The sequence below is a fragment of the Bos indicus genome, chromosome 16 (assembly GCF_029378745.1).
Source record: "Bos indicus isolate NIAB-ARS_2022 breed Sahiwal x Tharparkar chromosome 16, NIAB-ARS_B.indTharparkar_mat_pri_1.0, whole genome shotgun sequence".
Lineage (NCBI taxonomy): Eukaryota > Metazoa > Chordata > Mammalia > Artiodactyla > Bovidae > Bos > Bos indicus.
Window position 1 is genome coordinate 54,808,217 of NC_091775.1, and position 72,089 is coordinate 54,880,305.

Sequence of the window (72,089 nt, forward strand, 5' to 3'; positions counted from 1 at the left end):
AAGCATCACTACTAACAAAGCTAGTGGAGGTGATGGAATTCCAGTTGAGTATTTCACATCCTGAAAGATGATGCTGTGAAAGTGCTGCACTCAATATGCCAGCAAATTTGGAAAACTCAGCAGTGGCCACAGGACTGGAAAAGGTCAGTTTTCATTCCAATCCCAAAGAAAGGCAATGCCAAAGAATGCTCAAACTAACACACAATTGCACTCATCTCACACGCTAGTAAAGTAATGCTCAAAATTCTCCAAGCCAGGCTTCAGCAATACGTGAACCGTGAACTTCCTGATGTTCAAGCTGGTTTTAGAAAAGGCAGAGGAACCAGAGATCAAATTGCCAACATCCGCTGGATCATGGAAAAAGCAAGAGAGTTCCAGAAAAATATCTATTTCTGCTTTCTTGACTATGCCAAAGCCTTTGACTGTGTGGATCACAATAAACTGTGGAAAATTCTTCAAGAGATGGGAATACCAGACCACCCGACCTGCCTCTTGAGAAACCTATATGCAGGTCAGGAAGCAACAGTTAGAACTGGACATGGAACAACAGACTGGTTCCAAATAGGAAAAGGATTCGTCAAGGCTGTATATTTATTTAACTGTAAGTTTATTTAACTGTAAGTTTATTTAACTTCTATGCAGAGTACATCATGAGAAGCGCTGGGCTGGAAGAAACACAAGCTGGAATCAACATTGCCGGGAGAAATATCAGTAACCTCAGATATGCAGATAACACCACCCTTATGGCAGAAAGTGGAGAGGAACTCAAAAGCCTCTTGATGAAAGTGAAAGTGGAGAGTGAAAAAGTTGGCTTAAAGCTCAACATTCAGAAAACGAAGATCATGGCATCTGGTCCCATCACTTCATGGCAGGTAGATGGGAAAACAGTGGAAACAGTGTCAGACTTTATTTTTTGGGGCTCCAAGATCACTGCAGATGGTGACTGCAGCCATGAAATTAAAAGACGCTTACTCCTTGGAAGAAAAGTTATGACCAACTTAGATAGCATATTCAAAAGCAGAGACATTACCTTGCCAACAAAAGTTCGTCTAGTCAAGGCTATGGTTTTCCCTGTGGTCATGTATGGATGTGAGAGTTGGACTGCGAAGAAGGCTGAGCGCCGAAGAATTGATGATTTTGAACTGTGGTGTTGGAGAAGACTCTTGAGAGTCCCTTGGACTGCAAGGAGATCCAACCAGTCCATTCAGAAGGAGATCAGCCCTGGGATTTCTTTGGAAGGAATGATGCTAAAGCTGAAATTCCAGTACTTTGGCCACCTCATGCGAAGAGTTGACTCATTGGAAAAGAGTCTGATGCTGGGAGGGATTAGGGGCAGGAGGAGAAGGGGATGACAGAGAATGAGATGGCTGGATGGCATCACTGACTTGATGGACGTGAGTCTGGGTGAACTCCAGGAGTTGATGATGGACAGGGAGGCCTGGTGTGCTGCGATTCATGGGGTCGCAAAGAGTTGGACATGACTGAGCGAATGAACTGAACTGAACTGAGGCTCCTCTGTCCATGGAATTCTACAGGTAAGAATACTGGGGTGGGTTGGCGTTCCCTTCTGCTGGGTATCTTCCTGACACAGGGATTGAGCCCAGGTCTCCAGCATTGCAGGTGGATTCTTCACCACCTGAACTACTTGGAGGATGGGGTCATGTCAAAGGCATCCAGAGCTCCACTTGCCTCACACCTGAGTTCTGGGTGGCCCTCTGGGTGGGGTGTGAGTGCAGAATGTGCTCCTGCCATGGCTTCATGGCTGCAGAACTCACAGTAGCAATGATTTGACCTCCCTCAGCAGGAAAGGTGTCCCATGAGTTGGGTTACACCAAAGAGTAAGATTTTATGAAGCCAGATCCCAGGTCTGTGACATAAACATGGAGGAGTGTGCAGGAAGCAGGTGGTGGCTTCCATGGCATGACTTCAGGTAGCCTAGCAGGGTCTCCATTCAGAAGATCTTTCATGTCGTGGTCCCTGTGTGGGTTAGAAAAAATTTTCCAGACATGAAGTGGAATGAGAAGAGAATAGAGTTTATTAGCGCGTAAGACTCTATTAGAAGAGTGGGCTGGCTCAAGGGAGAGTAGACCCCTTTCACAGGCTAGTAGCCAATTTATAGCCTCACAAGAGAGAAAATTCCTACCAGAAGAGTGGCATTAGGTGATTGGTTAGGATGCTATAGGGTAGTGAATAGTGTCGGTATTTTACCTAACATGGGGTCAGGGAACTGGCCAGTTTAGATCAGGAGGCTCATGGCAACAGTTGCTATGGGGCTGCGTTAATTTCAGAAATTTTGTCCTGTGACCTTGGTACAAGGCTCCACACTATGACCTTGGTATGGGGCTCCACATCTTACTCCCTGTCCCAGTGCCTAAGTTTCCACCATCAGTGTTACTCCTTCGATATTCCTAGATTTTGAAAACAATTTATTTGTCTAGATGAGACATAAATATTCATCTGAGTGAGCTTCTATAGATATAATACCTTATACTGGAGCCCTATAGTGAAAAAGCCATGGATGTGGGGCTGCAGCTTCTTCACCGCTATGGCATGGCCTTGGGTAATTTCAATCATTCCAACTTTTGGCTTCCCCACCTAAAATAAAGTGTTAGTTGCTCAATCATGTCCAACTCTGCTACATCATGGACTGCAGCCCTGAGGCTCCTCTGTCTATGGAATTCTCCAGGCAAGAATACGGGAGTAGGTAGCCATTCCCTTCTCCAGGGGATCTTCCTGACCCAGGGATTGAAGCCAGGTCTTCCGCATTGCAGGCCGATTCTTTACTGTCTGAGCCACCAGAGAAGCCCTAAGAAAGGGCAACAGTGATACATGTCTCTATCATGTGCTTGGTTGCGAGGGTTGCCTAATAAATAACAACACGTTTGGCTGTTTTATATTGCTTTATAATTTATAAAACACTTCCACACATACTATTTTCCTCAGATGCAGTGTTATAAGCTGGGGTGGACTGTGTTATTTTAATTTTTACAGAGTAAACTGCAAATCTGATTTTTCCATCCTTTCTTTTTTTTAAGATTTTTTTTTTTATGTGGACCACCTTTAAAGTCTTTATGAATTTGTTACAATATTGTTTCTGTTTTATGTTTGTTGTTTTTTTGGCCACAAGGGATGTGGGATCTCAGCTCCCTGACCAGGGATCAAACCTGAATCCCATGCATTGGAAGGCGAAGTCTTAACCTTTGGACAGCCGGGGAAGTCCCAGATTTTCCCATCCTTGACCTTGAAGATGGTTCTTTCTACTCTATTTTTTTCCTTTTAGGTGGATCTGTTAGTAGTCGACTGAGGACTGCTGCTGCTACTGCTGCTAAGTCGCTTCAGTCGTGTCCGACTCTGTGCGACCCCAAAGACGACAGCCCATCAGGCTCTACCTTCCCTGGGATTCTCCAGGCAAGAATACTGGAGTGGGTTGCCATTTCCTTCTCCAATGTATGAAAGTGAAAATTGAAAGTAAAGTCACTCAGCCTTCGACTTAGCGACCCCATGGACTGCGTGCAGCCTACCAGGCTCCTCTGTCCATGGGATTTTCCAGGCAAGAGTACTGGAGTGGGGTGCCTGCAGACCTATGGAAATGGAGGCAAGACTAGGAGCCTGGGGTGGGGGGAGGAGTAGGTAAAGAGGAGGGAGGTAAGTGGCACAGAGAAGTTCTTAATTTTGTCACAACCATCTCTGGTGTTGTGTAGCCATGTGACCACTGTTTGACAACAACCTGCGAAAACCATTGCCATTTTAAGTTGGAGGTCTATGACTGCAGAGAGCCTCTCAGACCCCAAACAGTTTCTCCTTTAGCCACCAGACCCAAAGGATTATTATTATTGGCACATTTGATGAGTCATTAGAATAATTCCATCTCCTTGTTAGCACCGATGGCAGTGCCTGACTCATAAAAGGTGCTGGGTGAATATCTGTTGAATGCTCACTCAGTGGACTTTGGGGTTTTATTGTCATTGAAGCCTTTCTGGGTTAGTCACCACAAAGGGTGGTGAGGTGAGTATGGCTGGACTCGCCTTTGTGTTCCACTCATCCTGCAGGGGTTGACTTTGCCTATTGTTTTAGGTCACATTTCTTTCACCATGGATTCTTCCAATCTGAGTGCAAAGTTGGAATGACAGTATGGGGAGGTTTAGTAACATCTGTCTGTCCCAGAGGAAGTGTAGTGGCTGCCAAACCATTGTTTGTTAGAATCAAGGGAATGGCTCAAGGTCAGAGTGGAAGAGATGTGTGTCACTTTCCATCTGGGATGGGCTGGATGGGCAGAGGGGAGCTGCCCTTGCAGATGGGTTACTCGGCGGGGATGGTAGGGGGATGTTTTATATTTCCTAGGGCAGCTGTAACAAATGACCACAAACTGGGTGGCTTAAAACAACAGATATTTTTTTCCTCACAGTTTCAGAGGCCACAAGTCTCAAATGAAGGAGTCTGCAGGTGAATCTCACTCTGGAGGCTCGAGGGGAGATTTCCAGCCTCCTCCTACTTCTACAGGTCCCTGGTGTTGCCAGGCTGGTGGCTGCATCACTCTGACCTCTGCCTCCATCTTCCTATGGCCTCCCTTATGCTTTACCGCTTCTGTCTGGGTTTTCCTCTTCTTCTAAGAACACTTGTTACTGGATTTAAGGCCCATGCAGTTAATCAGGAAGATCTCATCTTGAGATAGAGCTTTAAGTTAATTATGTCTGCAAAGACCCTTTTTCGAAGTGAGGTCCCCTGCACAGGGACTGAAGCCCAGGGCTTGGGCATATCTTTTGGGGCCACAGTTGAATCACTACAGGTGAGGCTGGAGCCTTACCTTCTTTTTTTAAGATTTTTTTTTTGTAATGTGGACCATTTTAAAAGTTTTTATTGAATTTGTTACAATATTGCTTCTGTTCATGTTTTGATTTTCTGGCCCTGAGGTATGTGGGGGCCAAAGCTGCATCCCCTGCACTGGAAGGCAAAGTCGTAACCGTTGGACAGCCAAGAAAGCCTCAACTTTCTGAAAATGGTACTCATAAAATGATATGTGGAGAAATTCTCAATCAACATCAACAACTCCTTACTTTTTCTTTAAAAGAGGGAAATGTTGGATTTAATTTTTGTGTGCATAGCAGTTCTTTTTCATTTCAGAGAAAATGTCTATTATGGAATCTTTTCATTTTTAACATTTGCTTCATAAATATTTCGGACTGTGGATCACCAGAAGGATTTTTCTCAGGAGCCAACTTCATGTTTTTAAATTATTTTTCTTCTGCAAGTTAGAAAATATCTTCCAACATCTGATATATCACTTTGTACTTAGAAAAAATGCTGACTCTGAATCTCACTGTTGTATTTTTATTAGAAGTAATTAACTAGCTCTAAAAATGTTTTCATGAAATGTAGCTGAAATATTTCTATCATTTTGAAAATAATAAATGTATTTCCTTCCAATATTTTCATATAGGAAAAAAATCAGACAGTCATTTGAAGGAAAATGGATGGGTAGAGACAAAGAATTATTGTAAAGTTATTGGCCACTAAATCCAATTAATTTAGACCTTCTTTCTATGAGTATCACATTCATAAGAAAGATGCCAAGTAATTCTTAGTCAAGTCTGTATATTTAAATATCCCCCAAATTAATTCATTGAGAAAATGCTAAGGTTTGCTAAAAATACAGAGAGTAATAACAAAGTCCCATATACCTACCACTCAGCTTCAGCAAACCCTAGCATTTTCTCATATTTATTACATAATTTTTTTTTTAGAAATAAAAATTTGTCAAGTATCCTCATGACATCAGTTTCTTCCTTCTTCTCTTCCCAGAAGGACCATTCTCCTGAATTGGGTGCATTTCAATGGGAAATGTGTATATCTCTGTATTTTTCTGTATGTTTAAAATATTTCCAAATTAAAACAAAATAAGTTCTGTATTTTCCACTGGCTGAAGAAACTGTGTTTTCAAAATATACTACTGTTGAGCTGATAGAGAGGCATTGATTTTAAAATGTGGTCCTTGATAGCTCAGAATCTGCCTGCAATACAAGAGACCCTGGTTTGATTCCTGGATTGGGAAGATCCCCTGGAGAAGAGAAAGGCTACCCACTCCAGTATCTCGGCCTGAAGAATTCCACGAACTGTATAGTCCATGGGGTTGCAAAGAATTAGACATGATGGAGTGACTTTCACTTTTACTTTAAACAGTGGAGGGCCAGAGACACCTGCTCACTGCTGATGATTCAGGCATTTTGTAACTCTATAATTTTAGGCAACTGTTTGAGCCTCAGTTTTGTCATCTGTAAAATGGGGATAATCTCTGTCTTGCCTACTTCACAGGGATGTTGTGAGAGTAAATGAGGCTATGGTAATAGAAGTAAGAAGTGATCTTTGGAATAACTGCTGCTCATGATTGAGCAGTAGCTGTGTTTTCAGACAGGCACTAAACATTTATTATTTCCTTTAAGGCTGATAACAACTCTAGGATATAAGTATTATTTTTACATAAAAAACAGTAAAGCTCTGAAACATACGGTTTTCTCATGCTCTTTCTTCCAGAACCAACTTCTGCCAACAAGGAAGAGGCAATGACTAGGAGATGGAGGACCTACAGTGGTCTGTAACCCACCTGTGACCTGGCACGGGAAGTTCTGACCAACCAAGATAATGGTGAATAGCCAGGCTGTGCAGATTTCCTTGGACATTATAGGTCTTGGAAATAGAGAGTGAATCAGACCATTAGTGGCAGGAATCAAAGCTGAGAGAACACACGGAGACAGGATGCCAAAGTAGGGGGAGGCAGGTGTGTTTAAGGGGACACCACTGGACCATGTGTTACGTGAGTTGTGAGTCAGTGCAAGTTGTAAACAAGCAGAAGCCAGGAAGCATAGAATAGATGCCCAGAAGACAGAATTGGTTTGTTGGTTGGTAGTGACAGGGAAAATGAGGGGTTAAATCGCCCTCGTATTTGTACACTGACCAACTCTCATGTGGTTGGACAAGTCAAGGTCCCAGCTGGAAACATACGGTGCCCTCAAAAGAAGGATGGAGAAGAGCTGGACAAAGGGACAATTTACCAACGGTGACACAGAGTTAAGGAAACCAACAAGGAACGAGGAGGCTCCTAGGATTAACAACCATGGGGGTCCCACAGTCCTAATTAGGCAAGAGGAGGAATTTGTTACTGGAACCTGGCCAGACCTATAGCTTTATTCAATAGGAGCTGTGGCTTTAAATTTTATTCATTTATTTAATTTTTGGCCATGCCATGTGGCATATGGGATCTTGATTCTCCAACCAGGGATTGAACCTCTGTCCCCTGCATTGAAGAGCATGGAGTCTTAACCAGCGGACCACCAGGCAAGTCCCAGGAGCTGTGGCTTTTGGTAAAGAAACACAACTACCAGTAACATGTTGACCTGACAAGGAAGGGGCTGGAGGAATAAATACACCAACCTGGGTCTTTTTGGGGGGTGATTTTCTTCCCAAATCACCTGTCAGTGCCTCCTACTAGCCAAAGCCAACCAGAACCTGGAAAGCAAGAGAACTGGTCCATTCAGGTCTGCCTGCCTGGTCACAGAGCCAGGTGAGGAAAGAAGGAGAATAGACTCAGAGCGACAAATGAAAACTGTCCAGTGCAGTGATGGAAGTGTCCAGATAATTCAGAACCCAGCACTGTTGAGAACACTCTTACTTCCTTGTGGTTGAGCTTTGCTACTGCTTGGGGGTTCCCATTGGGTTTTTCACCCTTGTTTCCACAAGTAGCCATAGAATATGAAGCCATGCATGAAGACACCTGGGTGAGTCTCTGGTCCTTGTAATCAAAAGAGCCTAGACACATACAAGTGTTAATGCATTTCCTCCACGGTGGAAATGGGAGAGCCTGAAACCAAAGCCACCAGAATCTGTCTAAATTCAAGCTCTTTCTACTCCACAAAAGTGGCTGTACAAATGTGATAGTGGCCCCCTGAAAAAGTGTAGAAGCTCTGAATCTCAGGTTATTTTGTGGGAAGCCACTGGGACAGATCTTAGAATGTGGTGGTTAAATGTGCAAAAAGATGCCTTGGGAAGGTCCCACTCATGGAATACAGATCAGGTAAGAGCAGGGAGAGATGGAAAGCAGATGTTTAACTTTGTGATAATGATAAGGTTCTACTCAAGGATCTTGAGAAGGGTGGTGGTGTGTACGTAAAGGGGGACAGAATTGTTCACTTGCTACATGTGAGGCACTGCTCCAGGGGCCAAAAGACGTAGCAGAGAACCTAACAGACTCCTGCCCTCCTGGAGCTTCTGGTCACTGAAGCTGTGAGAGTAGATAAGCTTTCCAAGGGAGAAGCGAATAGTGAGGCTTAGATATGCCTGTGAGGAAGAGGATGAAAGAAAGACAAGAAAAGAACCAGTGGAGCAGCAAGCAGGGGGCCAGAGGGGCAACTGGCTTGGTAACATGGTGGGCCAACCAAAAGCAAGAAGGAGGTCCACAGGGCTGACTGCTGGGGCTTGTTGCCTAGGACAAGACCAAGTAGAGGCTGCTGGCATTGACAAATGGGGGAAGCTGGGTCAGAGCAAGTCAGTGGGGTGGGTGGAAGCTAGATTGTGGGAGGTCATGGAGGCATCATTACAGTTAAGACTTACAACAGTAGTGCTGTGCAAGGAGGAGAGTTGGATGCCTGGGTGGAACGAATTGGGAGATTGGGATTGGATGTATACAAGAATCTGCCTGCCAATGCAGGAGACACGAGTTTGATCCCTGGGTTGGGAATATCCCCTGGAGTAGGAAATGGCAACCCACTCCAGGATTCTTGCCTGGGAAATCCCATGGAGAGAGGAGCCTGGTGGGCTACAGTCCATGGAGTTGCAGAGTCGGACACGACTAAGCACACATGCATGTTTAAAACAGATAACAGTGAGAACTTACTGTACTAGCTCAGGGAACTCTATTCAGTGCTCTGTGTGACCTAAAGGAAAGGAGATCCAAAATAGAGGAGATAGATGTATAGGTATAGCTGATTCACTTCTCTGTATAGCAGACACTGTCATAGCAGTGTAAAGCAACTCTATGCCAATAAAAATTAATTTTTTAAAAAAAGAGAATTAGATGCCTTCATAGCACTGGTAACTTGATGTGGATATCATTCTCAAACGATCTGGTCCTCAGATTTATGATCCTGAAATCTTAATTGCATAAGAATGGAGCTGATCCTAGGGCTTAAGTCATGCCAATCAGATTCATTAAAACTGATTTATAACCCCACATGCCAGGTTGGTAATTTTCAATGAGTGAGATTCTTTTTCAGTGTTGGGTGTATTTATGTCCATTATCGAGAGCACCCCATCCCAGCATTAAGCTGCTTGGAAAACTGAATATACTCATCAGAGGTTGTTCAATGGTATAAATGAGAACAAAGGGAAATAGCTAATCCTGAGGTGTATGTCGGGGCTTCCCAGGTGGCACTAGTGGTAAAGAACCCGCTTGCCAATGCAAGGAGATGTAAGAGATATGGGTTCAGTCCCTGGGTCGGGAAGATCCCCCTGGAGGAGGGCATGACAACCCACTCCAGTATTATTGCCTGGAGAATCCTATGGACAGAGGAGCCTAGCAGGCTACAGTCCACAGGGTCATAGAGTCAGACACAACTCAAGTGACTCAGCACACACATAGGCACGCGTGAGGTGTATGTCATTCAGGCAATGATGGAAGACTCCTCTGGTAACCCGTCTGCCTACCCCTGACCTCTAAATCTTGGAGTCCATGAATGCTCTGATCTTCAACTTGTCTTTTTCCACTGATGCTATTGGTGGTCTCATCAGTATCACTGACATCATGTATTAACGACTCCCAAATTATGTCCCCAGCCAGATCTCTGGCTTAAGCTCCAAACTCATACAGCCAGGTGGCTGCTTGAGATACCCTTACTTGGATCTCTAACAGATATCTCAAATTCTGCATGTTCAACACAGAACTGCTCGCCTCTCCCAAACCTTTTGCATCCACAGCCTTCCCTGGTGAGTGATGGCAGCTCCATTTTCCAATTGCTCAGGTCAAAATCATTGGAGTTGTCTTGAGTTCTCTGTTTTTCTCATATCCCATGTCTGGTGCATCAGATAATCCTGCGGACTTTCTTCAAAATACAACCAGATCAGACCATCTCAAGATGCCTCCACTGCTATCATCTGGGTCTGAGCCACCATCATTAAAAAAAAAAAATTTTATTTGGTTTCAAGTCTCAGTTGTGACATGAGGGAACTTCACTGGGTCATGTGCTATCTTTCCTTGTGGTGCAGGGCTCTCTAGTTAAGGCACGTGGGCTTAGTTTCTCTGCAGCATGTAGGATCTTAGTTCCCTGACCAAGGATAGAACCTACATCCCCCACACTGCAAGGCAGATTCTTAACCAGTGAACCACCAGGGAAGCTGGTAAGACAGTATCAGGTCTTGCTTAGATGATCACACTGGCTTTTTATCTGGCCAGTTCCCAACCAGAAATAAGAATGTCTTGAAATATAATTCAGATTATGCCACTCCTTTGCTCGGGACCTTCCAATGGCTTCTGTTTAGATGGGCCCCACCACCTCTCTGGGCTCATCACCTACCATTCTCCTCTCTGTCATTCTGCTCTATCATTCTGAGCTTCTCTGCTTCCCCACCACCCCCCTAACATGCTCCTACCTTGGGCCATTGATGTTTCCTTTTTGCCTGGAATGCTTTCCTTTGGATGCCCACTTGGCATCCCTCTCTTGCCTCTTCTACGGCTTTGCTCAAACCCCAGTGGGGTCTTCCTTGTGTAACCAAAGCAACGCTGTGGTCCCTCTGCCCTGCTCTTCCTCTTCCCTTCCCCTGCTGCTTTTCTCCATCGCCTCTTCCTCCCCCTAATTTTCTATACACACTATGGTTTATCTGTTTATTTTGAGAACTGTCAGTCTCCCATGCTAGAGTGAAAGGTCCAGCAGGTTGGGAATTTTGTTGATTTTACTCGCTATGTATCCCCAGGACCCAGAGCAGGGTCTGACAATATATGTTTATTGAATGAAGGAATGAGCAGATTATTTCTGTCCCAAGAGGGTGTATCTCTCCAGCAGTCCCAAACACCCTGTTAACCCCTCAGTGTCCTTTGTCCCTGGGTCTTGCTGGGCAAACATCCACACCCCACAACCCCTGCCAACCAGCCCTGTACAATCCACAGCCTCAGTCTCATGCCCAGATGCTCTGTGGAAGGCTGGGAAGGGAAAGAAAAGGAAGGCTCAAGCTTTCCCTTCACTTGGAACATCTTTTGCCTTCCTGAGTTTACCCACAGGGCGCTGTTGTGGTTTAGGTTGTATTCAAGCACTTATTTGAGACAACCTCTCAGGTAGCATCCGGAGGGTCACCATCCCTTCAGGAACATTCCCCTTTTGACTGGCAGGAGATTGTTTTTGTTTTTTTTTTAAATTTTATTTTATTTTTAAACTTTACAATATTGTATTAGTTTTGCCAAATATCGAAATGAATCCACCACAGGTATACCCGCGTTCCCCATCCTGAACCCTCCTCCCTCCTCCCTCCCCTACCCTCCCTCTGGGTCGTCCCAGTGCACCAGCCCCGTGCATCGAACCTGGACTGTTTTCTCAATCCCCTGCCATCTGTGGAAAATTAAAAGCGGTAGGAGGGAAAGGGGTAGGAAAGAACATGGGAGGAACAAGGTTTCAGGAAGATGCATGGGACTCTGTGTGGTGGCCTGCAGCACTTAGGTGCAGAAAAAGCATTGGGTGCTTTGCACCTGTGTCTGATAATATGACCCCCAGGGTGAAAAGTGCTGAGGATTAATCGTTGGTGAATCCAGGCTTGCATTTTGCCTGAATCATGTGTGCTGGGCCAATGGGCCAAAATCTCACATTCCTTACAGCAGCCTTATTCTTCTCCTCCAAGAGATTTTACATTTATCCTGCATATTGCCCATGAACTGTGGTTACATCCTGTGCGTTTATTAAATTAAAAGCCCATGGATCCACTATACATCCTAACCTGGCTTTTCCCCTCAATGTTATTGAAGTATAATTGAGAAGTAAAAATTGTATAAATTTAAGGTGTACAACATGTTTTGATTGAAGATGCTGGTCAAAGGATACAAACTTTCAGTTATGCAAGATGAATAAATTCTCAAGATCAAATGTGCATTATGGTGACTATAGTTAACATCATGGACTGTAGCTTGCCAGGCTCCTTCCTGTCTATGAAATTCTCCAGGCAATACTGGAGTGGGTTGCCATTTCCTACTTCAGAAGATCTTCCTAACTCAGGGATGGAATCCATGTCTCTCGGGTCTCCTGCATCGGCAGGTGGACTCTTTACCACTGTGCCATCTGGAAAGCCATAGTTAATAATACTGCACTGTATTCTTGAATTTACTAAGACAGTGAGTGTTCTCGCCACGCACACGAAAAAGTAACATGTGAGGTGATAGACGTTAAGATAGCTTGATTGTGGTAATCATGTTACAAGGTCTATTTACATCTAACCTAGCTTCAAGCTTTGAGGAAGAGCAAAGAGAAATGCTTGCTTTCAGGGAACGCCAAGTTCACTGATGCTCACAGGTAGATAACTGTGTGCTCCAACTGTATGTGCTAAGATCCAGCTCTGTTTCGGAGAAATTCTACTTCCACTGGACTTCAGATCAGCAAAGCTTTTATGTCAGAATATGCATTATGCCCCATCAAAGCACTTGTCAGGGGCAACCCTGGATACTAAATCAATATAAATTAAAGATGGAAAGAGTAAGAGGTTAAGTTACTCATTCTTTGTTCACTAAAGCAGAACTAAGTCTTGTTTTTGGTTTCAACCTGGTTCTCCCAGGTTGAAAGAAAAAAAAAAGGGTTAAGACGATGCTTTGTGTGTGTGTTAGTTGCTAAGTCATGTCCGACTCTTTGCAACCCCATAGACTATAGCCTGCCAGGCTCTTCTGTCTGTGGAATTCTCCAGGAAAGAATACTGGAGTGGGTAGCCATTCCCTTCTCCAGGGGATCTTCCTGACCCAGGGATCGAACCCAGGTATCCTGCATTGCAGGCAGATTCTTTACAATCTGAGCCAACAGGGAAGCCCAAACGATGCTTTGCTACCTCACAGTTAACTTCAGCACTGCTTGGTCCCCAGGCATCTCTAAGAGAAGAGAGGATGGAGTTGCTTCCTTAAAGTCCCAGTGCTCTTGGCAGTCTGTTTGGTCCCAGTAGTCTCCTGCGGGTGGCGTGTATAAATTGACACTTGACATAGCGGATGGCCTGGGAGTCTGTGGGACTTCGGTGGATGTGGTTAGTTTTCTGCTAGAAAATGCATAGTTTCAAGTCCTCTCCTGTTAGTTTCGCCACTTAGAAACAGGCACTCAGGATTCCAGACATCTGGCAAATTCAACAACTCTGCCTTAACAAAAACTGAGTATTATGAGGAAGGTATGATGCTAAATCCAGCCTTTATGAATAGAGACAGGGTTGGAGGGGAGAGACACAGGTGTGGCATTAGTTCCATATGAGGCGTTGTGCGTGGGGGTGCGGAGTAGGTAGACTGACAGAGGGACAGAGGGCCTGGCTGCTCCAGTCTCTAGACTCTGCAGAGTGCTTGCGCTATGGGTCAAGAAGCAGTGAGATGTCCCAGGAACAGGAATTCTGCAGCGATTGCATCCCAGGCCATAGGCAGTTAGAAAAACTTCACAAGGGTTATTACCACCTTTTCTTAGGTGGTCAAGCCCTACCCACCTGAGGTCAGGTTCCCAGGTAGGCTGGCAGGAGCAAGGTATAACTGCTTCCCTTTCCTGGCTCCAGTCTCCAGGGCAGAGAAATCAGGAGCCAGGCAAAACCTTGTTAACAATTTGTGACCAGAGTGAGCAAAACTAATCCCAAAGTGCCACTTTTCCTCCCATTCCTCCACTTGACCTTAACTTTCCTACTTTGCCAGAGCCCTGGGCAAAAGGTCCAGTTATATTTCTTCCCCATGGATGTACCTCCTATGACCATTTATAATTCACTCCCAATCAAGCCAAGAGGCAGATGTTTATATAACGTGTAATCTTATCTGGAGATGTACTCAGGGGTGATCCAACCTTGATGGAGATTCCCAATCACAGATCTGACTCACTGTTACACTCAATCATCTGTTTTATTTTAAAACATGTCTACACTGCATTGAGCACAACACAGATGTGACCAGGAAACCCATAGCCCTGTCCCAGCAGGTGACAGGTCCAGTGTATGACTTGGGGTTGACTATTATTTTTCACAGTAAGAAAAAAAAAAGAGAATAAGAAAGAGGAAATTAGCATTATTTCCAACTCCTGTTCAGAAATCTGAGTGATGAAATGGAAGGGTATTTAAGAGATTCATAAAGCATTTCCAAAGCCCATTTTCTCCATCAGCTGATGTTCAAATATTGAACCTGGGATATTGGACTAGCTGGACTTGAGTGACACAAGGGCATACTGTTTCAAATTACATCCACCCATTAATGCAAAAGGTAGGGGAACAGGCCAGGCTTTCTGACTGATAGTCTACTTTTTCCTGTTTCATGGACCTGATGAATTCAGAGGCTATCAGAAATGTATAACCGCAACTGTGACACAGCATCTGCTCAGCGTAAAACCTTTTTGTGCAGGGGAAAGAATTCAGTTGGCCTACGGGAAGAAATGTCCTGAGCTGGATGGTGCCCATACAGAATTGTCAATCATGACCCCACTGAAATATGTGGGATCTCGTGAAAATCAGAAACAGCTTCCATTTTAAGATAAAGTCTCAAAATCCAGTTGTCTTTTAAAAATTAGCATTCCCATTTCCTTCCTCTGAAGCAGAAAGTAAATGCTAGGAAGCCGACAGGTTTTGTTTGTCACAAGCACACGCAGGGTTTGGGGACCACTGCGGCTCAGTCCCTGGAACACCTGAGCCCCTGGCATCACTGGGCCTCCGGGGCTGAGGTCCTCATATTCCAGAACAAAGAAGCCAATAGGGAGGACTTGGGTGATCGGGAAGTGAGAAGGCCACCCCATCAGGTCTGGATCTCTATCATCTGAGGAAAATGGAAGTAAAAAATTTATACTTGTGCACAAGTATGCTTGTGTACAAACAAACCTGTGACTCATCAAGTCATCGATGGAGAAGACAGTAGAGTACACCGAGACCCTTGGTGTGAGAAACAAAATGCTTTCCCCAAAGTAAGACTTCTATTTATGATCTAAAATAGATGTCTTTGAAATGCTTTACCTGGACCAGTGAAATCCAGTTGCTAATTACATATTATACAAGTATAAATTTTCTACTTCATTATCCATACCAAATCAGGCTCTAAAAACGGACGCCATTGGACTGGAATGTGTATGTTTTAACAGATCAGAAACTGCAAAGCCCTTATGCCACTAACTGACATAGCTCTATCCCCAGGGACGCCATTGGTATAAATATTTTCAGATTCCTTTGCATTTTAACAATAACAGAGGAGAGTCAAAACAAAGGCTAATTACAAAGACAAAAACAAAGACAATTACAGCTTCTGACATTCACTGATTGTGTTGGCCATAAAGTTTGTTCAGATTTTTCTGTAAGATCTTACGGTAAAAACCTTACCAAACTTTTTGGCCAACCCAATCTATTGTCTGTTTAGTTACAAATCAGGTTTAACACAGCTTTGCTCCATTTTCTATGCATTTTGCCTTTTAAATCACACACAAAATTTATATTAAAACAATAGTTTTTTTTTCAAAAGACAAAGGCTTAGAGGAGCACGTCTTATGAATACTCTTTCCTTCGGTTAGTTTTAACGAGTGGAGGGATCACCGTGGATTTTGAGTGTGGTGGTGAAGCAATTCCACGGGTCATCTTCTCCATGTGCTCAGGGACGTCGCAGGGGGGGATGTCGGAAACTCTTTTTGTACATGTACTGGCAGAACAGCACAATTCTTTAGCACTTTAGGGCCTGTGAAGACAAAGAGAAAGGTGACTGTCACTTCTTTTACTGGCATTGTGCCTACTAACCTGGTGAGTCATTGTTCTGATGGTCCTTCGTCTACATCTTCCAGTTCTGGGTCCTGGGGCTCTTCTCTCCCTGCTCATCCCTCCTCTAGGCCTGATTCTCAGGATCAAATTCAGGCCTGACCTAGGGTCAGGTTCCCGAGCGTTTCCAGACACATAAATCTGCAACTGTATCGCTGCTTATGTCCCTTGACCACCCCCTCCCCGAGTTGTATAACATTTATCCTCTCCCCATTCAGTCATATCTCCCCAACAGAACTAAGAAAATGTTTTCCTCTGGCTATGAATTTGAAATGTTCTGAATTCCTAGGAAATTTTAATGGAGAAATAATTCCTTTCCTTGGGTGCATGGGTGCATGCAGGTCAGGAGTGGAGGGAGGGGCCCCAGCACCAGCGGAATTCCTCATCAGCATAGGGTCCTTGCTCTGGCACTAATGTTCTTCTGAGAACCACCTACCTCTGATGACTGGTAGTAGGGTGATTGGGTATCGTTAAAACTTGGTTGGGTTTTCCTTCAAGTTCACTGAGTTGGAAAATTAAGAGGTCAAATTGGGTCAGATTGCAATGGAAATCTACTGAAGAGCCATCTGGGGTGCTCTCTTTGCTTAGGGAGGTTGGTGGCTTCTGCACATGATCTTTATTTAGAGTGTCTATTAGTTCAAAGGTTGGAAACCACTCCCTTCATTTACCTATCACAAGAGCCTAAGGTTTATACTTACGAGTATCTTCCCATTTTCCGAACAATCACAGAGATGATTCCACCAATGACTGCGATGCCTACTAAGACCCCAACAATGATTCCAACCAGGGTCCCCACTGACAAGCCACCTGAATGACACAGAAAAAAAAAAAGCAGAGTTCCCAGATTAACAATACAGCACCAATAAGCCACGCCATAGGCCCACCGTAGATAAAAAAGGATGCTCTACATTGTTTGTCCTCTATCTATCTAGTAGGAGGTGACTTAGAAGGGGAGAAAAGCTGGGGTTAATCTAATCACGGAAAGATTTCTGGACCTCAAGATACATCAAGAAGCATACCACTCTGACTAAGTGGCTTCACTGTTAATTACTGGGTAGCTTTTGTGTACACACAGCTAATAAATTAGCCCCTATTTCCATTCTTAGGAACCATAAATTGTGATATGACACCATTCTCCACAGCTGTTGTGAAGACTCACTTGTGGTTTGCTTATTTTCAAATACAGGCAATTCCCTTTTCTCTCTTAAGAGATTTGAAACATTTTCAAAAGGTTTTCTGCTCCCAGTTGATTACAATCCAGGAAAGAATGTTAATTCATCACAAAGATTAAAGTTCAAAGAAACCTTCTTAAAAACTCCCGTAAGAATGTTTTGATAACAAAATCTAACCCACCTTTCGGAGTGCTTTTTGGTTTTTCTCCATCTGTTTTCCCTATAAAGAGAGAGTTGCAATGATATAGAATTATTAGGAGTTAATAACTATAATTTAACAATTGGCACAAGATGGATTTACTCTAAGTGGAAGGTAGCAAAACACAAGCAAAGAGGATACTTTCTTAAGTAAATCGGATCAGGGGACTTTTAAGCAGGCTCTGATGTGATCCTGTCTTTAAAACTATTATTTATTGAATTTATGAATGCTTCTTCACATCTATGAGTCCATAGTTTTTTGGTAAACATTACTTTTTTCACCACCCACTGTAGAGAGCAGAGTCAAGGTAACTCGCCCAGAGAGATCTTAAATAAATGGTCAAAGATTTCAGAAGTTAGGTTAACAAAAGAATCCAAGGCTGTTGATCTTTGGTCCAAAGTCAAGATCATGAAAAACTCACCCATTGGGAGGAGGTTTATTTTGAAGAAACATCATTTTGAGAGCAAAATGTTTTGAAAGTTGTGGTTAAGACTGTGATATCACCCATCTTATGATATCAATTTCCTTTTCTTTCATAGAAAATCCAGATCTTACAGGGCACTTAAGCTTAATGAGACTACATCCTTTGTATTTTCAGTTCATTCAGTTCAGTTGCTCAGTCACGTCTGACTCTTTGTGACCCCATGGACTGCAGCACACCAGACTTCCCTGTCCATCACCAACTCCTGGAGCTTGCGCAAACTCACGTCCATTGAGTTGGTGATACCATCCAACCATCTCATCTTCTGTCCCCTTCTCCTCCCGCCTTCAATCTTTCCCAGCATCAGGGTCTTTTCCAATGAGTCAGTTCTTCACATCAGGTGGTCAAAGTATTGGCGTTTCAGCTTCAGCATCAGTCCTTCCAATGAATATTCAGGACTGATTTACTTTAGGATTGACAGGTTTGATCTCCTTTCAGTCTGAGGGACTCTCAAGAGTCTTCTCCGACACCATAGCTCAAAAGCATCAATTCTTCGGTGCTCACCATTCTTTATACTCCAACTCTCACATACATGACTACTGGAAAAACCATACCTATGACTAGACAGACTTTTGTTGACAAGATAACATCTCTGCTTTTTAATATGCTATTTAGGTTGGTCATAGCTTTTCTTCCAAGGAGCAAGTGTCTTTTAATTTCATGGCTGCAGTCTTTTAATTTCATTTGCAGTGATTTTGGAGCCCCCCCAAAATAGTTGGAGAAGGTGATGGCATCCCACTCCAGTACTCTTGCCTGGAAAATCCCATGGATGGAGGAGCCTGGTGGGCTGCAGTCCATGGGGTCGCGAAGAGTCGGACACGACTGAGGGACTTCACTTTCACTTTTCACTTTCATGCATTGGAGAAGGAAATGGCAACCCACTCCAGTGTTCTTGCCTGGAGAATCCCAGGGACGGGGGAGCCTGGTGGGCTGCCGGTCTATGGAGTCGCACAGAGTCAGACACGACTGAAGTGACTTAGCAGCAGCAGCAGCAAAAATAGAGTCTCTCACTATTTCCATTTGTTTCCCCAATTTTGCCATGAAATGATGGAACCAGATGCCACGATCTTAGTGTTCTGAATGTTGAGTTTTAAGCCAACTTTTTCACCCTCTTCTTTCACTTTCATCAAGAAGCTCTTTAGTTCTTTTTCGCTTTCTGCCATAAGGTTGGCATCATCTGCATATCTGAGGTTATTGATATTTCTCCCGGCAGTCTTGATTCCAGCTTGTGCTTCATCCAGCCTGGCATTTCTCATGATGTACTTTGCATATAAGTTAAACAAGCAGGGTGACAATATACAGCCTTGACGTACTCCTTTCCATATTTGGAACCAGTCTGTTGTTTCATGTCTGGTTCTAACGGTTTCTTCTTGACCTGCATACAGATTTCTCAGGAGGTAGGTAAGGTGGTCTGGTATTCCCATCTCTTTAAGAGTTTTCCACAGTTTGCTGTAATCCACACAGTCAAAGGCTTTGGCGTAGTCAATAAAGCAGAAGTAGCTGTTTTTCTGGAATTCCCTTTGTATTTATGGCACTATTATTATAGGATTTCTATCTGCAGCTAACTCTAATTTAGTGGTTCAAATGTGAATATTCTTATTTACCTAGCATGTGGATATAAGTTGCTTAACTATGAATACCTCTCTGGAAGTAAGAAATAACATTGTTTTCTTCAGATAATTTTTACACAATTCTATTAAAAAATATAGGCCTTTTGTTTCTCCCATCAACTTGTTGGTATACTGAGCCCTTCACTCTTCTAGGTGGTAGTTGTTTATAAAGAAAAAGTTGAGAGGCCTTAATTTAATGAGACAACAGAGAGATGTGATTTAATCAGGCTCACCCCTAGAATCTTAGCTCACGATTTGCAAAATATCAGATATCCAATACTCTCCTAATCAAAAGTGAAACCAGCCAATCATCAACTATAAGATGGTTACTTTTTCTAATGGTTGATTTGGAAAGAAAAGAAGTTATCCACTCTGTATCAGGTCCATCTTCCAAAAAAAAAAAAAAGACGTCCTTTCAAGATGGCCCCAGAGTTGTCATTGTTCAATAGCTAAGTTGTGTCTGATTCTTTAAGACCCCATGGACTGCAGCGTGCCAGTCTCCCCTGTCCTCCACTATCTTCAGGAATTTGCTCAAACTAATGTCCACTGAGTCAAGTGATGCCATCCAACCATCTCATCCTCTGTCGTCCCCTTCTCCTCCTGCCCTCAATCTTTCCTAGCATCAGGGTCTGTACCAAAGAGTCAGCTGTTTGCATCAGATGGTCAAAATACTGAAGCTTCAGCAATAGTCCTTCCAATGAATATTCAGGGTTGATATCCTTTAGGATTGACTAGTTTGATCTCTGTGCAGTCCAAGGGACTCTCAAAGTCTTCTCTAACACCACAGTTTGAAAGCATCAATTCTTCAGTTCTCAGCCCTCTTTGTGGTCCAACTCTCACATCCATACATGACTACTGGAAAGACCATAACTTTGACTGCTGCTGCTAAGTCACTTCAGTCGTGTCCAACTCTGTATGACCCCATAGATGGCAGCCTACCAGGCTCCCCCGTCCCTCGGATTCTCCAGGCAAGAACACTGGACTACATGGACGTTTTTTGGCAAAGTGATGTCTCTGCTTTTTAATGTACTGTCTAGGTTTGTTATAGTTTTCCTTCCAAGTAGCAAGTGTCTTTTAACTTCATGGCCCCAGAGTACAGGTCCTTGAACCCATCTCTTCCTGCAGGAGCTGAACCCATGGCTCTAGAACATTTACATGAAGCTCAAGCTGATCACACCAACTCACATAAAAAAGCAGGTGGGAGACTTCTGGGTTTGAGGCCTGCCCAGAACAAAGGTGTCATCCTATCAACTCCCTGAATGTTATACCTGGCTGACAACTACCAGTAGAGGCAGGTCCAACATTTGCTTTTCATGTCTTAACATGGTGGCTCATGACACAACATACTGGGCTCATAACACAACATTATCACCATCAATGACACCATTTTCCACAAAATATATTACCAAAATAAAGTTTGTGGATGATTCATCACTAAATTAAAGTTTACTAGACTTATACTCCCTAAGCCTCTTCCCAATTACACTGACTGTGATCACTCGAATGTATCATGCACATGAACGTCATCAAACTTGGGCATTTGATGGTAAAGGCATTTGCAGTCCTAATAAAATTACCTCTTAAAAAGCCAAGTATTTGTAATTACATTTTAACTCGTGAAAATTTCTTGGAACACTGATACATGAAGTAGGAATGTGCCGTAAGTCACAGTGTTTGTGAAAGGGTGGGGAAGAAGACAGACAAGAAAGTAATCATGAGTATTTTCCAGGAAATTGAGACATTTTCTTTTTAAGGAATAGGAGAAATATTCTGGTATGATATAAAAAAAATACTCAACTTGGAATGCTCCATTTGCAGCTTGCCATGAATAAGCTGTCAGCTCTTGTTACAAACAATCAATGCTTCTCCAAAATTTTGAAATGTTTCCAATGACTAATTATATTGATTCTTTCCTTGTTTAACCCTATTTAGTTCGCTCTGGTGTTTAATGTCAAGCATTTCTTTAATATCTTAGAGTAACCTTTAGGGATCATTTTCTAAGCATATTATGAAACTTTTCTATCTTTGTAGTAACATACGCATAATATAAACAGTACTATCCTCACCATTTTTAAGTATACTCTTTGATGGTATTATGTACATTTACCTGGTGTGCAACCATCAGCCCCATCCATCTCCACAACTCTTTTTCACCTTGCAAACTGATACTCTCTACGCATCTCCATTCCCTCCCCACATCAACCCCTGGCAACCACCATTCTGCTTTCTGTAATTTTGACTACTCTATTTACCTCATCTAAGTGGAATCACAGAGTATTTGTCTTTTGGTGACTGGTTTATTCCATTTAGTCCTCAAGGTTCATCCATGTTATAGCATGTGTGAGAATTTTCTTCTTATTAAAGGCTAACTAATATTCCATTGCATGTATATGACACATTTTGTTTACCCAGTCATCTATTCGTGGACACTTGGGTTGCTTCCATGTTTCAGCTATGGTGTATAATGCTGCTGTGACCATAGGTGTACAAATACACGGTATTTAAAAAATCTGCAGAAGTGCTTTAGAGTTTTAAAAACCAGATTGGTGATTGGGAATTGTATATCAAACAATAAGGAATAACTTTCTAGGTGTTCAGCTGTGCAACTGGTTTTAGGAATCTTGGGTTTAGGGGAGGTCCTTATGTTTACTTTAATTTAAAGATGAAAACACCTAACTAGGTACATATGATAGGAAATTGCTCAAGTTAGCAAGCATTCATTGCAGTTACTAGAATAGTTCCTTTTCTCTTCCACCCCTATCTACTACAAAAAAAGGCATATTTAAAAAATATCCCAAATAACTGAATTTCTTTCAAGAAAGCTCTGGAAATAGGAAGCTCTTCCTCTTACTAGGTTGTAATGGCAATCATCTTTCCTCACAATCATTAGTGATGGTCTAAACCTCATAATAGTGATGCAGACTCAAAGTTGTCCTTCAGAATTTCTCCCCAAGGTGCGCCTCCATCCACATTGCTGTATATACCAGCTGCAAAGTATAACCCCAAAGCCTGGTAAGACAGGCTTAGAATAGATTCTTGCATCATGTGTACAGATATGAACTCAATGTACAGTAAGATAGTAAATGTTAGCAATGTTATTGCTGTTCAGTCGCTAAGTTGTGTCCAACTCTTTGTGATCCCATGGACTCCAGCACACCAGGCTCCTTGGTCCTCCACTATCTCCTGGAGTTTGCTCAAATTCACGTCCGTTGAGTTGGTGATCCTATCGAACCATATCATCCTCTCCTGCTCCCTTCTCCTTTTGCCTTCAATCTTTCCCAGCATCAGGGTCTCTTCCAATGAGTTAGCTCCCTGCATCAGGTATTGGGAGCTTCAGCTTCAGCATCAATCTTTCCAATGAATACTCAGGATTTATTTAGTGTTGACTGGTATGATCTCCTCGCAGTCCGAGGGAGTCTTCTCAAGGACCACAATTCAAAAGCATCAATTCTTTGGCATTCAGCCTTCTTTATGGTCTAACTCTCATATCCTTACATGACTACTGGAAAAACCATAGCTTTGACTATACAGACTTTTGTTTAATATGCTATCCAGGTTTGGCATAACTTTCTTTCCAAGGAGCAAGTGTCTTTTAATTTCACTGTAGTCACCATTCATAGTGATTTTGGAGCCTAAGAAAATAAAATCTGTTATTGCTTCCACTTTTCCCCCTTCTATTTGCCAGGAACTGATGGGACTGGATCAGTTTTTTGAATGTTGAGTTTCAATGTTAGGACAGAATCTACTAAGATATACATAGGTTGGCTAACTTTTACCCTCTTGGGCGTCAACACAAAGCTTTTTTGTGTAGCATTATATCAGCTTAGGGTCAGCAATATGACACTGGTAGCTATCTCATCTACTTTTGTGGGGGCATTATCACTACCTGTCATTCGAAGTAGAGAGCAGAATTCAACAACCCAGTAAATATGAACTCTGAACCTACTTCACAAAGCTTGGTTCAAAATTAGTGCTTACATTCCAGCGTGTGCCATATTGATGATTGTATTTGTCCCTGGATTTTTGGGAATGCACTGATGGTTGTAAAGAAGATCAACCCATACTGGGGTGACTGCTTTTCTTACCCTGGGAGTGACTAGTCGCTGGTACACGGGTGAGGACTGTGGTTGTGCTCCTGGCAGGTGTGCTCCTGGCAGGCGTGCTCTTGGCTGTTGTGCCTTCGGCTGTTGTGCCTTCGGCAGTTGGCAGATCTTCTCTGTGATCATGTGATACATTCTCTGTTCCTGCTGGCATCTATTGGAGATGTAAAAGGAAAAACAGAAATAAAACTTAATATTGTAAAATATATATTCTATCTTATGTCAGAAATGGACTTAAAGGAGCATAAATGTATATGCTATATGATGACATAAATTTAAAGTGGAAACAAGATAACACACACAAGAAACAAGAGTGGAGACAGGAATAAAATCATGTCTACTCCAGAAATAAATCCCAAATGTTGAGCATGCTGACTTCCTGAGGTGTAACTTTTTAGAAAATACTGGGTCACTAGGCATTAATTCTTTTCCTCCCTTGAACGTGAATGGTACTTTTTTTCCTGTAACGTTTACTCAGCACATATTATGTTGTATTATTTTTAATGCTCTTTTTCACCCAGAGCTTACCATTTGCCATGCCCTCTAAATACATCCTCATTAACACCACAAAAAAACCCTAAGAAGTAAGTTCTATTTTTTTTGTTTGTAAGTTATTTTTGGCTGCTTTGGGTCTTCCTTGCTGGGTGTAGGCTTCTCTAGTTGTGACTCGAGGGCTCCAGAATGCGCAGGTTCAGTAGTTGCGGCACATGGGCTCAGTTGCCCCACAGCATGTGGGATCTTAGTTCCCCAACCAGAGACTGAACCCACATCCCCTGCATTGGAAAGCGGATTCTTAACCATTGGACCACCAGGGAAGTTTCAAGAAGTAAATTCTATTATTAGCCCTATAATATGAACAAGGCTTAGAGAGATAAGATAATATGCCCAAGCTCACATAGCCAACAAGCAACAGAACAAGACTTGGAAATGGTTCTGTTGACTCTAAAGTTCATGTTAATATAGCATTCAACAAGCTAATGAGTACAGGCAAAAACAAAAACAAAAACAGATCAGTGGAATTATATCAAGCTTAAAAACTTAGTGCATCAAAGGACACAATCAGCAGAATGAAAAGGCGACCTACGGAATGGAAGAAAATACTCACAATCATCTTATCTGATAAAAGTATATAGAACTCCTATAAAGGAATAACAAAAAAATCTAATAACTTGATTTTAAAAATGGAAAAAGGACTTGAGTAAATCAATCTCCAAATATAGTACACAATGGCCAAAAAACATACAAAAGATACTCAATCACACTAATTATCAGAGAAAAACAAATCAAAAGCACAATGAGATTATCACCTCATACCAGTTAGGATGGCTACTATCAAAAGAACAGAAAATAAATTGGAGCCATTGTGCACTGTTGATGGGGTTGTAGAATGGTTGCAACGTTAGGGAAAACAGAATGGAGGTCCTCAGAAAAATTGAAAATAGAACTAGCATATGATCCAGCAATGCTACTTCTGAGTATAAGCCCAAAAGAATTAAAAGCAGGGTTTGGAAGCTATTTGCACGTCCATGTTCATAGCAGCATTATTCACAATAGGCAAGAGTTGGAAGCAATCCAAATGCATGAAGAAAATGTAATATATACTTACATACAGTGGAATATTATTCAACCTCCAAAGGGAAAATATTCTTACACACGCTACAACATGGATGAACACTGGGGGCATTATGCTCAAGCATACTGAAATAAGCCAGTCTCAAAATATCCCTGCATGTGATCACATGCCTATGAAGCAACTTCCTCTCTTCCTGCTACACTCACCGGAGTTGCCAAGGATTCTTTACTGGCAGCTGGGGTTGTCGTGTAATCTTCCACACCCAGGGTTGTTTTCTCACTTGTCACACCTGTAGTCACATAGTCTTCTGGCCGGACCGTGCTGGCTGAAAAGGGGAGATTGAGTCAGACCTCAAGGTGAAATCATATGGGCAGACCTAACTGGTCAGCTACAATCAGGTTTTTTTTTTTCATTTCTGTTGGGTATTTTTTCCTTTTTAGGGAGTTTTCATTCTGGCTTAACAAATCATTCTACATATACAGAACAGCCTGGTCATCTCCATTGTAAAAGAAAGGAAGATGGGACTCCAAAGAGGTGAAGCAGTCAGACCCTCACTGGTTCCCACTGAGGCGTGCTGGACAGTGCGGTGTGTGTGCGTGTGTGTGTGTTTACACCTTGACTTTTCTTTCAATAATGAACCTGATTCTTTCTGGTGCCATTTCATATAAAGAATTAATGCATTTAGGTTAATAGAATTTCATATAGACCCAGAAAAATTCTCAATTAGAGTCTGGAAAGATTTCTGAACATATTGATTAGTAGGCTCTCTGTTATAAAGAGTTAAGTAAGTTGGAAAGAGGAAAATAAATATCATATATTAATGCATATATATGGAATCCAGGAAAACGGTACTAATGAACCTATTTGTAGGCAACAGTAGAGACACAGGCATAGAAAACAAACTTGTGGACGTGGTGAGGGAAGGAGAGGATGGGGTGAATTGAGAGAGTAGCATTAACATATATACATTACCATGAAAGTGTCAAACTGTTAGTCACTCCGTGTCCAACTCTGACACGCCATCAACTAGCCTGTCAGGCTCCCCTGTCCGTGGAATTCTCCAAGCAATACTGGAGTGGGTTGCCATTCCCTTCTCCAGGGGATCTTCCCAACCCAGGGATCAAACCCAGGTCTCCTGCATTGCAGGCATTTACTGTCTGAATCACCTGGGAAGCCCCATCCATTACCACATGTATTAATAAAATAGATACCCAGTGGAAATTTTCTGTATGCCTCAGGGAGCTCAACCCAGTGCGCTGTGATAACCCAGAGGGTAGGATGGGGTGGGAGTTGAAAGGAAGGTTCAAGAGCAATGGGACATACGTATACCTATGGCTGATTGATTTTGATGTATGGCAGAAATCAACACAACATTGTAAAGCAATTATCCTCCAATTAAAAATAAAGACATTAAAAAAAAAACTTAAATGAAGTAAAATAAAGCTAGATAGTAAACTTAAAAAAAAAAGGTGATTAGTAGACTCTATCCCAAACCTACTAAATCAGAATGTCCAAAGGCGGGGGTTCCTTCTTGTTAACATCAACCTCGTGCTCCATTGAATTTTGAGATTGCTGTCTGCTTGAATGATTGAACTCCCTGGCTCTAACTACAGATCTCATACACACAGACACAGAGATTGACATAGAGTTCAACCTCTTCTTTTACAGTTGGGATCATCATCTACAAGGGAGAATCAGTAAGATGAGAGTGCTGAGATAACTAACAGAACTTTTAGTGCACCCAGAGCTAATCTAAAGAGAGACCTGATGGCCCCTGGCCCTGGCTTTTCTGTATTACCACTGGACGAATGACCCTGTTGTGCCAATGAGAAAGGTTTCCAGAGGAGGAGGGAGTAGGTGGGGGTGGGACCGCAAGTTGAATTCCAAGACGCAGGGAGGACAACTTGAAATGGGCTTTTCTTCACCCTCTACCACAATGATTGGAGTTTATCCTGACCGAGTAGGAATGCCATCTCAATTCATCAATAACCCTTTTCACAAGTTAAAACAAATCTGACTCATTGGTCATGGGTTCCCTCCCCAGACTCAGAGTGGCTCTGGAAGAAATTTCGTGACTAAATACAGCTGCAAAATAAGTAAGCACACACAGCTCAGGAGCAAGAGGGAGGGGGTGGTTGGAGACTTCTGTGCTTAATTAAAGAGCAGATGTCTGGCCCTTGCCTTAAAACTCCCTCTTTCTCTTGTGCTTAGATAGCTCAGCCAAAGGCACAGCTAATAAATATTTGATCACAGCCTCTTTGCTGATGCACAGAGGAAGGAAGCCTCTAGAGTAAATTCTCTTGTTTCATGAGCCTTCTCTTTGCATTGAGTACTACAGACCTGGTGCTGCCAATCAGTGCTTCCCAAGTGTGTGCTTTTTTTTCTCATCTGGGGTGGGGAAAGGCTTTCATTAGTTAGCAACTATCTGATACCTCAGTGCCAGCAAATAGATTGCTCCCTTTCTGGCTGGCTGCTGGGGTGGGAGTAGGGGTAGTGATCAGCTCTCATTAAGGATTTAAGATTATGATCTCAGCAAATGTTGAATGTATTTATCAACTTCAAGGGGAAATATCCCTTTGCCAGGCAAGCAGTCTTTATTAAAAAACTTAGCATTCTATTTTCTTTTCTTCCACTCCAGGTTCAAATACACTTAACAAACCATCCATTTAAAAACATTTTCTGCAGTGTTCAGCAAAATCACTTACCATATGGCATCCTCTAGCTTTAAAAAGCAAAACCAAACCACCCTTGCTTAAAAAAAAATAAGTACAGGACTAAGTTAGTCAAAGTTGAATTCTTTTGTAGAAAGTTCAGTTCATTGAAAGCCTAATGATAAAAATTCCTTCTTGCTCTTTTCTACCCTTGGCCCACAGAGCCAAGGACTAAAATCGCTCTGAATAGACAAAAGGGCATTTTATGAACGACACTCATGATGAAGAGGCATGTCTTTTGTCTCACCGCCCTGGCATTCTTTTTGCTCCCTGGGAAAGTTGATCTTTAACAAGGGATGTTCACTTGTCCCTCTCATTACTTTGGCTGAAGGCTTTGCAGATGAACTGCTGAGTGTCCAGCCAGCATTTGACATCCTTTTCTCTTGAATGGTGAAATTCAAATCATGTGTTGCTGTCTTTCCTCTCCAATCATTTTCTTCTTCCTAAGACACGTGTGCACATAGTCGACACACATAACTGCTTATGTAAATGCAGTGACGGACCTGCAATAACAGAGTCTGTTCTAGAGGGACGTCCCCTTGTGCTCACACGAACACCTCCCTGCCACTCCCAGCCTCCCCCAGCCTGTGGGTCAGAACCCGTGGAAATTTTCAACTCTGTCTGTAAGCCGTCCACATGCTTTGGAGTTGGTGTGTACATGTTATTCTTTTAAAAACTACTACTTCTAAGAAGATGATGTGATAAATTGATTTGATCCTAAGGTGTTTAAGTTTGAGAGCCAATAAGCACTGAAGAGATGTTTATCAGGGATGAAGGTGCTAGTTATGAATCATTTTTTTGGTTTTTTTTTTTTTTTAATTATGAAAGTATGACAACACATTTACAGGAGATATGGAAAATACATAACAAAGCTACCTTGTTCTGCATTTTCATATGTATTAAAATTACATATTACAATTATTTTTTAAGTAGATAAATTAAGATTTTTAGTTGGAGCTTCAATATCAAACTCTCAAAACTTAATAGAATGAATAGACAGAAAAGCAGAAGGATATAGTAGACCTGAAAACCACTATGAACCAATTCAACATAATTAAGAGTTATACAATTTTCACACAATAGCAGGATACAAATTCAAGTTCCCATAGACTATAAACCAGGAGACACTGGAAAATATCCAGGTGCATAAAACAAGATGCAAAAATGTCATGGCTTAAAGGTATTGGAATCATTCAGAGTCTGTTCTCTTATCACTGTGGAATTATTTTAGAAATCAGTATCAAAAGATATTTGAAAATAGCCCAGATATTTTCAAATGCAATGTGTCATTTACCAAGAGAGATCTTTGATTTAGCCATTGAAAGCCTCAATAAAGTTAAAACACTGAAAACACACAGGGTGATTACAGAGAAGGAACCATTAAATGATAACTATCAAACTTAGAAGTTAACACCAAAGATACTTTAAAAACTTCATGTATTTGGAAATGAAATGTCCACTTTTAAATGATAGGTATATCTAAGAAACCATAATAAGGAAAATTAGAGAATAAAAATGAAATGAGAATTTATCAGAATTTGCTGCATGCAGCTGAAGCTGCTGGATATAACTAAATATTAACACAAGTGAATCATTTTTATCTTTGCATCAAAATCTAATAGCCCAAAGAAATCATTCTAGTTTCCATATATTTATGGGATGGCATTTCATTTACAATATTTAGAATTTGATGGAACATTAGTTACACTGTCACTGTGATTGTCTTACAACGGTCCCAAATTCTTGATTAAGCCTTTGAGTAAGTGTTTTCAATTTTTTGGTTTTGTTTACATTTCTCTGATTTGCGGTACTGAGTTGTTCCTTATGTTTGCTGGTTGATGGGAGTGTCTTCTCTTATGATCATTTTTCTTTTATGGTATTCATCTTTAAATAATTTTTAAGTCTTCTTTATGCCTTAAGAATATATTCTTGGATTTCCTTCCCATTTAGGTCACCACAGAGCATTGACTAGGGTTCCCTGTGCTATACTTTAGGTTCTCATTAGTTATCTATTTTATACATAGTAGTGGAGAATCCAGGGACGGGGGAGCCTGGTGGGCCGCCGTCTATGGGTCGCACAGAGTCGGACACGACTAAAGCGACTTAGCAGCAGCAGCAGCCTCTTTCCACCTGGTGTCCATACATTTGTTCTATTCATCTGTGTCTCTATTTCTGCTTTGCAAATAGGTTCACCTGTACCATTTTCTAGATTTCACATATACGTGTTAATATGTATGTTTTCTCTTTCTGACTTACTTCACTCTGTATGACAGGGAACTAATATATAACCTTTTATGGCATCCAGTCAATATATTACATGGCTAATTGGTTCATAGCACTTGTCTGGCACCATTAAATTAATCCAGAGGGTGTGGTCTAGTGGTTAAGAATCTACCTGCCAACACAGAGGACTTTTGATCCCCGGTCTGGGAAGATTCCACACGCCGCAGAGCAACTAAGCCTGTGTGCCATGACTACTGAGCCTGTGCTCTACAGCCTGTGCTCCAAAACAAGAGAAGCCACCGCAGTAAGAAGCACACACACTGCAAGGTGAGAGTAGAGTAGCCCCTACTTGCCGCAGCTAGAGAAAGCCTTCACATACCAGTGAAGACTCAGTCCAGTCCAAAGTACATAAAAATAAATTAATTAATCCAGAGAACTGAAATATCAATAGGAGGAAGGAAATGAACAAATGCAACATAAGCTCAAGTCCCATTTTATTTAACAAAATCGGGAAATAAAGCTTATTTCTTTAAGTTTTCTGGGGTAGAATAGAGTGATAAAATTGAGAAATATATATATTCTTTGGAATAGATGCTGCAATAATTTTTTTAATTAACTGGCATTTGCATATACCTTATAAGTGGCAAGGTCTGCCATTAGTCAAACTGATTAAGCTTGTTTTGTCTCTCTGAATATCATACTTACAAACTCTTTCTCAAGATTATGTAAATATTCATCTACATTTTCTGTAAGTTTTTGTTTTTACACTGAATCTATTTGTCCTGTGTTTATCTTGAAGCATGATGTAAAACGGGAATATAAATTAGATTTTCATCCAAAAATTAAGCTGGTGTGTTTGTCCCCACTTACCAGATGAGCAAAGTGAGGCTGACAGAGACCTTCCTTGACCAACCTTTGTTGAAACTCCTGAGCCCTCTTCTCAGTGAGGCCATGTCCTCAGGCTTCAGTGTTCATCATTACAGAGTCTAGTTTCAGCAAGAACCCTGCTAAGTCAGTTTATAGAGAATCACTTGATTCTCTCTAATCAAGTTCTCCATCTCCCACCTTTGATTTCTAAATCCCTGGCCTGCCTTTAGCAAGAATCCTGTTAGGCTAGTTTAGCAAGAATCCCCCTACCTTTGAGGTCTCTTCTTCACAATTTTCCATCCACTGCCCCTCTCTCTGCTTCTTGGCTATGAATCCTCAGCTGTCCCCGTTGTACTCAGAGTTGAACCCCATCTCTCTTCCCTGAGGCAATAGTCTTGAATAAAATCTTCCAACTGTTTGAACAAGTGCCAGAATAACTTTCTTTACAAGGTCAGAAGTTTAACGATTTTCTGAGTTGGCCTGGTCAGTAAGCAGATGCAAAGCCAAGTGTTTTAGACTGCTCATTGGCCCCTCAAACCCTTTTCTGTGCCTCTGGGGTAGCTGTTGCCTGGAAAATGCCCTTCCCTGGGTTCTGACATCCTTCCTTTTCACCCCCATCCTCACTCTCCCTTAAATTATAATCCTGGTTATAGAAAGCACTTGCTTTCTTGAGCATCTCACCTCCCCTTATGAGACACCATCTGTTAGAATCCCTCAGTCTAATTATGTAGTGACCACAATTTCTATTTCCTCAAATGAGTTCCCTTGCTAGGACTGAGGTTTCAGAAGTGGCAGATTAGAAGACAGGCGTGGTCTGCCTTACAAAGGCTGTACTTCTCAGAGCCGAGGTACTCTTGGTTCTACAAAAAAAGGCAGCAGCAATGATGGGGTGGAGATTGGAGCCTTTCTGAGTTCACCTCTATTTCCCAGAATACTTATTGTACACCTACTACATGCTGGGGGCTTCCCTGATAGCTCAGTGGTAAAGAATCTGCCTGCCAGTGTAGGAGAGGTGAGTTCAATCACTGGGTCAGAAAGATCCCCTGGAATCTGGAGGAGGAAATGACAACCTACTCCAGTATTCTTTTCTGGGAAATCCCATGGATGGAGGAGCCTGGTGGGCTATAGTCCACAGCGTTGCAAAAAGAGTTGGACTTGACTGAGTGACTAAACAATGATACCTGCATGTTGGGCCCCATTCTCGGCACTGGAAACAGAAAAGTGAACCAGGTGAGGTCTCCATTCTCATGGATTTGGGTACTGTTGGGGTGGGATAGGAGGAGGGACTCTCAACAGGCAGACAAGGAAAATTTCAAGCTGGTGCTCCTGCACCCACTTCAGATCTCTGCTTAAGGGGTATTTTCTCAGGAGGCTTCTTGACCACCCACTGAAATCATAACATACTATTTAGTGAATTAGTATATTCACTAACTGACTATCCCTCTAGAACACAAGCTCAGTAAAGGCTGTTTCATCTTGATGTCCCCATTGTCTACGATACTGGCACAGAGTAGGCACTCAGTGAGTATTTGTCTAATGACTGAGTGATCTCCAGTTAAGTGAAAAGCTGGTCTCACTAACCCTGAAGCCCAGAATGCAGCACCACACACTTGAGAAGCAGGCTGATCAATGTGGCTGGACAGTGAGAGACAAGACCGGGGAGGGGTAGAGGGCCAGACTGGTGGAATTCTGTACGAAGGGCTTTTGATTTGAACTTAATTTTATAGCCAGAAGATGCTCTGAGTGTGGGAAGGACCTAACTCCAGCCTCAGGAGCCACTCTAGTGCCACAGAATAGATGTAGGTGTTGGGGAAGGTGCCAGCGTCAGACTGAAGCTGAGCATCACTTAGACTGTTGTCCAGGCAGAAGTGGGCAGTGCTTACACCAGGGCAGAGCAGCAGGAAGGGAAAGAACTGGACAGGTATTAACTGGAAAGCATCTAAAGTCACTATCCCAACAAACGGAAATAAGCATGAAACCTCAGAGGCGAGACTTTTACCGTCTGTTGCCATTCTGTGGATAACAACATTTAGAATATGAATGGATGAACTGAGTAAAGCAGGCTGTTCCCATACGGTGCTGAGTCCTTTACTAGATTTTACCTCGTGCTTTTTTTGGAGGGCGGTAAGAACTCAATCCTAAAGGAAATCAACCCTAAGTATTCATCAGGACTAATGCTGAAGCTGAAACTCCAATACTTTGGCCACGATGCAAGGAGCTGACTCATTGAAAAAGACCCTGATGCTGGGAAAGATTGAAGGCAGAGTGAGAAGGGGATGACAGAGGATAAGATGGTTGGATAGTATCACCGACTCAATGGATGTGAATTCGAGCAAACGCTGGGAGATGGCGAAGGACAAGGAAACCTAGCATGCTGCAGCCCATGGGGTCGCGAAGAGTTGGGCATGACTCAGCAACTGAACAACAATAACCAATTAACAATGTTGTGATAGTTTTGGGTGAACACCAAAGCAATTCAGCTATACATAAATGTGTCTTCACTCTCCTCCAAACTTCCTTCCTATCCAGGCTGCCACGTAACTTTGAGCAAATTTCCTTGTGCTACACAGTAGGTCCATGTTGATTATCCATTTTAAATAGAGCAGTGTGTACCTGTCCATCCCCAATTCCCTAATTATCCCTTCCTGCCATCTTTCCCTCCGGCAACCACAAGCTCATTCTCTAAGTCTGGGATTCCACTGTGTCTTATGAGGACAGCCTCCCAAGTCTCCTTCCTAAGTTTTGGCAAAGAGCGTCTGCCCACTTTCCATCTCCACGTGAGGGAGAAGTTCCCTGTGGTCCTTTCTGTTGACCTGAAGCTTCAGAATTGAGCGGCTGGAGATTAAAGTGGGAAAGTTGATTTTAAAAGAAGTCAAGCTGAGTTACCCTCAGGCTTTCAAAGAAAACTGGTAGATTAAGACATCTTTCATGCTGTCTAGATTTTCTAGCATCTTGAGCTGCTCCAGCATGTAAATGCACAAACAACCCTTTGAAGATGGATGACGGCATGGCCTTGGAATGACTTTTGTGGCCATAGAGAAGTAGAATGCTCTTTTTCTTTTCTTGCAACATCCTAGGAAGTTCTGGATTTTCCCGGTAGGAAAAACTGTAAGATAGCTTACAAACAAATAATTCCAATGAAGTTTGGGAGAACGTAATGTTTTTAGAGGGAGGTCAAAACATCTATGCAGAAAACAAAACCAAAAAGTCTGCTTCTCATCTTTTGCCCAGGCACAGGCTTTTACGTATTATTTTTCTATCATGTTTCGAAACTGTGCTCAGAAGCCTGAAAACAAACACACCCCAAACTGCAGGGAGGTGCCAATCTCCAATGTTTTCCAACTTTCTGCAGACCACCCACCGTGATCTCCAAGATAACTCAGATCTTTATACTATCTGTCATCTTCATTCAGAACGTCCCAAATAGCTGTTTGATAGTGCTCCCTTAAATTACCATGAATTGGGTTTCTGCAACCGGAATAAAAGGTATTTGGACTTCGCTTTTATTTATCACATCTTGAGTGACCCCTCTGGTCTCACAGGCTGGCCCACATCCAGACCTTGTACAGCCAGCCTTAAAGCCATTTGCTAATCCAGGGCCCTACCTCTGATCGTCAACTCCTGGCAGACCCAGGGTTGTGGTCAGTACAATCACTGATATGGTCAATGGGTTTCCCACCCACCTCCACCCCTTGCAAGGATCCTGGTAAATTGCTTAGTGGATCAAAGTTTGGACAAGGAAAATCTAGGCAACTCCAAGAGGGCTTGGCCCCACCACTCAGCATTCCACAGGGATGAACGCACTCTTAATTTTCCTCCAGGCAGTACAGTACTAATCACAGCACATACCATCCCCTTTTCCCCATGCCTGGCACCATAGGTTAAGTATTTAGTAGGGGTTTGTTGAGTGACTGACTGAACGAGTACACTTCTAACCAAACAGGAGATTTCCTTTGAGTTATCCCTTATAACATTCCTGCCATTGTCCCCTGTGCTTCACCCATGAGTTGTCAAACGCCTTCTCCTGATGAAAGAGACAGCAGGGCTGAAAATAGGATACTTTTCCTATAAGGATGAACTCTGCTGCTCTGCTCTTTGATTTTTAATGAGCAGCAGCCTGCCCACTAACTGTGTCCGGTCCTGTCAGTCCCTCCAACACAGGGCTGAGACTGCTCACTGCTGGCATCGGCAATGTGTTCCTCTCCCATAAAAATCAAGAGAAACATGTCAAGGCTGCAGAGATCAGACAAGTGTCACTAGTTCCTCTAGAGAAATCAGAAGAAACGCTACACATTAATATTTGGAGTAGCGACCATCCCCTGACTTCAGAGAAGGGGCTGTTGTGCTCAATGCCCCAAGGATGCCTTTCAGGGGGGAGCAGTTTTCTTTGGGCTGTGGGTGGGGTCACCCCTCTGGGTCACCTCCCAAAGTTGAAGGTAGTGTTCTGAAAGTCTCTGCAGCTGAGCACAGCAATAAAGAAAGGGGAGGGGCTGGCGATGGCTGGGGACTCCTGTTTCATTTCAGAAGGAAGGACTCACGCCAAGTCATTGGCAGGTGGAAGGTGCAGGCTCACAGCCCATAAGATATGTCTCCAACTACATCCATTCTTTCCCCTTCGATGGAGGGAAAGGAATTGAGACCTACTGCGTAAACTTTACCAATCTTCCCAGTTAATTCCCATGAGGAAATTAGTTTAATTTTTGTTGTTTAGTTGCTCAGTTGTGTCCGACTCTTTGTAGACCACCAGGCTTCTCTGTCCGTGGGGTTTCCCAGGCAAGAATACTGGAGTGGGTTGCCATTCCATTCACCTGCCTGGGGAGGTGGATCCTTTACCACTGAGCCACCAGGGAAGCCCCAGGTATTTTAATAATGGTGACCAAACATTTGTGCCAAGCACTCTCTTTTGATCTTCAAAAAAGCCTTGAAAACTAACATCGTCCCTATTTTGTAAATGAGGATGGTGGGGCTGAGAGTAAGCTGCCCACGTAGTCAGCAAGGGGTGATGCAGGGGTTACACATCAGGATCTGTCAGACTCCAGAGAAATCCCCGGTTCTAACCACTGTGTAACACAGCCCTCATGCGTATTGGTCACTTTTCCACAGCTCCCACTCATTTTCCTCCCCAACTCAACTCCATCACTGCCCATCCAGACCCTACCTATGCTCCAGGTAAAACATCTCTTTCTTCAGAGACCGCTCGCTCCTTCCCAACACCCCCCACCAAGGTGTCAGGAGGAAGTACCCTCCTCTAAACTGGTGTTGCTGTTGCTCAGTTGCTAAAAGTCATGTCTAACTCTGCAAGCTTAATTCATGTACACTCAACTCACTAGCGCCCTGTGTTATACGGCAACTTCCCACTAGCTATTTTTATTTTATCCAGACTGCAGCACTCCAGGCTCCTTTGTCCTTCACCATCTCCCGGAGTTTGCTCAAACACGTCCATTGAGTTGGTGATGCCATCCAACCATCTCATCCTCTGCTGCCCTCTTCTCCTTTTGCCTTCAATCTTTCTTAGCACCAGGGTCTTGATAACTCTGCATTCAAGACTTTCTTCCTGCTAGCAGTCTCTGATAGCTGAATGAATGGATGAGTATTTACACTTTATAGGACTGAGGAGAATGAATCAGCTTATCCACTCACTCCAACTGCAAACAGGGCTCAGGACCCCTCTTCAAATGTTAAAACTAGAGGTTGTTGGTTACAACCTCAATCAAGATTACTCAACCTGAGGGAAGGTCTCTCTCTTAACCAAAAGCAGAGTGTTCTCAGTAAAGGAGGAAATGAGTCCATAGTGCTGAAGACTGGAATCAACGCTCTTGTTTAACTTTTCCGGAACCTGGCCAGGAGGCCACCTCTTAGGGAGAACTACTTAGTTATTAATACTTGAATAATCAAATGACTAAGGCAGGCTTTAGAAGTGCTGGCCTGGAACACAGCATCTCAACTGTGTTGGGAAACCCTCACCATCTGCTCGGAAACCGAGCTTCTGATTCATGCAGGGCTGTCAGCTGAGCAGGCCCTGATTTCGCAAGAGTGAAAAGAGAAGCCCCTTTGGCTCTGACCTCACCATCCACGCATACAGCTTGCACACAGCTCAGCTGTGAGCCCAGGAGGATGAGGCCCTCCAGGAATGTACAGGATGTAGCTGTGTTTCCACTGACTGCTCTTGGCCTTGGTCTGAAGCCTGGTTTGGGAGTTTGAAGTGTGCTTCGGTAAAATTTTTTTAAAATAATACTCTTCTGACCCTCTTTGCCATCTTTCTCCCCTTGTTCCGATGAATGGGGAATTCAGGCAGCAAAGTAGGGCTTATTATTTCTGTGCTGTTTTAGCTGAGTTTCTCCCCAGGAACCCATCAGTTACATCAGACTAGATGTCTTACTATTACCCCAAACTCACTGTGTCTATAAGAGAGTGCATAACTTACTGTTCTTTCTCATCAAATTGGTTCCTTATCTCTCATCCCTCCAATCTGATTTCTATCACCTGCTTTCTTGTCATTCCTGCCAAAAGGCTGGGTTTCTTCCCCTCTTCCTCGTGCCAAATGTTTTTACCAACCATATGTTCTTTTAAGTGCTGAATAAGATGGGTCCTCCTCTCGTCTCTAAGGAGCGAGAGATATATATCAGACAGTTAAAGTACAGTGATAAGAACAGCCAGAGTGATTTGAAAAAGAATAAAGAGGAGGACTAACACTTCTCAATTTCAAAACTTACTACAAAGAGTAAGTACTACTACAGTAGTCAGGACCATGTGGTACTGGCATAAAGATAAATGTATAAGCCAATAGAATAGAATTGAGAGTCCAGAAATAAACCCACACATTTCTGGGAAAGTGACTATTTAAATTTATTTTTAATTGGAGGATAATTGCTTTATAATGTTGTGTTGGCCTCTGCCATAGGACAATGTGAATCAGTCATAAGTATAGATTATGTCCCAACCTTCTTGATCTTCCCCCCCACCAACCCCCCATCCCAACCCTCTGGGTTGTCAAAGAGCATTGGGTTAAGCCCCCCATGTTATACAGCTACTTCCCACTAGCTACCTATTTTACATACGGCAATTACACGTTTCACTGCTACTCTCTCAATCTGTCCCATCCTCTCTTTCTCCTATTGTGTCTACAAGTCTATTCTCTATGTCTGCGTCTCCATCCCTGCCCTGCAAATAGGTTCATCAGTATCATTTTTCTAGATTTCATACATATGCATTAATACATGATATTTTTTTTTCTCTGACTTATTTCACTCTGAATAATATGATTTAGGGTTATCCACCTCACCAGAACTGACTCAAATTCATTCCTTTTTTGTCTGAGTAATATTCCATCATATATATATATATATATATATATATATATACACTACAACTTCTTTATCCATTCATCTGTCGATGGACATCTAGGTTGCTTCCATGTCCTGGCTGTTGTAAATAGTTCTGCAATGAACATTGGGGTACATGTGTTATGGGCAATCATTCTGACAAAGGTATCAAGATAACTCAGTGGAAAGAATCATCTTTTCAACCAAATGGTATTGGGACAACTAGTCTTCTTCATGCAAAAGAATGGAGTTGGACCTCTATTTCACACCACGATTACTTCATTAAAATTAATTTCAAATGAATCATAGACCTCAATGTAAGAGCTAAAACCATACAACTGTTGGAAGAATATATAAGAGTAAATCTTTGTGACCTTGGATTAGGCAATGGCTTCCTAGATAAAACACCAACAGCAGAGGCAACAAAAGAAAAAATAGATAAATTGGACTTCATCAGTTTTTAAAATTTGTGCTTCAGTGAATGCTATCAAGAGATTGAAAAGCCAACTCACAGAGTGGGAGGAATGCTGACAATTCCTAAGTCTGATAAAGGTCTAGTACCCAAAATATTAATACATACAGAATTAAACAATAAAAAATGACTATTCAATTTTAAAATGAGAAAACAAGATTAGATACTTCTTCAAAGAAGATATATAAATGGTCTTTAAGCACATGAAAAGCTGTACAATGTCACTGGACATTAGGGCCATGCAAATCAAAATTATAATTAGATACCACTTCATACCCATTAGGATATCTACAATTTTAAAAAAACAAACCAACCACTCAACCAAATGGGAAATAACAAGATTTGGCAAGGATATAGAGAAATTGGAACTTTGGCAATGTTGGTAGGAATGTAAAATGGAACCACTTTGGAAAACAGTTTGGCAGTTCCTCAAAAAGTTAATTGATAAGTGAAGAATTGATGCCTTAGAACTGTGGTGCTGAAGAAGACTCTTGGGAGTCCCTTGGCAGCAAGGAGATCAAACCAGTCAATCCTAAAGGAAATCAGGTCTGAATATTCATTGGAAGGACTGAAACTGAAGCTGAAGCTCCAATATTTTGGCCACCTGATGTGAAGAGCCGACTCATTAGAAGAGATGACGCTGGGAAAGATTGAAGGCAGAAGAGGACAACAGAGGATGAGATGGTTGGATGGCATCACCGATTCAATGGACACGAGTTTGAGCAAGTTCGGGGAGACGGTGTAGGACAGAGAAGCCTGGGGTGCCGCAGTTCATGGGGTTGCAAAGAGTCGGACGTGATTGAGCGACTGAACAACAACAAAAAGTTAAACAAAGAGCTACAGAGCGTGTGTGTGTGTGCATAGTCACTCAGTCGTGTCTGGCTCTTTGCAACCATTTGGACTGTAGCCTGTCAGGCTCCTGTCCATGGGATTTTCCAGGCAAGAATACTAGAGCTGCCATTTCCTCCTCCAGGGGATCGTCCAGATCCAGGGACTGAACCCATGTTTCCCGAATTGCAGGATTCTATTACCTCTGAGCCACCTGGAAAGCCTAGAGCTACCATGTAAAAGTGAAAGTCACTCAGTCATGTCCTACTCTTTGTGTCCCCATGGACTGTAGCCAGTCAGGCTGCTCTGTCCATGGAATTCTCCAGCCAAGAATACTGGAGTGGGTAGCCTATCTGTTCTCCAGGGAATCTTTCTGACCCAGGAATCAAACCGGGGTCTCCGGCATTGCAGGTGGATTCTTTATCAGTTGAGCTATCAGCCATCTGAACTACCAGGGAAGTCCCTGAGCTACCATATGACCCAGCAATTCTATTCCTAGATGTATCCTTGAGAGAAATGAAAACACATGTCCATACAAAGACTTGTACATGAATGTTTATAGCAGCATTATTCATAATAACCCCAAAGTGGAAACAACCCAAATGTCCATCCATGGATGAACAGATAAGAAAAATGCAGTATTAGCCACACCATGGAGTATTATTCAGCTATAAAAAGGAATGAAATTCAGACTCATGCTACAAATGCATGAACCTTGAAAACACCATGCTAAGTAAAAGAAACCAGACACAAAGCACCGTGTACTATATGATGACATTTATATGAAATATCTAAAATAAGCAAACTCATAAAGACAGAAAGCAGATTAGTGGTTGCTGGGGGAGATGGGGGGACATGGGGACAACTGCTAATGGTTTGGGGTTTTGGAGGAAGGGGTGATAAAAATATTCTAAAACTGACAGTGGTGATGGCTGCACAACTCTGAATATACTAAAACCCACTGGACTGTCTATTCTAAAGGGGTTAATTTTACAACATGAGAATTACATATCAATAAAAATTTTAATATAGTGATGAATGTTATAAGATGTGAATAAGAAATCGGGAAATGAGGAAAGAATAATAAGAAACCTGGAGGATCCTTGGTGGCAGAGAATAAGAATCCGCCTACCAGTGCGGGAGACATAGGTTTGATCCCTGGTCCGGGAAGATCCCGCAATGAGAAGCCCGTGCACTGCGACAAGGAGTCGCCCCCGCTCGACACAATTAGAGAAAGGCTGTGTGCAGCAAGGGAGCCCCAGCAAAGCCCAAAAAACAAACGAAAAAAGAAGCCTGGAAATACTGTGCTGTAAGTCTTGCTGGCTCTCATTCCCCCAAATCTGATCTCATTCTCCCGTGTGTTGTCATTACACTTAGTCTCTCTACCTCCTGATTCTCCCCTTCCCCCCAGACTAGTTGCCCATAAACTAGATTCAATCCCATGTGGTGCCCTTATCATTACATTTCCCCCCGACAGCCACTATTCATGGCCCACTCTACTCCCATTTGACTATATTACAGGAAAAGGTTTAGCTCACACTCACCTTGGATTCAGCCTTCTCTCAACAGATTTCCTGCAATTCCCCAACTCGACACCCTTGACTCCAGCCAGCCTCCATGGCTTTTCCCCGCCCTGGACGCCCATACCTTTTCCCACACAAACTCCAGATTGTTCTAATTTCTGTGCATTTGCTTGAGCATTCCTTCCTGCCTAGAATGCCCTTCCCTACCACCCTGTCCAACCAACCCCACCATTTTTCACCACCAAGATCAAGTCCCATCCTCCCCCGAAGGGTTTTTCCAGTTCCCAAGGCCCACAAGAATCTCATCTCCAAACCTGCATCTGGTAATGCTGTGTGTCACACAGGACATGCCGTTTTACACCACTTTTTCTGTTCTTATCTGTATATGCCACAGACATCTGCCTTGCTTCCCTGTGTGAACCGTAATCCCATGTATGACTCCTTTCTAACTCTTAAAGTTCTTATTAAGATATGTGCTCTATAAATGCTTACGGGGACAGGGATTATGTCCTTTAACTAGGTACCCCAATATAGGTCTAGTTCTTCAATCTGAATTATGTGTCTAGCAAATAACTGTGATGTTATGCTGTCAAAGTTGCTTGAAGAAATCAACTGGCTGACAACTCTGAGAGTCCTTGGCAGCCTCAATCTAAGAATAGCTGGCTGTTGTGCTGAATGTTTAGCGATATGGGTTCTGGGGTTGGACTGCCTGGAGTCAAGTCTCACCACTGTCATTTACTAGCTCTGGCTCTGTGTGTAAGTTACTGAATCTTTCTGAGCCTCTTTACCTATCTATAAAATACAAATAGTTCCTATCTTCAAGTTATGTTGGATGGATTAATCAAGTAGGGCTTGCAAAGTGCTTGACACTAAGCACTCACTTCCTAGGTGAGGCAGTGATAAAGAATCTGACTGGCAAGCATGAGACTCAAAAGAAGCGGGTGTGATCCCTGGGTCAGGAAGAACCCCTGGAGGAGGAAATGGCAACCCACACCAATATTCTTGCCTGGAAAATTCCATGAACAGAGAAGCCTGGCAGACTATAGTCCATGGAGTCCCAAAGAGTGGGACACAACTGAGCACAGGACACACACACACACACACACACACACACACACACACACACACACACAATGTTATTATATTATAATAACATTATATTATATATTATATAGTTCCGTACAGTTAGAACCCTGTATGGAACAATTGATTGGTTCAAGATTGAGAAAGAAGTAGGGCTGTCTGCTGTCACCCTGTTTGTTTAACCTATACGCTGAACACATCATGAGAAATGCTGGGCTGGATGAGTTACAAGCTGGAATTAAGAGAGGAGGGAGGAACATCAACAACCTCAGATATGCAGATAATACCACTCTAATGGCACAAAGTGAGGAGGAACTAAAGAGCTTCTTGATGAGGGTGAAGGAGGAGAATGAAAGAGCAGGCTTAAGACTAAATATATTAAAAAACAAAACAAAACTAAGATCATGGCATCTGGCCCCATTATTGCATACGAAATAGAAGCAGGGAAGTAGTGACAGATTCCTCTTCTTGGGCTCCAAAATCACTGCAGACGGTGACTGCAGCCATGAAATCAGAAGACGGTTACTTTTGGGCAGGAAAGCGATGACCAACCTAGATGGTGTGTTGAAAAGCAGAGATGCTACTCTGCCAACAAAGATCTGTATAGTCAGGCTATAGTCTTCCCAGTGGTCACATAGGGTTGAGAACTGGTCAGTAAAGAAGGCAGAACACCAAGGAACTGATGTCTTCGAACTGTGTGCTGGAGAAGACTCCTGATAGTCCCTTGGACAGCAAGGACATCAAACCAGTCAATCTTAAGGAATATCAACCCTGAATACTCACTGGAAGGACTGATGCTGAAGCTGAAGCTCCAGTATTTTGTTCATCTGATGCAAACAGCTGACTCATTGGAAAAGTCCCTGGATGCTGGGAAAGATCGAGGGTAGAAGGAGGAAAGGCTATCAGGGGATGAGATGGCTGGACAGTATCACCAATGCAATGAATACGGACTTGGGCAAACTCCTGAGATGTTGAGGGACAGGGAGGCCTGGTGTGCTACAGTCCATGGGGTCGCAAAGAGTCAGACACAACTGGGCAACTGAACAACAATAACATCCATTTACTGGGCTTCCCTGATGGCTCAGATGGTAAAGAATCTGCCTGCAATGCAGGGTTTGATCTCTTGAGTTTGATCTCTGGGTTGGAAAGATTCCCCTGGAGAAGGGAATGGCTACCCATTCCAGTAGTTTTGCCTGGGATATCCCATGGACAGAGGAGCTTAGTGGGCTCCAGTCCATGGGGTCACAAAGAGCCAGACGTGACTGAGAAACTAACAGTTTCACATTCCAATGCTAATATACAGTTAATGCTGTGAACACTGCACATCCAGAATCTAGTTCCTTTAGTTACACAGATTCAGAAATTTAATCTTATTATAGGGTGATCTAGATCACATGAAATCCTTTCTCCCTCAGTTCAGTTCAGTTGCTCAGTCGTGTCTGACTCTTTGCGACCCCATGAATCACAGCACACCAGGCCTCCCTGTCCATCACCAACTCCCAAAGTTTACTCAAACTCATGCCCATTGAGTCAGTGATGCCATCCAGCCATCTCATCCTCTGTTGTCCCCTTCTTCTCCTGCCCCCAATCCCTCCCAGCATCAGGGTTTTTTCCAATGAGTCAACTCTTAGCGTGAGGTGGCCAAAGTATTGGAGTTTCAACTTCAGCATCAGTCCTTCCAATGAACACCCAGGACTGATCTCCCTAGCCACGATCTTATGAGTCCAGGAATTCAAATAGCTTATGGACAAAAGGAAATAGTTCTTCAGTGGTCTCTGCCCACATTTGTTATCCCAGGCATGCCCTTCTCAAGAGTGAAATACCTGAAATGCTGTCTGTTGCACACAGACTAAGGGCACGTAGGGGGAAAACATCTCCAGTCTGTGACAGAACAGTTCTAGGGGCACTTGGACTGAGACCAGAACCCTTCAGCCACCAGACAGGACACCTTACCGTAGCCGTTAGCAAGGATACCGTTTACCTTGCCTGACTCACAAAGAAGTTACTCAGTCAATATTTAACTAAACGCATTCCTCAGGCAGGACAAGTTTCACACCATCTAGTCCTTACTCCTTTCCCCTCCCTGTCTAGATTCTAGGCAGACAAACTCCTCCAGGCAGGATACCATTCATTGGATCACAATTTTGCTTAAGTAAGTCGTGTTTCAACACCCAGATGAAGACAGCGTGATAAATTACGGAAATACTCTCATTAGTAATGTTGACGCATCTTCTAGAGGCCCTTCCCTATCTGCTACAAATGTAACAGTGACAATCATTTCCATTCCCCCAGGGCTCAGTGACATTCTCTCTTTACTATCTGGAACACTGACCCTCTGGACAGAGGTCACCTTCCGGAAGGGTGATTATCCTATTGCTAAATTTGTTGTTTTTGTGTTTTGTGGGGTTCCCCGCCCCCATATAAAATTTAGTGTTGCCCTGACAATTTCAGTGTGCAGCTCCTCAGACAAGTAGGTATATGAAGTGGCCAGATCTACAAATTTCCCTCAGAGGATTAAACCCATCTCCTCTGAGCAGTTCCTGAGGCAAAGGCACTGGGCCAGGTGAAAAATCGGGAAAACCCATCCGTCCCCACCCATTGAAGCTCCAGGGAACGCTTGCCCTGGACTGGCCGCCAGGAGCAGGCGGGCTGGTGGGCACTGGGGTGAGTCTCGAGGGAAGGAAAACAGTCACCTCAGTTTCCTGCCTTGGATGAAGGTGGCAGAATTCCAGTTGCTCCCTAACCTGGCTCCATCTCATAACCCTCAGATAAAATGCCCCATCACTTCCCTTTCCCCCAAGGTTTTAGGAAATCAGTAGGGAAAGGATTCAGAACTCCAATCAAAAGGTGCTTTTAGGGCTTTCCTGGTGGCTCAGTGGTAATGAATCAGCTTGCTAATGCAGAGGACATGGGTTCGATCCCTGATCTGGGAAGGTCCCACATGCCGCAGAGCAACTAAGCCCGTGCACCACAACTATTGAGCACGGGGACTGCAACACTGAGCCTGCTCACCTTACAGCCCGTGTCCGCAACAAGAGAAGCCACTGCAGTGAGGAGCCTGTGCACCGTGACTAGAGGGTAGCCCTTGGCTTGCCTCAACTAGAGAAAAGCATAGTCCAGCAATTAGGGTCCAGCAATGGACCCAGCGAAGCCAAAAATAAATACTTAATTTTTTTTAAAGGTGTTTTATCTCTTTTGCTCACCCCTGTGGGAATCCCAAGATTTATCTCTGTAGCCCACCCGATGACCCCACTCATTTGATTCTCTTCCAACAAAACACTCTCACTGAGTATTTCTTTGGAATACCCAAGGAGTGGGAGGGTCCTTAGAGAGCCTTACAGGAGTTGATTTAACTTCTTCAAGTCTCACAAAGGTACTGCCAGCTATATGAGCCTCTCCTCTCTCAACATCCTCCCCCATAATATTTCCACAAGCTGTAACCTGGCACGCCTGTTCTTGGAAGCCAGAAATATGACAAATATTCAGATAAGCCAGTGGAATTTAAAGCACACGTTCATCGTTTTGCTGGTAAGGACTCAAGTGCAATGCTTTACGTTAGGTGTGCCTTCCTCAAAAGTGCTTAGAATTTCATATCCAGCATATCAGGAGATGCTGAGTTTCTATTTGGGGAAAGCATGAACAAATCCTATTTTAATGTACCATGACATTTTCATTCTAAAAGGAATATTACGGTAAGTATCAAATGTAAAGAACTTTATATACCTTGAAAATTTTTTGTTTTCATGTTTAAGGAGTTTAAAGCAAGGTTAACCTTTAATTTCAAGTTCAACCTTTTTTTCCCCCCCAATGTGTAATGCAGGTTAAAAAAAAAAAAAGCTTGAGGTTTGGAGTTAGGCCTGTTTTTGGAATCTGGCATATTCTGAAGATAATAATGTATAATTTAAGGATGCATGATGATTTAATGAGGGAACCATGACATTCCTGGCCTGTGGTGGGGGATGGGCATTGGAGAGAGGTGGTGTCCCTCCCGCTCGGTCACACCATCCACCTTCATGCCAAGGTTGGGGGTCCTTGTAATTCTCAGTATAGACTTACTCACTGGTTACTCACTTCAAAGGCCAGAGGAAGCGGGGACAGGCCGCCGTGTACCTCTGATCAGCCTGGGTTCCTCCCTCTTGCCATGTCCCAGTTTAGCCTTCTCAAGCGAGGATACTTTTTAGAAACGTGCTTTCATATATTAAATGCTATCTTGGATCTCACATGCCAGTGTCATCAGAGCCTCCCTCGAGAAGGCTCTAACAGACCTGAGATACCTTAAGTGCAACAAAACTCTTAGCAACTCGTGAAGATTTCCAAGCCTCCGAAACTGGCAAGAGTTTTGGGGAAAGCACGGGGAAATGTGTTCATCGCATGATTAATCCTGGGTGGACTGGTCCGGGAAAAAGCACATGTGAGTTTTCAGCAAGCAGCAGCCTGCAGAATTTCACAAAATAAACGATCTTACGGAGCGACCTGTGTACGTGTCTTGGATGAAAGTTCAGAGTGAAGGTGGGGCCTGACAGTGGAGGAAAATGCCAGATGTGTGGACCACTGAGCTCCTTTAAATCCACTAATATCTCATGAGACCCAGAGGACATCTCAACCCAGAGGACCAGATTGTACAACTGAACCAGATTATAATTTTAGAAGAGGGAAGCCCAGTAGGGAGTAGACTCCTAAGAGAAGGATAATAAAATTCATCACCATAATTACCCCTAGCTCAACTCCCCGACAAGAGCCCACAATGGCTCAGCTCAAAGAAGTTATTCATCCATATTCAAGTTGCCTCGCTCATTATCCTCAGAAAAAACCCCTCCTGGGCCTCAACTCTTAGCCAGCAGCCCAGTAACTCTGCATTGACACACAGCCCCCGGGGACAGGGCCAGGGTGCTTCAGTCTTTCCCAATCGAGTTGCTATTACCAGAAGTGGCTGGTTTTTCAGCCACAACTATTTTTTTTTAAATTATTACTTCTTTTTAGGAGTACCTTTGATATTCAGAATTGGCTTAAAGATAATTACAGCTAAACTCTTCCCTGGGGCAAGGGGGTTGCAGGGGAGTCGGCGGGGGCGGGGGGGGGGGTGGGGGTGGTGGAAGGCTAGGGGAGGGGAGAGGATGCCACCCAGTGGCCCTCTTTCCTGAGCAGAGCTGGGACGAGGCTCAATTTGGGGGCCTCCCACATCTTGCCCTGCTGAGCACAAAATGGTGTCATTTGCAGTCTGGCCAAAAATGAAATGTAACTGAAATGCAGAGCCATGTATGTTGCTCTGGAGAGAGAAGTTCCAAAGACAGGACCACCATGAATAGCTCACCACCCAGCAAAAAGAGGGCTTCCCACCCAGATGGCACAGGGGTAAAGAACCCGCCTGCCATTGCAGGAGATACAGGAGACTCGGGTTCAATCCCTGGGTCCGGAAGATCCCCTGAGGAGGAAATGGCAACCTGCTCCAGTATTCTTGCCTGGGAAATCCCACGGACAGAGGAGCCTGCTGGGCTACAGTCCATGGGCTGACAGAACAGTTGGACACAACTGAGCACACATGCACAGCACAGAGAGCACCTCAGTCTCCAAGCAGCGCACACAGGGAAACACACCCTGAATCACTCACTGGCTGGAGCTGGTATTATAGTCTTTGTGTGGAGGCCTCCTTCAAGCCCCTCCCTTCAAGCAGGATTTCTCTGGCTCCAGGGCTACCTCCATCCTCAATTTGCAAAATGTAAAAGAGTTTCATTTCCTCAAGCTTCAACTGCAAAGATCCCTAGTTAGCTTACAATGCCTTCAACCAACATTCAGTGAGCAACTACTAAGGGCCGGATATTGTTTGGCCCTGGAGATCAAGGTGAAGACACAGCTGTGTCCACAGGAGCTTATATTCTACAGTGGAAACAGATCAAAATAAAAACCCAAGAAAAAGAAAACACTGACCAATGTGACTGGAGGCTACCAACACAGCAGCAAGGGGCAAGAGGAGGAGACGTAAGAAGAGGGAAGAAGGACAAGATAATGAGAGTGATGGGCAAGCAGTGTCCTCATTCTCAGCTCTAGAGAAGTGAAGGTCTAAGGAGTCACCAACACGCGGTCATTGACACTGTTGGCCAAGTTCCACACGTGGCCCCAAAGGAACTTAAACATCAGTGTTAATAATGGGCCACTCCCTCATGCACTCAGGACCCTCCAGTTCAGTTCTTACGCCCACACACTACCCTCTCCACAGAGGATAACGAATGCCCCCTGACCGGGCCCTGAGTGTGTCCAACGTGCTGTCTTACAGACTGGCAGCCCCCAGAGGGAGGCCGTCGCTGCACAGGGATATCCCACCCTCATCCCCAACCCTCACAGTTTTAAGGGGCCAGTACTTCTGAGGCCATGAGCATGTCTCCAATACACAGCCCTGAGAAAATCCCATCACCGCCAGTGGAAGGCGCCTGGCTGCTAGCCTTCTGTCTCTCGGGAGCCAGGAAGGGTTGGCAGGAGGTGGGTCGCCCCCGAGGGACCCTCTGCTCCCCACCTGCTACCTGTGGACTCGGGGTCCTTCCCTGGCACCCCGCTCAGCTCTTTGCCTGGGACCTGGCACCGGCTAAGCCGCCGTCTCTCCTTCTCCCGGGGCCTCCAGACCCCGGCGCGCACACTGCTCCCCCGGGCAACCTCACATTCCAGGCCCCGGCAACCCGCAAGTCCCGGCTCGCTCGTCCCCACCAGCTAGCTGCCCGGGGAGCTCCGCCCGCTGGCCTTACCTCCTTCTGCCAAGACCCAGAACGATGCACTTCCCAAAATGAAGAACAGAACTGGCACCTTCCACATTTTTCTTAGCTGACTTGTTCTTTGGGGTGGGGGGCCGAGCAGCTAGTTTCTGGGCTGGGGAAAGATGAAAAAGCTCCGTAGCCAGGGGCCTTCCCTTGATGGAGCGCGAGACGTGGGGCCTGGAAAACGGAGTCCCAGCGAGGGAGGGAATCCCCAAGTTACTTAGCTAGCAACAGCTGCCGGAGAAGCAAACTTTGCAGTTGGGAACTTTCGGATCGGAGTCAGCATTTATCTCTCCGACGAGGGCGAGGGCGGGGTGAGTCCGCGCGCTAAGGTGGTCCCAGTCTCGGGTTCGCTAGGACCGCCCCCTGCCTGTGTTTGGCCAGCGCGAAAACGATGACCTCAGGCCAGGTTTAAAGTTACAAGGCCACAGACGCGGGGGCTGCTAGGACCCGCCGATGGGTCCCGGCAAAGTTGGCTTCTATTTGTTCCTCGACAAGAGGGAAAGGGGGCGCATGCAATAAGCGATTTTGGGGGGTAATTTTTAAACTGTATTTATTATTCTCTCTCTCTTTTTAAGAGTAAGGCACAAGCTTGGGTTTTTCTTCTTATAAGAAGTAAACTGTTTCCTGTGTGGCCAGTCATTTTAGCACCAAACATGGGATTGTTCTTGTAAATATTGAATTTGATGGCATTTAAAAAAAAATGCGGCCGTCCTCCTGTTGTCGGTGGGCCAGAGGCGGTTCCCACTGGTAAACTGCGCCCTTGTCTGGGGGCTGGGAGCGGGCGGGCTCTGGCTGGCGTAGGGGGTCGGGGGTGCATCCCTAGAGAGCTGGCTGGGAGCTTGGCAGGCTCGTGGGATTCGGCAGTTGTGGGGAAAATGCTGAGCGCTCAATCCAACCTCTCCCTACTTCGGTTTCAGCGCTGCGGGGCGCGGGCCCACCCGCGCATTCAGTCGGTGGGGCGCCACAGCCCAAGGGTGTCAAAAGGACCCACCCGGTCACCAACCTGTGGGCACTTCCAGCTGGGGCTCGTCCCTTCTAATCCCGGACCTTGACCCCCTAATCCCCATTTTACTGGTTCTGATCTCAGGTACTGGATGTTAGCAACAAGAAGAGAATTTGTTTTATTTCCTTTCGAACTCTTGGAATTAAATATTTTTCTCTTAAGGGTAGACGTTGGAAAGGTGGTCCACTCCCAAATGCCATAAGTTCCATTCAACAAAAAGAGCCAGAAGATGAATGCCCCAAAGCTCCATCCTGGGGTGAAAATTGGGGTTTTTTTTTCGGATCCTAAGGAGAAGGTGAACCCCTAGATTCCAAATTTACTTTGTCATAAGAATCATATGGGGAGATTGTAATCAGACCCTCAGGGAATTCCTAAAGCAGAAACCCCAAGAATATTTAGTAAACAGAGCCCCGGGCAGCCCTTCTCAAACACCCGTGACCCAGTCAATCACTTTTAGAATGTTGTAAAGCTTCCTGGGGAAATTCTGAATTTCTAACAATCTCCCAGGTGAAGTCTTGTCCTGGGGCTCTCAGATAGGCACTGACACCTGAAATAAGGAGAGGAAGAGACCCTGGAGAGTGCAGGGGTTGGAAACATAAAGAGAAAACTGTAGATAGGGTAATCTGAACTTACTTCCCCATCACGTTCATGCATTTTATTGGTGTCATTGCATTCATTTCAGTTCAGTCACTCAGTCGTGTCCAACCCTGTGACCCCATGGACTGCAGCACTCCAGGCTTCCCTGTCCATCACCACCTCTCGAAGCTTGCTCAAACTTATGGCCATCGAGTCGGTGATGCCATCCAACCATCTCATCCTCTGTCCTCCTCTTCTGCCTTCACTCTTTCCCAGCATCAGGGTCTTTTCCAGTGCTCTTTGAATCAGGTGGCCAAAGTATTGGAGTTTCAGTTTCAGCATCAGTCCTTCCAATTAATATTCATATTCAGGACTGATTTCCTTTAGGATTGACTGATTTGATCTCCTTACAGTCAAGGGACTCAAGCGTCTTCTCCAACACTGCAGTTCAAAAGCATCAATTCTTCAGCGCTCAGCTTTCTTTATAGTCCAACTCTCACATCCATACATGACTACTGGAAAAACCATAGCTTTGACTGGATAGACCTTTGTCAGCAAAGTAATATCTCTGCTTTTTAATATGCTGTCTAGGTTGGTCATAGCTTTTCTTCAAAGGAGCAAGCGTCTTTTAATTTCATGGCTGTAGCGCATATCTGAGGTTATTGATATTTCTCCCGGCAATCTTGATTCCAGCTTATGCTTCTTCCAAACCAGCATTTCTCATGATGTACTCTGCATATAAGTTAAATAAGCAGGGTGACAATATACAGCCTTGACGTACTCCTTTTTCCTATTTGGATCCAGTCTGTTGTTCCATGTCCAGTTCTAACTGTTGCTTCCTGACCTGCATACAAATTTCTCAAGGGGCAGATCAGGTGGTCTGATATTCCCATTTCTTTCAGAATTTTCCACAGTTTATTGTGATCCACACAGTCAAAGGCTTTGGCATAGTCAATAAAGCAGAAATAGATGTTTTTCTGGAACTCTCTTGCTTTTTCTATGATCCCACCCTTATGGCAGAAAGTGAAGAGGAACTAAAAAGCTTCTTGATGAAGGGGAAAGAGGAGAGTGAAAAAGTTGGCTTAAAACTCAACATTCAGAAAACAAAGATCATGGCATCTGTCCCATCACTTCATGGGAAATAGATGGGGAAACAGGGGAAACAGTGTCAGACTTTATTTTTTTGGGCTCCAAAATCACTGCAGATGGTGACTGCAGCCATGAAATTAAAAGACGCTTACTCCTTGGAAAAAAAGTTATGACCAACCTAGATAGCATATTCAAAAGCAGAGACATTACTTTGCCAACAAAGGTTCATCTAGTCAAGGCTATGGTTTTTCCTGTGGTCATGTATGGATGTGAGAGTTGGACTGTGAAGAAAGCTGAGCGCCGAAGAATTGATGCTTTTGAACTGTGGTGTTGGAGAAGACTCGAGAATCCCTTGGACTGCAAGGAGATCCAACCAGTCCATTCTGAAGGAGATCAGCCCTGGGATTTCTTTGGAAGGAATGATGCTAAAGCTGAAACTCCAGTCCTTTGGCTACCTCATGAGAAGAGTTGACTCATTGGAAAAGACTCTGATGCTGGGAGGGATTGGGGGCAGGAGGAGAAGGGGACGACAGAGGATGAGATGGCTGGATGGCATCACTGACTGGATGGACGGGAGTCTGAGTGAACTTTGGGAGCTGGTGATAGACAGGGAGGCCTGGTGTGCTGCAATTCATGGGGTCGCAAAGAGTCAGACACAACTGAGCAACTGAACTGAACGGAACTGAGTCACCATCTGCACTGATTTTGGAGCCCCCCAAAATAAAATCTGTCACTGTTTCCATTGTTTCCCCATCTATTTGCCATGAAGTGATGGGACCATATGCCATGATCTTAGTTTTTTGGATGTTGAGTTTTAAGCCAGCTTTTTCACTCTCTTCTTTCACTTTCATCAGGAGGCTCTTTAGTTCTTCGCTCTCTGCCATAGTGTGGTGTCATCTGCATATCTGAGGTTATTAATAGTTCTCCCAGCTATCTTGATTCCAGCTTGTGCTTCATCCAGCCTGGCATTTCACATGATGTGCTCTGCATAGAACCTAAATAAGCAGAGTGACAATATACAGCCTTGATGTTCGTTTTGAACCAATTTGGAACCAGCCTGCCTGGATCTTCCTGGATCAGGGATCAAATAAATCCATGTCTCCTGCATTGGCAGGCAGATTCTTTACCACTGAGCCACCAGGAAAGCCCCAGATTTCTACATTCTTGTGAAACAGCTTGAGCTCTTAGAGGGGTAACTGGCGAGATAACAGTGACATTTAACCAGGAACTCTGGGACCTTAGGAATTATCTCTTTTAACCTCAAGATATCCTTTGCACTAAAAACACTGATAATACCTATTTTACATCCAAGGAAACAGATTTTCAAAGTAGTATGGTTTCCCAAGGGGCTTCCAAAGCCAGTGTGCATCAGATGTGCCTGGTTAAGATTAAGATGCTGGGAAAGAAATTAAGACCCTGAGAGCTGGACCCCACTCTAAGAGTTTCTGACCCACAGATTGGGGTTGTACCTAAGAATTTGCCTTTCTAACAAGTTCTCAGGCCCCACTTGGAGATTCATTCATTTAGAGACCACACAGATTTTCCTGCTCTCCTGGAATGACAGGTGGAGCCACAATCCCTCTGTTGCAAGACTTGAACCTGTTGGGTAGTGTGCTCTCTTGCTTAAGGATCTGGAAAGAGAGGTCTGTAAGTCACTTCTAAGAAGTGGGATCCTCTCCTGCACCCTCAGGTGGGGGCCCAAGATGCAGAAGGAGCAGAGTCAGAACCCTCAGTCTGGGACCCTCCTCCCTGAAGGATGCTGGAGAATGAGTGTTAGGATCACTGCTGTGCCCTGTGTTCCCTGAGGCCTCTGCACAGTCTCAGGGCAGCAGGCAGAGCTTCCCCGGGAAGACTTCTCAGCATCTTCTCTTGCTTCTCAACACAAAGGGCTCCAGAGCTGAGATATAAATGATATTAAAGGCACCTCTGTGACTCAGGGATAAATGCTGGGCTTAGGTGAGTGAGTTGGGTTCAAAATGTATCTAGCAGGAGTGTGGGATGAAGATGAGAGTAGGGATGGTGGGGGTGGGGGTGGGGTGGGGGGTGGGGAGTTGTGCTGGGGCTGAAGGAACCCACTTTACTAGAAAAAGCCTCACTGTTTAGGAATCACAATTCAGCTCCACCTTGGTCTCAGTCAACCTGAGCCTCAGTTTCTGCTTCTTTGAAATGGTGAGCTATTCCCACTTTGGAGGGTTCTATGCACAGTTCAGAGTAGAACTGCTACGGTTGCAGTTGATTGCTGTGGTTGCAGTTGGTTGCTTTGTTGGTCTTTCTGCCAGGCCTAACCTGGTTCTCAGCCTCTCATGTCTTCCAGTGACCATCTATGCCCTTGAACCCTCAGCCAGGCCTAGCCTCCAGGGGAGAGGTTCTTTTTCTTATGTGGACCATTTTCAAAGTCTTTACTGAATGTGCCACAACATTGCTTCTGTTCCATGTTTTGGCTTTTCAGCTGTGAGGCACATGTGATTTAGCTCCCCAACCAGGAATAGACCTTGTACCCCCTGCATTGGAAGGTGAAGTTCCAACCGCTGGACTCCTAGGGAAGTCCCCAAGGATGTCCATTGACATGGAGTCTATGGAACTGGTTCCTTTTGGCCTAAGGAAACCCAGATGAACAGGAACTCAGCATGAACTCATCCCCTGCTAGTCCAACCCTCACTTTGAGTCTGCTTCCTGAGTCTCTTGGATCCCCGTCTGGCTCCCTGAGCCCAGGGTCCCTTCTGGAAAACCTGATTATCTCCCAGTTCTACTCAGGAACCAGTGTTCCACATCGAGACCCCACCAGATGGCTGGTTCCTGCCATCCCACTACTGGGGAACTGGCGTGGCTTTCTGACCCACTGGATTACCTCTGTTTGCCAGAGTACCCCGTTTCTCTCCAGGAGTCGCCTCAATGCTGAGTACCCCTACTACTGTCCGAGTCAAATTGTCACACGCCCTGTTTCAATGGGCAGCACACAATTTTGCTTGACTCCCTAAAACTTTTTTGAAAAACCAGGTACCAACTCTCTTTTCATCATAGAATTAAATAAGTATATTTTTAATGGGAAGTAGGGCTACCCAGGTGGCTCAGTGGAAAAGAATCCTCCTGCCAGTTCAGGAGATTCAGGAGACACAAGTTCAATCCCTGGGTCAGGAAGATGCCCTGGAGGAGGAAATGGCAACCCACTCCAGTATTCTTGCTTGGGAAATCCCATGGACAGAGGAGCCAGGCAGGCTACAGTCCATGGGGTCACAAAGAGTTGGACATGACTGAGATAGTTAGCTTAGAAACCCCATGAGGGAATTGTAGATAGAGATGGAACTTTAGAGGACTTTGGGAGACTACAATGAGATTAATGATCACTGAAGAAAGTAATGGGAAAATTCTGAAACAGTGCGGGCTTGCTTGACTTGTGCATGTGTACATGCTCAGTCACATCGGTCCGACTCTGCGACCCTGTGGACTGTACCCTGCCAGGCTCCTTTTCCATGTGATTCTCCGGTCAAGATACTGGAAGTGAGTTGCTAAGTCTTCCTGCAGGGAATCTTCCAGACCCAGGGATCCAATCCACATCTCTTACATCTCCTGCACTGGCAAGCAAGTTCACCTGGCAAGCCCTTGCTTGACTTATAAAACAGAACAAATCACTTGCATCAAAGCCAGATTGGCTTGCTTAACAGTGGAATCAAGTTACCTTGCTTAGCAACTAAATTACCATGCAACAGAAGCACGAGACATGCCCCCAAACAATAAAACAATGGTGGCATGAAACCTACACCCTGCCTAGTGAGCTCAGTGAGTTAGTGAACCCCAAGCATGCTGTTTGGCTTGTAAGACATGTTCTTTGCACAATACTCACCCCCTCAACGGAGAAGGCGATGGCACCCTACTCCAGTACTCTTGCCTGGCAAATCCCATGGACAGAGGAGCCTGGTAGGCTGCAGTCCATGGGATCGCTAAGAGTCGGACACGACTGAGCGACTTCACTTTCACTTTTCACTTTCATGCATTTGAGAAGGAAATGGCAACCCACTCCAGTGTTCTTGCCTGGAGAATCTCAGGGACGGGGGAGCCTGGTGGGCTGCCGTTTATGGGGTCACACAGAGTCGGACACGACTGAAGTGACTTAGCAGCAGCAGCACCCCCCCCAAAAAATAAAACAATAGTAGAGAATAAGGCTTACAATCTGCCCATTGGTGTCATCAAGTTAATTATCCCTAGGACATGCTCTCTGCACACATAAAAAACAATAATTTGTGGACCTAATTTGACCACGTAGGGACAAGAAAATACCCCTGCTCAACCTTGAGGAGGAGCTAATACGGAAGCATGATATCTACTTAAGGAAGACAAAGAAGTTCTTCCCCACCTCCCAACTTTTCCATTGACTATAGAACTGTAGTTCAATAAGTTCTTGGGGTGTGGCAACCCCTCACCCACCCACAGGTAAACCGAACAAGTGTCCTATTTTAACAAATCATTTCTTATCTATCACTTTTGTCTCTCCCTGAGTTCTGCTCTGTACTGAGACATGAAGGACTATTTATCAGAACTCCTTGGAGCCCCCCCTAATGATACCCAAACTATTTCAGTAGAACATAACAAACATATCATAAAGAGAAATAAGATGAAGTCTGACTGTAATTGGAAAAAAAAATCATGTTGCAACTTGATGACATAATGAATAAGCACACTGATCATGAAAAAATTAAATAAAAATTTTACCTATGAAATTTTACCCATACATCTTGATGTTTTTTGATACAAGACCTGGAAAATTGTCCAGTTATACGTCAAAGTGTCAGCATCACTCACAAATTTTTTAAATGGTGCGCATGTATTAATTTTTATTATGAAAATATACATTCATAAAACAAATATAGAAAATAGGAATATAGAAAAATCATCATATGCTCAGATTTCCTTGTATGTTTGCAACTTTTTCTTTTGACATAATTTCAAATTTACAGTAAAGCTGGAACAGTTCAAGAACTCCCATATACACTTGACTTAGATTCATGAATTTGTCCTTTACTCCATTTGCACCATCAGTTATCTCTGTGTTTACAGATATTTGCATATTGGCTTCATTATCAAGTCCTCTAGCCCTAAATGTTTGGGAGTGGATTTCCTAAGGACAAAGATCTTCTCTTTTGTAAACACAGTAGGATTAGCAAAATCATAAAATTTTATATTGAAACAGCACTAAGGTCTAATCCACAATCCATATTCAAATGCTAACAATTGTACCAATAATGTCCTTTATGGATTTTTTTTTTCAGGATCTAATACAGGACCTCATATTGCACTCGTCTTCAGATCTCAGAACTCTGATTCAGCCTCTTTTTATCTTTCCTGATGCTTCTTGAAGACGACAGGCTACTTCCCTCGTAGACTGTCCTTCAGTTTGGGTTTGTCTGATCTGTACTCGTGTTTAGATTCAGGTGTGCATTTTTGGCTGGATGAACACAGACCATTGCATTTTCTCAGTGTGTCACCAGCGGAGCCCCTGATGTCATCTCACAATGTCAACACTTGAGTGTTAACTCATTCCTTGTTAAGGACCCCGATCCTAAATTCAGAACACCCCAACCCGAGCCAAACCCCGCTCTTAACAGCAGGTACACAAACAAGGCAAGACATTGGTTGTTGTTATCCAGTCACTCAGGCAGTCATGTCTGACTCTTCGGTGACCCCGTGATGTAGCCTGCCAGGTTCCTCTGTCCATAGGATTTCCCAGGCAAGAATACTGGAGTAGGTTGTCATTTCCTCCTCCAGGGGATCTTCCTGACCCAGATATCGAACCTGAATCTCTTGCTTTGGCAGGCAGATTCCTTACCACTAAGCCAACTGGAAAGTCCTGTTCAGTCAATTATTAGTACTAATTATATAACTTTATCAAAATTTCTTTTCAAAAATTCCTCATAAAAGATGTTTCTTTAAAGTGAAAGTTTATTTGCTATTAAAATACTACACAGGTTTTTGACAATAAAACCAGTATAAAATTTTTAAATATTTAATAAAGAGCATATGTTTTCACTAAGGGTTCAGAGCAGAAAGAATATTAATCCAAGAATGCATGTGTGCTCATTTATGTCTGACTCTTTGCAATCCTGTGGACTGTAGCCCACCAGGGTGCTTTGTCCATGGAATTTTCCAGGCAAGAATACTGGAGTGGGTTGCCATTTCCTACTCCAGGGGCTCTTCCTGATCCAAATATCAAACCTGTGTCTCCTGTGTCTCCTACAATGGTAGGCAGAATTCTTTACCACTGAACCACCTGGGAAGCCCCTGATGTAAGAGTAACGGCTGCCTGATGAAGTTTCATTGTAATTTTTAAAGTCCACTAATATCACACCCAAAGGGCATTATAATGATGACCAAAAACCTCCTTTTGCTAAGCAGAGGATCAAGACTATGTTCAAGCATGTGCTAAATTTTCATGTTTTATTTAAGAATTATTTTCCTCCTAAGAGGTTTATTCCTTTATAAATAGTATCTATCAGACTAGAAACTAGTGATTAACATTGTGGCGTAAGTTAAAATAAAGAAAATAGGTCACCATAAAAATTGATCTTCTTCATAGTTTATAGTTAAAATTATGTAAGAGGGAAAGAAAAATGCCCAGCAAAGATTTACTGAGTATAGAACCACTTGAATTCACTTCTAAGTGAGAAAGTACAAAAAATAAGAAAAGACAGTTTATCACACTGGTGATAGAGATTTTTTTCATCCCAGAAAAATGCTCCATAAACAAAATTCAGGATGGATAGGGAGCTGCCGTTCTTCTGCAAGTGGCAAAGGGTTATCACAATAGCATCACTTTTCCCCAGGAGTTTTAGAGGAAAACTTATGAACCTTGAGAATTTGAGGACTCCATCCCTTGCTGGCACGCCCCCAAGGAAAGCTGTGTGCATCCACAATTTGAAGACCCTACCCTGTCCCCTTGCTTGGCTGGATCTCCTCCCAGCATTAGGGTCACCTCATCTCACTCAGGGCTTCCCTTGTGGCTCAGCAGTAAAGAATCCACCTGCCAATGCAGGAGACGTGAGTTCCATCCCTGGCTTGGGAAGATCCCCTGGAGAAGGAAATGGCAATGCACTTCAGTATGCTTGCCTAGGAAATCCCACGGACAGAGGAGCCTGGCAGGCTATGGTCCACGGGGTCGCTGCAAAGAGTTGGGCATGTCTTAGTGACTAAACAGCAGCAGAGGCTATCCTGAGCTCCCTGCAGTCGGGAGCTTGCTGATACCTTCATCTTCCTCTGGCATGTTCTCCTTCAGTATTTGTGAAGGGAGACTTGTGATTTTGTTGGACCTGCTAGAAGATCCTCACCATTGAGGAATCCCAGCCCAACGCAGCCAGGAGGGTGAGTCAACAGCACGTGATAAACCTCCAGTCAGCCTGATGATACAAAGACAAAATGATCAGGTGACTTTTAAGGTTTCTGGGATGCTTGAAAAGCCCTGGGGGCACCTCTCCAAATCTCAGTGCATACCTTTGTCTCCTTGCAAACTGCCTGAGAGCTGAAAGTTCCATAAACAGTATTCACTTCTTAGCTTACATTCCTAGAAACCTGATTCCTTTGAGAATGCAAGTCTACGTACAAAGATGGCATGTAGCACTATCAGTTTGGCAGAGTTTGCTGTGAATGGCTTTCTCTCCTTTTCCCAAGAGCAGGTTTTGGTAAGATGTCAAGGAGATTAGAGGGCTTCCTGCGTTGGCTCAGAAGTAAATAACCTGCATGCCTGTGCAGGAGACACAGGTTCGATTCCTGGGTTGGGAAGATCCCCTGAAGGAGGAAATGGCAATCTACTCCAGTATGCTTGCCTGGGAAATCCCATGGACAGAGGAACCTGGAGGGCTACAGTCCATGGGGTTGCAAAAGAGTCAGATACAACTGAGTGGCTAACGACGAGACTAGTTTCTTGGATATTGCCAAGAAGAAGACGGCGCACAAAAATAAAAAGCTCTGGGATGCCAAAGACACATTATAGCCATTTCATAATTTCATTTGGTCTCACAGTGGCTCAGGATTTATGCTGTCATTCATTCATTCACTCTTGTAACTCATTAATTGGCTCATTCAGGACCTACTGCTTGCCCAACAGCGAAGATGTGAGGTTTGCCTGGACCTGGCTGTCCCCTAGCTGTCCTTACCATTAATCTCACCTCACATACCATCAACCTCTCCACTCTTATCCCTCATCTTGGTAGAGAAAAGTTGAGTCTTTGTCATTCATGCAGGGCCCTACAGCTGTCTTGGGCCGAGGAACGATTTTCAGTTTTTCCCTAGTCTGAGGCTTCCTTAGTGGCTCAGATGGTAAAGAATCTGCCTGCAATGTAGGAGACCAGGGTTTGATCCCTGGGTTGGGAAGATCTTCTGGAGGAGGAAATGGGGGAAAAAACCACTCCAGTTTTCTTGCCTGGAAAATCCCATGGACAGAGGAGCCTAGAGGGCTACAGGTCCTGTGGTCACAATGAGTCAGACACAACTAAGTGACTTCCACTTCACTTCCCTTCACTTCACAGTTTTCCCCTAGTTTATTAAAAGCATGGTGCTTTTGCTTGAAGCAATAAGGAAAACATTCAGCTCTGTGGATCAATAGGCTCCTGTGAATTTTGTTGTCCTGTTGGGGAGGTGGGGTGGGGGCGGCCTTGGGCTTCTCTGCTAGACACAGAGAGGGATCCACACACTCCAGGAGAACAGAGAGCTCTGACCAGGCCTGGCCTGGGTGTGAACATCCCCTTCCCCCGGGAGATGAAATGCCCCATTTGACGTACTCAGAATCTGATGTTGGCTCCACACTGCACCAAAGAAATGAAAAAACAATATACACAGGCCCCTGGAAACTTTTTCTTTTCACAACAACAAATTGCTTATTTATGTACAACCCTTCCTCTATCCTCCACCCAAAAGAAAAAGCTGACTGACTCCACCAATGGGTTTGAATTCAGATATGTTGGATGGTTCGGAGACAAGGGTTGCTGATTCCTTTAATGGGTTGAGAGCGGAGAGTCCATTTTTTGTTTGTTTTGTTTTATTTTGTCGGCTTGTTCTTTTTTTTTTTTTCCTGATCAATACTGAGTTTTTAACGGACAGACAAGCATTGGGGCAGAAGGACGTTTTTACAATTCAGACCAATATACACAGAAAGCTCCTTTCATTGGTGTGTTCAGAGGGCTCTTCATTATGGAGACTCAGCACTGCTTGGCAAACAGTCTGAATGAATGCATCTCAGTATGGGAGGCTGGGAAGTCGAATTGGGACAGGGCTGGAGGCTGGTGTTTATCTTACTGCTCTCTTGAAGGGTGGTGGCCTTGAAGACATCAATCCTGGTCTTTCTCTCTCTCAGCTTCCCTGAATGGAAAGTGGGCTTGTGAAAATGCTGGTGGGCAAGGCTGCTGTGAGTCAGTGAAAAAAACAGCAGCTTCACTCATTTTCCTGCCAGCTCCTGCACACATGCCTGGTAATGACAGAAGCCCCACCGCAAACCTTGTGCTATGCTAGCCCGGAATCCCCTGCCCAGAGGAGACGGTGCAGTCGCCGGAGATGAGGCCAAGAGACGCACCGGACGAGACCCCACCCCACCTCCTCCATGGGGCACAGTTTCTTTGGAATAGTCTGGATATTGTTGGTAGTTTGAAATCTCTTTTGTTGAGGTCCCAAATCTGTTTTAATCACTGTTCAGGAATCTAATTCAAAAATTTGGATTTTAGTGTCTGCCAAGAGTTGGGTTTGGCCATGATGGGAAAACAGGAAAAGGCTTAGAAGTTAATAAAGCTGGAAGCAAACAGCTTTTATGTTAGCAGTGCAATAGTCAGAGCCTCTGAGTCCCCAGTCGTGTCCCCAGCTGCCTTCAGACAGGGCAAGGACTATCCTTACATTGGAGCAGCATGTTCACAGGGTTTGGGAGTCGGGTAAGTGGCACAGGGGAGTTTCTAGGAGATTTAACTGTTTTCATTGGAAGAGCTAGGGAGTCTGGTCACCTTTTTATTACTAGCGCTGACAGCAGGGAGCTATAAGACACACGATTTATTCTTTCATTCAGTAAGATCTGTTGAACATCCAAGTGTGTACCAGGCAGTGTTCCAGGCTCCAGGGAAAAGGCAGGGAGCAAGGCATCCAGATGGATGTTTCTGAACCTCTTCCATGTTGTAGTGTTATTCGCTCAGTCATGTCTGACTCTGCCACTCCATGGACTGTAGCCCACCAGGCTCCTCTCTCCATGGAATTTCCCAGGCAAGAATTCTGCAGTGGGTTGCCATTCCCCTCTCCAGGGGATCTTCCCAACTCAGGGATTGAACCTGGGTCTCCTATATTGCAGGTGGATTCTTTACAGTCTGAGCCACCAGAGAAGCTAAGGAGAAACAGATAATAGACAAGGAAATAAATAAGGTATGCAAAGGTTGTGCTGAGGGTTATGAAAGAAAAAAAAAGTCCATGGAGCAGAGTAGCAGTCTTCCAAGTGGGGAAGCCCAACGCTGGGGGTGGCAATGGCCAAGGGGACACACGCAGACAAGAAAGTTTAAAGGGTATCAGTTTCCAGCTTCCCAATGAACATGTGCTCTGTTTGCTAACATGCATCTACGCCTCTTCCACAATTGTTTTTCTTCTCTTTTACTGTGGGAAGACAAGCCTCTTAGTCCTCCTTCATCCTTCAAAGATGCATTGCCTAAGGGATGTAAAACCCCCTAAGGGCTTCCCAGGTGGCTCAGCGGTAAAGAATTCACCTGCCAATGCAGGAGACATGGGTTAGATCCCTGAGATGGGAAGATCCCCTGGAGACAGAAATGGCAACCCACTCCAGTATTCATGCTGGGAAATTTCACAGACAGAGGAGACCAGGGGTGGGGGTGGGGGTGCTACAGTCCATAGGGTCACGAAGAGACTGAGCAACTAAACAGCAACAGACAAAGACAAGTGAGGGACAGTTTGAGATGGTGTCTGAATAACCTCCTATGGGCAAAACACCGTAAATCCAAGTGCTCACTTTGGCAGCACATATACTAAAACACAATAAACCCACCAAAGAGTTTATGTTTTTTCTTGTTGTAAGGATATTTCTATGAAGGGTGAAATCTAGCTTTAGAATTGGGGTATTTTGACCCCAGTTAGGTTATTCTGAATTTGTATTGGGCAGTGTTAAGTGTTAGTGTCGGATGGTTGGATGGCATCACCAACTTGATGGACATGAGTTTGAGCAAGCTCTGGGACTTGGTGATGGACAGGGAAGCCTGACATGGAAGCCTGGTGTGCTGTAGTCCATGGGGTGGCAAAGAGTCGGACACAACTGGTCAACTGAACTGAACTGAAGCATTAGTGTTAGTCACTCAGTCATGGCTGACTCTTTGCAACCCCATGGACTGTAGCCTGCCAGCTCCTCTGTCCATGGAATTCTCCAGGCAAGAATACTGGAGTGGGTTGCCATACCCTTGTCCAGGGAATCTTCCCGACCCAGGGACCGAACTTGGGTCTCCTGGCCAGAGTGATGACTGATTCAATTTTATGACCTGGCCTCTTCTATGCTCTGGCTCTTGACCCAGATTCATGGCTCTGAAGGAGAGCCCTGAGAGACAAAAGCAAAGGGAAGATGAAGAGAAGCAAGGACTCCTTGTTTCAAACAGGAGCCAAACTCATGGACAAGACTCCCGCCAGATCCATAAATCCATGTCAGAATTAGAATTCAGAAGAATCAGAATTCTCAAGAAGATGTGTAATAGTTCATCATTTTGAACTGAAATAAAGTTAGACTCCTGACAGAAGAAAAGTCTGGTTGGATAAAGAGCTGGTATTAATAATTAAGTTTCCTGGCAGAGATTTCCCATTAATTCAATGAACATAGTTCACAGCACTGTGGGGTTTTGTGAAAATATATGAAAAGTGTGTGATCAGATTAAATCAATCTATTTAACTACATTGGCAAAGGAGTCTTGAAATAAGAAATATTTTTATTTTCCAAATTGTTTTTTGAGTACATCCAACCTGGTGGCTCAGATGGTAAAGAATCTGCCTGCAATGCAGGAGACCTGGGTCTGATCCCAGGGTTGGGAAGATCCCCTGAAGAAGAGAATGGCAACCCACTCCAGTATTCTTGCCTGGAGAATTCCATGGACAGAGGAGCCTGCATGTTACAGTCCATGGGGTCACAAAGAATTGGACATGACTGAGTGACTAACACTTTCACTTGTAACTAAACAAAGTGAAAGAGTAACGGGCGAATTAGTAGTTATTTAATACATGTTGTTTAATAAGAATGCTCAAACTACAGTACAGTCGCACTCATTTCACATGCTAGTAAGGTTATGCTCAAAATCCTTCAAGCTAGGCTTCAGCAGTGTGTGAGCTGAGAGCTCTCAAATGTACAAGCTGGGTTTTGAAGAGGCAGAGGAATCAGAGATCAAATTTCTGACATTTGTTGGATCATGGAGAAAGCCAGGGAATTCCAGAAAAACATCTACTTCTGCTTCATTGACTACACGAAAGACTGACTGTGTGGATCACAACCAACTGTGGAAAATTCTCAAAGAGATCGGACTAGCAGACCATCTTACTTGTCTTGTGATAAACCTGTGTTGACTAAAAAAAAAAGATGTACAACTTGAGGGTTGTGAGTTAAGTTAAAATTTTGCCCCAAATAAAAACTTAACTCACAACTATCAACCGAGGAAGCGACCCAGAGTGGACTTCCTTCCTTCGACTAGACTCCACCAGGAATCAGAGCTTTGGTACCAGCAGCAGCCCCTTGCACCCATCAGCCTCCTCCGGGAGTGCAGACGAATTTGGGTAAGTCTTTCCTGGTTCTTGAATCTCCTGTATTGGTTGAGATTCTGAGTTTTATTTGGCAATGGAGCAGGTTAACTTCCTCCTACTGGTAGGAAAGATACTGGCGGGGCGGGGGGGGGGGGGGGGGGGGGGTGCGGGGGGCGGTGGAGGCGGGGTGTGTGGGGGGGGGGGGGGGCAGGTGAAACATCCGGGGCATACCCAGTCATGGTCTAGACACTGAGTGGGACTTGGTTGAACGATACTGAGAAATTCCCACCTGATCAAAAGATACTGGGTGGGGGGCTGGCTAAAAGATGCCAGGAGAATTGCCCACCCAATGGAAAGTTACTGGGTTGGGGGGGCTCAATTGGAAAAAAAATCGAGGAATACCCGGGGCTCAGCTGAAAGATGCTGAGATCGCTCCATTGTAGGGGACTGAATGGTCTTGGCTGAGTGGTTAAGTAAAAGGCTGATCTGACACTTTTCCTCAATTTGACTGCCATTATGGAATTTGTCAGGATAAAAGTGAAAAAAATAAATGAGAGCTTTGCTCTGAAGAAAAAGGACAAGACTCCTCCCGGCCGGTTTCGGTTTTCTCAGGTGACTTGAGAAATTTACGGGAGTGTTGGAGGCCTAGTCCTCACACCGTGCAGTGGTCCCATAGGAAAACCCACTCATTAATTAAAATACTTGCTCGTCCAGGGGTTGCACATAAGAATGGGCCATCAGCGACCTGAGCCGCCATGGTGGTCTTACATTGCCGGAGGCAGAGTTCGAGACACGTAAGATGAGCTGAAATGACTCTGGGGTGACTCCTGGAGGAGTTAAGCACACAGGGAGCACGTGGGCCTACTACACAAGTCCACTAGTGACTTTTATCCCTGACAAATTCAGCTTAAAATGGGAAACAGAGGGACAATCCTTGCTGGGACCAATCTGCCCTTGCTATCAGGGCCAAGTAGAGCACTAGCAGGTCTAAATTTTGGCTATAAAACTATGGTCACACACACACCAGAAAAATACAATTTTTGACAATGTGGTCACAATATTCTTTAGACTCCAGAGGAAGCTTGAAGAAAAAAATGATCTCTTTAAGAATTCTTGCCCTGAGGCAAAAACTCCTCCTATAGGTGATGGACAGCGAGGCGTGGTGTGCTGTGGGCTATGGGGTAACAAAGAGTCAGACACGACTGAGTGACTGAACTGAACTGATACCTGTAGACCAGAGCTCTCTGGATCACTTATCTAGACCATATCTAATTTCTGAAACCAAAAGCAAAAAAATAAAGGGGAACAAAGCCTTTTAAAATCTTATTCCAACTATTTTTATTCGTAACTAAGTTTGGAAAATGAAGCTATAGGATCTCTTGTGTCTATATGGATGTATGTATGTCTCGGTGTGTGTCTGTTTTTTTTTCTTTTAATAATATTGCTGATTGCTGAGATCAGTTTGTAAATGAGCTCTAATCTAATTGGACTTAAAAAAAAGAAAATAAGCTCTTACAAATCAAATAATTCTAAATACAAGAGAAATTAACCTAAATGAATTTCAGATTCATGTGAACTGAGAAATATTCTGTGTTACATACCTGATATTAATGTTTATTTGTTGATTTAAATAATGTAGACATGTCTAAGAGTAATTAACATTAAGCAGAATATTTTCATTGTACCTAGATTTAATATAAGTTAAATATTATTATATCTGTTACAATTTTGTCAGCAAGGAAATTACCTCTAGTGAAGAAACTTCTAAAAAATGTAAATGACAGATATTTTTTGTACAGTTCTTCTGTGTATTCTTGCCATCTCTTCTTAATATCTTCTGCTTCTGTTAGGTCCATACCATTTCTGTCCTTTATTGAGCCCATCTTTGCATGAAATATTCCTTTGTTATCTCTGATTTTCTTGAAGAGATCCCTAGTCTTTCCCATTATGTTGTTTTCCTCTATTTCTTTGCATTGATCGCTGAAGAAGGCTTTCTTATCCCTTCTTGCTATTCCTTGGAACTCTGCATTCAGATGTTTATATCTTTCCTTTTCTCCTTTGCTTTTTGCTTCTCTTCTTTTCACAGCTATTTGTAAGGCCTCCCCAGACAGCCATTTTGCTTTTTTGCATTTCTTTTCCATGGGGATGGTTTTGATCCCTGTCTCCTATACAATGTCACGAACCTTCACTTACTTTGGCTAAGTGAATAGTATTGCTTCACAATGGCCTATAATCCTATCTGACTGAGTGTTCTAAAACTTTTTGACATTTATTGACAAAGCTTCTTAAATCACTCTAATGAAGAAGATTTCTAGCTAACTTTGGGATGCTTCAGAGGGCCCCTGAAACATCCCAAAGAGAGCTATTACACCAATGATGTTTGTTTTGTATATAGAATTACATGGGAAATATTGTCAAGTGAGTAGTAAGTCTCAGGTATATTGTATGGTAAATGTTACTAATATAGATATCCTAGAAACTGTATGGAGTTCCTAAAATTCTGATATGTTTGGGTAAAGTGTTATCAGGCATAATTCTAGTTACTATCTCAAAATATTGTCATAGCACTAACCAAGTTTCACCTTCAAGAAGGTTCATCTTCAAGAAGATTTATAGAAAGGACTTTTGGATAAATACCAGCTTCTGAACTGGGTAAGGATTCTAACAGAAAACCTGATGATTTCACAAAGGTTAACAAAAGGACTGAATGAACTGGTGAATATGCTTAACTTTTATGGTTTCTATCTGAAAAATTACTGATTTGAATCTGTGTTTTCTAAGTGTAAGAAAAAAAAAACAAAACCCTTCCCATCAAACTAATTATAACAGTATTTTGGTAAAATTATATTTTATAAACAAATTGAAACATTTATCTTTTCTCTCTCTCTGAACCCTCCAGAGATTGGAAGCTTCCACTAACTTTATAAGTTAGGAAAGTGAAAGTGAAGGCGCTCAGTCGTGTCTGACTCTTTGCGACCCTGTGGACGGTAGCCTACAAGCTCCTCTGTCCATAGCATTTTCCAGGCAAGAGTACTGGAGTGGGTTGCCATTTCCTTCTCCAGGGGATCTTCCCAACCCAGGGATCGAACCCAGGTCTCCCACATTATAAGTGAGGAAAGTTATCTCAATAACAGATATAGAAATCTCAAGGAATTTTGGAGACCTTGAGAAGGGAGGAGTTTACTTAGATCTGTTGGGCAAAATCTGTAATAAGCCTTTGGTATGACTTTCCTAGCCCTGAAAGGTTTGTTTTAAAAATTCAGTCTGAGACTATAAATTCTCAGCAAAGTAAAAAAGTCTATGATCAATTATGGTTATATAAACCATCAGGCCAAGTTTATTGAGACCAGACCTATATTACAAACAGGTCTTAATTAGGTTATATTTGGTAAAAATGATGGTGATTTTAGGGAGAAAGAGATGTTTCAATGAATGTTAAATTCCAATTTGTTAATGGAGGTCTATATCTACTAAGACTCGTTTCCTGGATAGTTCTTTGCTGTCAGGGTATATTAATATAAAATTTAATTGATTATTAAAGGACACTCTAAGGTTGTTTCTGAAGCTTATCTCAATAATCTACCTTTGGATGACAATCAGATGCCTCATACATGACCTTCAATCAAGACTGGAAGAAGACCTAATTTAAGGAACTGTCTCCAACCTGGATGGAAGGACTTTTCTATCAGGTACTCTTAACTAGCTCATGACCAGTGGAATTGAAAGGAAATTGACCCAGGTTAACTCCCACTTCCAAAGGCCCCTAAGCTGGACTGGTCCATAGAGAGGCCTGCTGACCTCAAACTCACCTTAAAACAATGCTCAAACAGAGGAAACTACACTACACTGGGACAAGAAGAAGATGACATCAGAAGTAGACAGCCTTCCCAAGATGCTGATCTAACTTTTATGATCATTTATAAGGTTTTCTTGATTCCTTGGACCTATGTCTATCAGTCACATGTTTTCTATCATGGACACAATTCTATGCTAGTTTAAAACTCAATCCAATTGTTGGGTTGTGGCCAATTACCTGTGCCTAGTACTTCTGGGTTACCTGTTCTCTAGGTGGATTTCTGTTCTCTAGAGCACTGATTGGATACCCCCTAGGAAATTTATTTTAGAAGAATGTTCAATCTTGTTCTATCTATTCATGCTATTACTAGATGGGATCCTCTCACCTGGCCAATTAATGATATCTGCTCTGATGCTGGCCATAGATTTAAGTTTTCTCTTTAGTTCAGCTCAGTTCAGTCACTCAGTCGTGTCCAACTCTTTGAGACCCCATGAATTGCAGCATGCCAGGCCTCCCTGTCCATCACCAACTCCTGGAGTTCATCCAAACCCATGTCCATTGAGTCGGTGATGCCATCCAGCCATCTCATCCTCTCATCCCCTTCTCCTCCTGCCCCCAATCCCTCCCAGCATCACAGTCTTTTCCAATGAGTCAACTCTTCACATGAGGTGGCCAAAGTATTGGAGGGTCATTCAAACTCAATTGGAGTGATGAGCTAAGTCTCTAAAAAATTAACTTCTCATCTATTAAAAGGAAAACTCCCACAATTATGGGGAGGATCTACATGGTTAACACCAGGCTATGGTCATTTAGGTTTAAAGGCTCCTATGTGTTGGGAACAGTTAAATCATACTAAAAATGACCAACCTGGTAATTATGAGATAAGGCTGGGTGCTTTTATGAACTATGCCTATTATTACCCTTAGAGAGAGTGATTGGTATGGAACTCAGTGGATTTGTGGCACTCATTTATGGTCTCAACATCTACAGGGATGGATATGAAGCTTTAGCCTGGGATTCCCATGAATTTAAGGTCATACATGTTACCAACCAATTTACCATTGGTATGATCCCAGTGGGTCAATGATCTATATTCTACTGGTATGACCGTTTAGCAGCTTTTGTGTGTGTGTGTGCCCTCAATGGGGTTGGAGGATGAAATTGATCTTATCTAAGCCTCAACAACTTTCATAAACTTTAAATGATAGTAACCGGGTTATTAGCTTATTGAATTCTGAGATCTCTATGATGAGAATGGCAGTGCTACACAACTGCAAGGCCCTTGACACCTTACAGCATCACAGGGAGATATCTGTGCTGTAATTCAAACTGAATGCTATATTTTCATACCTGATAAATCCTTTAATGTAATACATTTGAACCACATGAAAAATCAGATTTCTGCTTTAAGTAACCCATTCCCTAGTCGTAACAATCTTTAAAAAAAGAAACTGGTGTGGGAGGCTCATGGGTAAAATATTTTCTTTTAATTCCACTAATGTTATTAATGATACCATTTGTATTTTGCTTGTTTCACAAGATTATTATTTCTTGTATTACCAAGTATATGACTGAGCCTCCAACGGAAATGATGACTAGACTTGAAGCAGTTGATCAAAGGTATAGCTCCATATACGATCAATGATTGTAACAGTGTAACACTAGGTATGAAAAGATGCAACGAGAGGAAACACTCTCCTGGACCGGTGTTCAGAGATCTTTGATTATTAACACCTAGTCCAGTAGTAGCACACTGAGTGTCTTATCAACAAAAACCTTCTTCAGAACTGGGAATGAGCCTTCCCAGCAACACGGGACAAAAAGGTCATGAGATGGCCCCAAAGCATGGTCAGATTTATGACCACAAGGGGGCTATGTCAACTACAAATTGGCACTTACCAAGAGCATTGCCAATGACTGAACAACAAACACATTTGCCATCTACCTCATTCCAATCCCTAAGAAAGGCAATGCCAAAGAATGTGCAAACTACCGCACAACTCACTCATCTCACACACGAGTAAAGTAATGCTCAAAATCCTCCAAGCCAGGCTTCAACAGTACATGAACCGTGAACTTGCAGATGTTCAAGCTAGTTTTAGAAAAGGCAGAGGAACCAGAGATCAAATTGCCAACATCTGCTGGATCATGGAAAAAGCTAGAGAGCTCCAGAAAAACATCTACTTCTGCTTTGTTGAGTATGCCAAAGCCTTTGACTGTGTGGATCACAATAAACTGGAAAATTCTGAAAGATATAGGAATACCAGGGCACCTGACCTGCCTCTTGAGAAATCTGTATGCAGGTCAGGAAGCAACAGTTAGAACTGGACATGGAACAACAGGCTGATTCCAAATAAGGAAAGGAGTACATCAAGGCTGTATATTGTCAGCGTGCTTATTTAACTTATATGCAGAGTACATCATAAGAAATGCTGGGCTGGATGAAGCACAAGCTGAAATCAAGATTGCTGGGAGAAATATCAATAACCTCGGATATGCAGATGACACCACCCTTATGGCAGAAAGTGAAGAAGAACTAAAGTGCCTCTTGATGAAAGTGAAAGAGGAGAGTGAAAAAGTTGGCTTAAAGCTCAACATTCAGAAAACGAAGATCATGGCATCTGGTCCCATCACTTCATGGCAAATAGATTGGGAAACGGTGGAAACAGTGGCAGACTTTATTTTGGGGGGTTCCAGAATCAGTGCAGATGGTGACTGCAGCCATGAAATAAAAAGATGCTTACTCCTTGGAAGAAAGTGAAAGTGAAGTCGTTCAGTCATGTTCGACTCTTTGCGACCCCATAGACTGCAGCCTATCAGGCTCCTCTGTCCGTGGGATTTTCCAGGCAATAGTGCTGGAGTGGGTTGCCATTTCCTTCTCCAGGGGATCTTCCCAACCTAGGGCTTGAACCCAGGTCTCCCGTATTGTAGAATGTCGCTTTACTGTCTGAGCCACCAGGGAAGTCCTTGGAAGAAAAGTTATGACCAACCTAGACAGCATGTTAAAAAGCAGAGACATTACTTTGTCAACAAAGGTCTGTCTAGTCAAGGCTATGGTTTTTCCAGTAGTCATGTGTGGATGTGAGAGTTGGACTATAAAGAAAGCCGAGTGCCGAAGAATTGATGCTTTTGAACTGTGGTGTTGTAGAAGACTCTTGAGAGTCCCTTGGACTGCAAAGAGATCCAACCAGTCCATCCTAAAGGAACTCAGTCCCGAATGTTCATTAGAAGGACTGATGTTGAAGCTGAAACTTCAATACTTTGGCCACCTGATGTGAAGAACTGACTCACTGGAAAAGACCCTGATGCTTTGGAAAGATGAAGGCAGGAGAAGAAGGGGACGACAGAGGATGAGATGGTTGGATGGCATCACCGACTAAATGGACATGAATTTGAGTAAACTCCAGGAGTTGGTGATGGACAGGGAGGCCTAGCATGCTGTAGTCCATGGGGTCGCAAAGAGCTGGACACGACTGAGCAACTGAACTGAATTGAACTGAACTCTACAGAGGTTGAACCCCATGCTGCTATACCTGTTAACCTTCTACAGCCCCTGAAGGAGTTCAGGGTGGAATGAGGATCTCTGTGCCCCAGGGAATCTGGTGGGACAGGTCTTTAGATAGTTGAATGTTTTCAGGAACAGATTTTATGATCTCAATCCTTGCATCTCCTCATATCTAGAGAAGCACTAAATCCCTTCATGGTGACATCAGATCCTCATGACTAACAAAAAACCTTTTGTAAATTGAGTGCTTCATGGTGTTTGAACTCCCCCTTCACCAAAACCTTGTATACTGACTTTCTGCCACTGCTGCCTTGGAGCAGTCTCTCAGAGCTATCTGAGATGCTGCCTCCCAGGCTGCAGTCCTCATTTGCCCCAAATAAAACTTAACTCACAACTCTCAAGTTGTACATCTTTTTTTTCAGTCGACACCTATATGCCGGTCAAGAATCAATAGTTAGACCCAGACATGAAACAATAGATTGGTTCAAAACTGGAAAAGGAGTATG

General features: G+C 43.6%; 1 protein-coding gene across 1 annotated transcript; it reads right to left on the minus strand.

Annotated features, from left to right (window-relative positions):
- Window positions 1-14,070: 14,070 nt before the first annotated feature.
- On the minus strand, window positions 14,071-49,212 carry PDPN (podoplanin). The gene is made up of 6 exons (XM_019976777.2): window positions 48,868-49,212; window positions 25,311-25,429; window positions 23,517-23,685; window positions 17,323-17,361; window positions 16,668-16,776; window positions 14,071-15,892 (listed from the first exon to the last, which is right to left on the minus strand). The coding sequence occupies exons 1-6, from the start codon at window positions 48,932-48,934 to the stop codon at window positions 15,886-15,888; spliced, it is 510 nt and encodes a 169-aa protein (XP_019832336.2). The 5' UTR covers window positions 48,935-49,212; the 3' UTR covers window positions 14,071-15,885.
- Between the last annotated feature and the right edge of the window lie 22,877 nt (window positions 49,213-72,089).

Excerpts from the sequence above, each read along its gene's own strand:
- PDPN (XM_019976777.2), bottom strand. The coding sequence starts at position 48,934 with ATGTGGAAGGTGCCAGTTCTGTTCTTCATTTTGGGAAGTGCATCGTTC. Across the intron at positions 23,686-25,310 it reads AAGAATCCTTGGCAACTCCG|ATGCCAGCAGGAACAGAGAA; the intron begins GTGAGTGTAGCA and ends CATCTCCAATAG. Across the intron at positions 16,777-17,322 it reads ACCAAAAAGCACTCCGAAAG|GTGGCTTGTCAGTGGGGACC; the intron begins GTGGGTTAGATT and ends TGTGTCATTCAG.